The sequence below is a fragment of the Mus musculus genome, chromosome 6, assembly GCF_000001635.26.
Source record: "Mus musculus strain C57BL/6J chromosome 6, GRCm38.p6 C57BL/6J".
Taxonomy (NCBI): Eukaryota; Metazoa; Chordata; class Mammalia; order Rodentia; family Muridae; genus Mus; species Mus musculus.
Window position 1 is genome coordinate 121,728,286 of NC_000072.6, and position 72,089 is coordinate 121,800,374.

At 39.9% G+C, this 72,089-nt stretch overlaps 2 pseudogenes; one reads left to right on the forward strand and one right to left on the reverse strand.

Moving 5' to 3' along the window:
- Gm7298 (predicted gene 7298) lies at nucleotides 6,210–56,354 on the forward strand (annotated as a pseudogene).
- Nucleotides 30,733–30,866, reverse strand: Gm46973 (annotated as a pseudogene).
- Nucleotides 56,355–72,089: the final 15,735 nt, after the last annotated feature.

Genomic DNA, 72,089 nt, shown 5'->3' on the forward strand with positions numbered 1-72,089 from the left:
CATGAAAAATAGAGTTCCAAGGGAAACTGTGTAGGAATGGACACTAACATGCACTTGTGAATTTGATCTTTGCATTTTCAAGGCTCTTTTTCACCAACAGGTTACACCCATTTATAAAGGACATGAATCATAAGATGTGTGTGACCCTAGAAGATTTCCCACTGAATCCCACTTACAGTATTCTGGTGAAGTTGAGCCAGAAACACACAGCGGAGGATGTGACCAGGGACTGGGGATAGAGGGAAGAAGGCTTCGTGAAAGGATCACAGGTTCAGAATGGAGGCCTTGGTAGAGCAGGGCTATTAAACATAAGAGTATGCCAGTGATAAGTCCTACCTATGTCAAAGCCACTAAGAGGCCTTCGGTTGTGTCTCCATACAGGGGTTGAAGAAGAGGCACAGGTCCCTGGTTCTTAAACCATGGGTCTGTGTTGGACCAGGTATAGTCAAACAGCCACAGAAGTAAGCTAGGTCAGAAATTGAGGAGGCTGTGTACCCCAAAACCCATTTAACCTCTTAGACATCCCCCAGAAACCAGAGTATAAGCTCTCTACCTCTCCTATCCCTGAAGAAGTTGAGTTACTATCTAATACTGCATAAGTTCATAGTTCCGCTAGCACTAGTCGGGGATGAGGGGATGTGAGGGGAGGAAGAGAGAAGGAAAAGTGTAAGATTAAGAGGAAATCTTAGCTGTCATGAAGTTGTGGAGAGGGAGTACTTATGGAGTTAGCTTTGGCAGACTTCTTGCTTGTGATTGATTATGAATAAGTCTGCAAACATTTGTCTTTGTTTTTAATTAAGACGTGTACATTATACCCTGCCAAGTTCCTTCACTTACACATACATCCTTGAAAGACTGCCTTAGTGTGAAGGAAATGGCCTTAGTCAAACATAGATACTGTGACCCATAAACTCACCATGTAAGGAGTTGTGGCCATTGTTTATCTTCCTGTATGCATGGTCATGCTTTGTGTTGCTTTCCTTTTAAAGACACTGAGAAAATACACTTGCTCTCTAGCATGGTATTGACCAGTGGCATTCCCATACCTGTCTCTTGCATCGTTTTTCTGCCTTTCCTATAATCATCCTCACTCGCCCAGTCCCAATTCCCATGTTGGTTGGCTGGCTGGCTCTGACAGATGTGGATATCAGCAAGTAGTATGATGTGCAGCCTTGCTGATTAGGAGTCTACTATGTTCATCTTACTAACATCCAGGTAGGGAACAGCTCTCTGAGTCAGCAAAGTTTTTCCAGCTGACAGGAAGTACAGGTTGATAATTGATGGGGATCACATGATGCATTTCTGAAGCCTGGACTTAATGTAACCCTGACATATTTGAGTTCTCTCTGCACACAGCTGGCTGTGGTCAATGGGAACATGGTCATTTGTAATAGCTTGTCAGTTTTTATGGAATTCACATCCTTAGCCACATCTTACACCTATAGTCATGACCAAGTTTATAAAATAGTCTGGTCCACCCAGCTGTCAAGACAGTCATATTACAGCAGGTAATTATAATAAGGACTTGAATCTTTGGTCTGTGATGCCCTGGATCATTTCCCTTCCACTATACACTTACTGGTGAGGCCCATTCCTTCTGTTGTAATTTATAATCTATGGCCAGGTCAAAAGTACTATCATCATTGTAATTTATAAGGTAAAACATCAAATTTTGAGGCTCCCGGTCAAGAAAATTAGTCTGATACCATCATTGAGGAGAACATGCCAACAAGCAGAGAGGTCTGATTCTAAAGAGGTGCTGAGAACTCACCTCTGATCCTGAAGTATGAGATAGTAGATAGATAGATAGATAGATAGATAGATAGATAGATAGATAGATAGATAGATAGATAGATTTCATTGGAAATAGCTTTTTCTCTAATTGGCCCATCCCTCACTAACAAATCTCCTCCAATCAAGCAATACCTCCTAATCATTCCCACAGAGCTTTACCAACTGGGGATTAAAGTATTAAAATCTTATGTGTCCAGGGGGTCATTTCCATCCAGCTCCCCCATGTTGTCTGGAGACTTGGAAGAGGACCCCCTTAGGGAAGCATCCTACTAGCTTCTGATGTTGAATTCTTACACTTTTATGATCTGCTTGCATTTCAGAAAGCAGGACTAACTCCCATGTCTCTCTTCTCATGTAGACACTTCACAAAACCTCCCGAGGAATTGCAGATTTGTCCCTCTATGAGCATCTAAGGACTGAGTTCTCAGTCTTCCCAATGCTCTGGCCTTTTAGTACAGTTCCACATGTTGTGGTGACCCCCAACCGTAAAATTATTTTTGCTTCTACTTCATAACTCTAATGTTATTGTTATAAATCATAATGTATTTTCCAACGTACTTAAGTGACACCTGTGAAAGGCTCACTGAGCCCCCAAGGGGATCCCAACCCCCCAGTTTGAGGAACCCACACTGTCTTAAGAAGGTATGAAAAGAGATTCTTGTGCTCCAGGTACTTCCTCTAAGAAGAGATTTTTGTGTATCTGCTCCAGTAGGGAACCTATGGTTGGCTCCCCACACCCAGGATGGTTAATTCATATCCACCTCACAGGCTCAAAGGAGGATTAAACCATGAGTCTAACTATGTCTCAGAAAAAATAAAAGACAAATACCAAGCACACCTCACAATCATCGCTGAGAGATAGAATGCACAAACTCAGTGGTCTGCCATATGTGATAAAGTCTGACAATGGTAGCTTTCAGTCAAACATCCCATGCCATAGCTCTTTGGCAACTGGCTCAAAGAGGTGCGACTTTCAGTGTCAATGCCTTTCAGTCCCTAACTCTCCCAAAGTATGTCAGTGTGAACATGAAGTTATGGCCCAATTCAGTGCACCATGGTGTAGGGAGTGTTCTGTCAATGAGCAACTTGACTTGAGAAGGCCTGCTAAGCAAGCAATGGAAGTTTTTCAGAGCCAGGCTCACAAGAACTTAGAACATGGAAGTGGAAGAGATGATGAACTCAGGATGACTATAGGTATCAAATTTCTGTCACAATGAGTAGTATGTGGGACAAGGTTATTTCTTCTGCATAGCATGTAAGCAGAAAAACTGTCATATATCTGCCCATCCTTCCTCAAGACAAAAGTTACCTAATTTATGGAATATGAGAAAAATTACTCCCTGATAGATGAGGTCATAAGAGGAACTATGAATGTCATCCATTTATCCAGGCTACTTCCCTTCAACTTCCTAGGAACAAAGTCTCCTATGTTATGAGGCCATTGCTTGGCTCTGGACATGTTCATCCCTGCATCCAATTCAGCCAGAATAACCATTATTGATATTAAAGGTACAACTTTTAAAGCTAAGTTAAAATACAAAACTCCTTTGTGTATTTTTTTCCCACTGTTTTTGTTTCTTGTAAGTATTAGGATCCTCAAGCATGACTTGAAGCACTAAAATGTACGATAAATCTTAATGAATGTGCTGTTTCTCCTACACCTGGGTTTCCCTGACTCTCATGCTCAGTGTCAAAGACCAGATCAACTCCATCTTGGGTTCAGGCTCCATCTTAGAGAACCTACCTAAAATTGAACTCGAGTTAACCAGCAAGCTTAAATCTAGCAGTTTCCTATTACTTAATTGGGGTTCAGAAGTTCATCAATGAAATATGTAAATTTTGTGCTCCTTTTTTCCCAAAGCAGAGTTTTAATCTGTGCAAGGTCTGGCTGTCCTGGACTGGCTTTGTAGACCAGGCTGTTCTCGAACTCACAGAGATATGCCTGCCTCTGCCTCCTGAGTTTTGGGATGAAAGGGGTGCACCACCATGCCAGGCATATGTTTTCTTTCTTTTTCACCTCTTCCATGCTTACATCACACCCCTGCTAGCATGTCCTTTCTCTTTACTCAATGCCTCTACATTATAATTGATTCAGTTTATGCTATGCCTCCCTCTCTAACCAATATCACTGGATCTTTGCAAAATAAAAAAGCCCTATGATCTAGACTAGAAATTTTAATGTGGTTCCCAACTCAGACATTAATATCCTTCCAGAGGATACAAGCTGCATCCCAAATACAGATCCCTCGACATTTGCAGCAATCAGTTTTATTGGCACAGTTATACTTGGCCTCCTAGTAAACTGTAGAGATAGAGAAGCATGCTTCTAGATGAGACTTGTAAACTGTTGTTATAACAAAGAATTAGGCAAAGTGACTTGTAATATGTGAGGTTTTTTTGCTTACCCAGTATCCACAGTTCCCTTTTTATACACAAGACCCATAAAAGCAGATACTTGAATGAACAGAGACAGAACTTAAAATCTCCAACCTGGACTCCTCTGGTGACACTCAAATGAGGAAGGAGAGAAACGGAGATGTCACATTCCCAGAGAGTGTTACTAGATTCTAATTGAGTAAAAGCAGTTAAGTGGCAAATGTCACATGGTCAGAGCATAGCCACCTACTGCAAAGATTTATTGGTCGTTAAGACTGAGAAAGTCTGCTCTAGTTCAGATGAAGCAAATTCTGTGGCCTTTACCAAGGCCATTCACAGCTCCGCTGGCACCTTTCCTGAGACTGTTGTAATTTATTTGACTTGTGTTCAGGCCACCACTGAACACAGTGACATTAACAGAGAACAAATATCCTATTTTGCTATTGAAACACCTTGGACAATGCGTTTTGTTTTCAGAGAGGACTCATAAATAAACTGGCTGTAGAGGACTCTGAAAACAGTGTTAAGGAGGAGACACCATAAGCTCTGTCCTCCTGTCCTTTCTTACTACACCATGGGGAAGAGCAGATGGGCTCAGCTGTGCCTTTTTTCAGTTCTTCTTGCCTTCCTGACTTCTGCTTCTTCACTCAATGGATACTCGTGAGTACCTCTAAAGCCTTCTTCATATATTCTCTCCTCCAATCAAAAACAATCCATTTCCTTTTACAGTCCCTTCCCCTGAAACCCTCCCTAAATTCTTTTTGCTTTATAACTAGGAAATAATTGTATATATGTGCTTCAACTTTCGTATTACATTTTTCTGGGTAATCATTTTTCAACTCTAAAGCAACCAGCATTACTAAACTGAGGCTTGGTGTGATTTAGAATCATCAGTAGTATTTTATTCTCCTTATTACTGAACCAGTAGTATCTCAAATCCCAATGGTCAGAGACATTCTCTGGTGTTGAAACTATGTAATCACTTTGAAAAGTAAGCATTTAGATTGTTGACATTCTTGGTTGGAAATGTGTAGCCTATGGTGTTACCTTGAAACAGATAAGATTTCAGGCACATTAGAACCCTGTGCATGTTTGTGTCCTAAAACAATACATTTGTTAATATCAGAGACCTTAAATTAAACTACCAGGAGAACTTATTTGATGTCCAAAATAACCGTATAATTAGGATTATATTGTTGAGTAACTTTTTTTGTATCTGTGATTAAAATATATGTTTAAGGTGCTAAAAATAAAATGTAAGCTATTGATATTTTTGTATACTGTGATATAGCAGTGGCAGGCTAGATTTTGGAGACAAAAATCTCTAATCCTAGGAACAAAAAGAGAATGATTCCTACAGATAGCCTTTGACATTTACCCTAGTATAACATAGATGAATTATGCAAGTTTGAATTTCACAGTCACATTATAAATCTTAGGTTGAAGAGTACCAAAAAATAAAAACAGGGTATTGAGTTATTTTTTTTAAGAATTAAAAATGGTTGCTGGAGAGACGGCTCAGTGGTTAAGAGCATGGAGTACTCTTTCAGAGGTCCTGAATTCAATTCCCAGCAACCATATGGTGGCTCAAAACCATCTGTAATGGGATCTGATGCCCTCTTCTGGAGTGTCTGAAGACAGCTATAGTGTCCTCATATACATAAAATAAATAAATAAATTTTAAAAGGAATTTAAAATGCTAATAAAACACTCATGACAAATTTTTATGAAAAGAATAATTTTTCCTCTCATATTTTCATTAAAAAAATAAAAACTTTCTAGAACTTGAACTCTGGCACTTTAGTGAAGGGAGTACATGACATTTGAACGTGCAGCAGCAGGTATCACTGCTGAAAGTGATGATTGATGAGCTGATAACTGTCTTGTCACTCTGCTGTGTGGCAAGCTGTGACATCTGCCACACTGTCAACCTGGCATATCAGGCTGTCGAAATATGAATGGTAATGGTTACTGTGGTGAAACTCCAGTTATAGACAATGAGCTCTGTAATCGGCTGGCTGGATCTCCTTCCTTTCCAGGAAGTATATGGTGCTGGTTCCTTCTCAGCTCTACACTGAGACCCCTGAGAAAATCTGCCTCCATCTATACCATCTGAATGAGACAGTGACCATCACAGCTTCTTTGGTATCTCAATGGGGAAGGAGAAACCTGTTCAATGAACTTGTAGTTGACAAGGACTTGTTCCAATGTGTTTCCTTCATTGTAAGTACTAGATTCCTGTCCTGAATTGTTTTATATATTTATGAACATGTGTGTGAATTTGTATATAAAGTATCCATATATTTCTAAAAAAAGTTAATCTAGAAGCATATCAGTGAACTCAAAACAATAAAAATCTAGAACATTTACCCAATAAACAAATAGTATAGATCATCCCACCCCAAAGTGAGAAGAGACCATACTTCTGTATTCACTGTTTTTCCATTGAATTGCCTCAAAAAAAAAAAAAAAAAAAAAAAAAAAGAAAAGAAAAGAAAAGAAAAAAGAAAAGAAGAGAAAAAATCCTATGGCCCAGAGGAAGTGTTTGCCAATTCATAGTACTTCCTGCTAGTGAGTTAATAAACTTTCAAACAGCACTCCAGCTAATTAGGACATCTTGTATGCATAGTCCTGATATCCTGAATAAGTGCTGGTTTTCTTCTTTGGGACCTATCCTCAAGACATAATTCGTACACTCAGTAATATATTGTTTTTCTCTATACCTCAGGTTCAGAGTTAGAGTTAATTTTCTTTCATTTCTTAGAGTTAATTTTCAATCAAGATTCTATTTACTGCATAAAAATCACTGTGGTTTTTTTGCCCACATAAATTCACATTGACTTACACAAAATGTTGTGTTTTCTTTTCATTCTTTTTTCCCCGACACTGTTTTTTCCTCCATGTAATCCTTAAAGAGAAACTGATGGACCCTCCATCTCTTTCCTGTGAGGTGAAAGGAAAGACTAATGAGGTGGAAGGAGAGAGGTGATCTAAGAAGTGCTGAGAGTCAAATGGTGAATAGTCTCTTGTTCCTGTTGTTCTCAGATCCCTAGATTCTCCTCTTCTGATGAGGAGCAGTTTCTCTACGTGGACATCAAAGGGCCAACACACAATTTCAGCAAAAAGGAAGCAGTGCTTGTGAGGAACAAAGAAAGTGTTGTCTTTGTCCAGACAGACAAGCCTGTGTACAAGCCAGGACAGTCAGGTATGAAGCTCCACAGTGGGCAAAGGAATTAAGATACCATCCTGAACATGGCAAGAAGGCCTGGGACTTTGGAGTAAATTATCTCTCTCTCTTTTTCCAGTCAAATTTCGAGTTGTCTCTATGGATAAAAATCTACGCCCCCTGAATGAGTTGGTGAGTCTTTCACCTTTGGGTATTGGTGGGTTCTTCAAGACAAAAACTTCTTGTGATATTCTAATTTCTAGTCCCTTCTGAGGCATGAGTTGTTTTCTCTTCTACTCTTTTGCTAATTTATACCCCTCACTCAGTTACCATTGGCCATCCTATGGCTTCCTTATATGTGAGTGTCCTTATTTTGTAGCCCATTAGTTAAGTATCTCTGAATTTTCTTTATACTTTGTGGAGACTAGTACTGGATAGAACCTTTTAGATTGGTTATGTTTTTCAGTCATTTCTTTTGCACATTCTGCTACTTTGTGCCATCATCAAGAAATCCATTTCTAGTGGTGCACACCTTTAATCCCAGCACTCGGGAGGCAGAGGCAGGCGGATTTCTGAGTTCGAGGCCAGCCTGGTCTACAAAATGAGTTCCAGGACAGCCAGGGCTATACAGAGAAACCCTGTATCAAAACAAAATCTATTTCTAGTGTAACAGGGGTATTTCTCACTCAGTCTCTATTATTTTTATAACTTTGTATTTAAAACTTGGGTTCTTCCCTAAATAGACTCTTTTAAGAATATCATTGCAAGTCCAATGGGCCTCTTTCCAGTGATGGCCAACTAGGCCATCTTTTGATACATATGCAGCTAGAGTCAAGAGCTCCGGGGTACTGGTTAGTTCATATTGTTGTTCCACCTATAGGGTTGCAGATCCCTTTAGCTCCTTGGGTACTTTCTCTACAGGGGAACGCCAGGGCCAAAAAGTGGGAGTGGGTGGGTAGGGGAGTGTGGGGGGGAGGGTATGGGGGACTTTTGGGATAGCATTGGAAATGTAAATGAGGAAAATACCTAATAAAAATATATATATATAAAAGAAACTAAAAAAAAAAAAAGAATATCATTGCATTTCAGTCTCTTGTTCTCTGTACTTAGGCAAGTTGTGGGGACCTGTGTTAAGTTCCTTCTACTATGAAAAGAAGCTTCTCTGATGAGGGATGAGGTGTGCTTTAATCTCTCTCTCTCTCTCTCTCTCTCTCTCTCTCTCTCTCTGTCTCTCTCTCTCAAGATAAATCACCAACAACAGTTGGCTTAAAACTGTGTCCTTTAGCAGCATATTAATAGTGGGTTCTCTCTTGGGACCTATGATGCATGAAACCTGAGGTTCTTGGCTTTACAGTGATTCCAAGTGTGTGGATTTCATCTTATACAGAGGGACTTAAGGCCAGTCAGAAGTGGTTGGTTACTTCCTTGACATTTGTGCTACTATTGCACCAGTGGGCATGTCTTACCTGCCCAGTGGTTCTCAAAGTTTATTGGCTTCACAGCTGGGTGAGATTTATCACCATCTCCCCCCTTTGATATTATGGATAACACCTTACAGTTGTATACGAGCTAGCCAGTAGGGATGCTGGTTCTCATTTGTACTGGCTTGATTATAGAATATGAAATCTTAAATTGAATATCTGAATCACATCCTCACTTCCAAAGGCATTGAGATTATTGTGTCATAGAGGAAGGAAAAACTGTAAGAGCCAGAGGTGAATACTGTCAGAGGCAGAATAAATTCAAAGGAACAATCCTTTAAACACAGCATGGCAGCTGCACGTATGAACTTACAGTTGTGTTACCATGCACAAGCACAAGCACATGTAATAATAATAATAATAATAATAATAATAATAATAATAATAACAATAATACCACCCTGGCATGAAGAGGTGAGATGGACACGAAGTGCCGCCCCTATCTGAGGATCTATTGTTATGACAACTACTGGGAGAAAGTCAGTTTTCTTTAAGAGTATAGACCCTTTTACGCCTACCATACTCATGTAGAATTCCACATATCCAAGAATATATAGGTACACAGCACAAATTGGAATTAATGGATGGAAAAAGAGAACACTAAGTCAGGTGTGTAGGAAAAGGAGATAGATCTGGAAGGGGTGAATGTCATCAGAAAATACTGTACAAAATTCTGAAAGAAATATTTATATATTAAACAAAATATCAATACACTTTTACTTAATTTGTTCTTTACAAATAACAAATTACAATGGACACCACGTTTTGGGGAATCCATAAATTTTGTTTATCCCAATAATCTGTTGCATAATTTTATCAAGTATGTATTTACCTTTTCTTCTATGACATATTCTTCTCTCATACTAAAAAACCTGAACATAGCCTCCCTGCCCCCCTGTTCCTTCCAGTCTCCAACAACTTTCCCTTTCCTCCAGATCCACTTCCCTTCAGAAAAGAGTAGCACTCCCAGTGATATCAACTGAACATGACACAAGATTCAGTAAGACGAGCCACAAACCCTCATATAAAGACTGGGCAAGACAACCCAGTAAGAGGGAAAAGGGTTCCAAGAGCAGGTAAAATAGTCAAAGACATACCTGCTTCTACTGGTAGGACTCCTACACACACCCTGAGCTAAACAAGCACAGCATGCATGCAGAGGACCGAGCACAGCCCCAGCAGGCTCTGTGATTGTCTCTTTAGTCTCTGAGAACTCCTATGGGTCATGCTTTATTGATTCTGTGGGCTACATTCTCCTGATGTCCTTGACCTCGGTGAATCCTACAACCCTTGCTCCCACTCTTCTTTGAGGTTTCCCAAGCTCTGCCTATTGTTTGGTTGTGGGTTTCTACATCTGCTCCCATAAGCTGTTGGAGAAAGCCTCACTGATGAAGACTGGGATGAGCACTGATCTTATGAGTATAGCAAGATATCATTAGGAATCACTTCATTGACCTTATTCCCCTCAGTTAGTCATGTTTGGTTCTACAGTAGGTCTCTGAGCCATCTAGCTTCTTGTTCCTGGCCATCCAGGCAGTATGGAGGCATAGGCTCCCTCTCATGGCTTGGCTTCAAGTTAGACCAGTCATTGGTTGGCCATTCCCACAAGCTCTGAGTCACCATTGCCTCCATACATCTTGCTGGTAGGAAAGGTGTGGGTAAAAGTTTTTGTGGATGGGTTGGTGTTCCAATCCCACCACTGGGAGTGCTGTTTGGTTATAGAGGATGGTTCCATATCCTCCATTACTAGGAGTCCTCACAAAGATCATCCTCATAGATAACAGGAGTTTCCACATCACCCCCTACTTGTCTCCTTTTCTAGTCATCTCACGCCATACACTCTCCCTCCTTCCCTCCCTCCCTTCCTGATCTGATCCCTCCTGTTTCCATCTCATCCCTCCCCCAGTACACCTGCAAAATCTATTCTGTTTTCTCTTCCCAGGGAGATCCATGCATCCCTAGAGCCCTCTTTGTTACTTAGCCTGTCTATGTCTGTGGATTGAAGTATGATTATCTGTTATTTTACAGCTAGTGTCTGCTTATAAATGTGGCATATCATGTTTGTCTTTCTGGGTCTGGATTGCCTCACTTAGGATAATTGTTTCTAGTTCCACCCTTCATTACATGCATATGTATAGGATTGTACAGGACAATCCCTCAATCCCTTTATCCATCTCTGTAGGCTTATGATATGGCAAAATTGACAGTGTAGGTTAGGGGTTTATTGCTATGCTGAAACATAATGACTACAGCAAGTCATAAAAAAAAGAAAAAAAGAAATGCACACACACACACACACACACACACACACACACACCAAAAAAAACAAAACAAAACAAAACGTTTCATTGGGACTGTCTCAGTTTCAGAGGTTTAGTCCACTATCATCATGTCATGAAGCAGGTAATAGACGAGCTGAGATTTCTACATCCTAATCTGCAGACAGCAAGAGACTGTTTCACACCATGCATAGCTTGAGTATTTGAGACCTCAAAGCCCACCCATTCAGTGACACATTTCCACCAAGAAGACCACACGTACTCTATCAAGCCCACATCCCCTAATAGTGCCACTCCCTATGGGCCACTCATTTAAACACATGAGTCTTTGGAAGCCATTCCTATTCAAATCACCAAAGTTGTTGACTTGCTTCCTAGTACTTTGTGTGGCTATGTAGTATCTGTTCATTTGTGTGTGTGTGTGTGGGGGAGCACACACACAGATGTGCCAGGAGACATTCTGACAATCTCAGTTTTCAGTTTTAGGGTGCCATACAACTTGGATTCTGAGTCACCCTCTCTGACTTGCCTGGGACTTGATGATCAGGTTAGGTTAGGCTGCCTGGCCAGTGACCCCTGAATAACTGTCTGTTCTGCTTGCTTCTTCAGCTAGGATTACAAGGAATACTTGTACCTGCTTTTTATGTGGATTCTAGGATGAAACCCAAGTCCTTACACACTGGCAGCCAGCACATTGCCAATGGTGTCTCCCTTCCTTTGTTAACCTCCCAGTTTCATAATAGTTACAACTCTTCATTTTTAATTAATTAGTTAATTTACATCCCAAATACTGTTCTCCTTACAGTCCCTCCCTAACATATTCCCTCACTTCCCCTCCAATCTCCTCTCCCCTGCTCCTCTGAGAGGATGGGACTTCCCCTGAGTATCCCCCCATCATGGTGCATCAAGTCTCTGCCAGATTAGGCTCACCCTCTCCCACTGAGACCAGACAAGGTAGCCATGATGACTGACCTGCTTGTCTGCTACATACTGGGGGCCGGGAGTGGCTCATTCCAGCGTATGAATGTTCTATGTTGGGTGATTCAGACTCTGAGAGCTCCCAAGAGTTTGAGTTAGTTGTCTCTGTTGATTTTTCTGTGGGGTTTGTATCCCCTTTGGGGCCTTTAATCCTTCCCCCAGCTCTTCCATAAGTGGTCCTGACCTCCTTCCAAAGGTTGGCTGTGGGTATCTGCATCTGTTTCAGACTGATACTGGGCAGTGCCCCTCAGAGGACAGCACTTCCATTTTTACTCAGGGTAAATTCACTTCCATGAATTAATCTTTTCTTCAGAATTTCATCAACTGCTCCAGGGTGGTTTATATAAATTTTACTATCAGGTTGCACTTCTACAGTCAGCCTTGGAAATTTGATTGAAGTATTTATAACATGTATATTGATTTGGAAAGTGTATGAATCATTTAATAACAAACTTTTCTGTCTAGTGGGTATATCTCTACCCATTATTTTAGATTTCTTTTTATATTTTCCTAATGGTTTACAATGTTCTTCTTAGGCCTACTAGATTTCTTAATTGAAATTAACTTATTCCCCAAATCATAGTTTTCATGAATGAATGAAGTTTATAGAGTTTATAGTTTGTAACCTGCATTTTCAGTGCAATTAAATATTTTCTAAGTATCCCATTATTTTTTCTCATGTTGATCTTGCTGAATTAACTAGTAAAAATGGGTTACTTGTTAGTTCATATTGTTGTTTCACTTATAGGGTTGAGCAGAAGATGGCCTAGTTGTCCATCACTGGGAAGAGAGGCCCCATTGTATTGCAAACTTTATATGCCCCAGTACAGGGGCCAAGAAGCAAGAGTGGGTGGGTAGGGGAGCAGGGCAGGGGGAGGGTATAGGGAACTTCCGGGATAGCATTTGAAATGTACATAAAGAAAATATCTAATAAAAAAATAAATACATAAAAAAGAAAAAAAAGAAAAACAATGGGTTACTTGGATTCCACCAGGTTTTGTGTGCTGGTTATAAAGTGGTCTTGCTCCTACTGTTAATTTCTCTGCCACTTGCAGAATTAAAAGGCAGAAAAAGTCTTGAGCACAGCAGGCATAATCAGCCAGTGAGGAGAGATCTTTATTAGAGGTGAGGAAACACACACACAGCAGACACAGACACAATACTGTGAAGACTACAGAAGGGGCTTGGGAAGTCGTATCTCTCTAAGACTGGGTTTTTTAAGGATCTTTGAGAGGTCTTCTTTCTTTAATTTAGTGTTGATCAGTTTGATCAAAGACAGAAACTTTAGTGTAAACTTGTCCTTGTCTCATACTGGTCTACTGTAGTGGTGCCCTAGAATTAGAAGGCAGAGCCCTATGGTAGGCCTTTGGGTATTTATCTTAGATCAGGAGTGTGAGGAGGAAGCCAGAATTTCACCATGTTTATTATCTGTCTGTGGTTCCTCTGTCACCATACCAGAAACTGGTCTAAATTTTAGTACCTCGGTCTGATAGTATGAGCTTTACTTCTTGACTCAGTTTTTATAACTCAGTTTTCTTTCTTGGCCATATAGGCCAGAGCCTCCAGAACTTCTGTGAAAAGTTTTTTTTTTTTAATTCACAAATTTGACTACTTTGCAGTGTCAATGGTATTGTTTTGTTTTATTTATTTATTTTTTTTGAGACATGATTTCACCATGTAATTCTGGTTGGCCTAGAATTCATATTCACCTGCCTCTGCCTCTGCCTCTGCCTCTGCCTCTGCCTCTGCCTCTGCCTCTGCCTCTGCCTCTGCCTCTGCCTCTGCCTCTGCCTCTGCCTCTGCCTCTGCCTCTGCCTCTGCCTCTGCCTCTGCCTCTGCCTCTGCCTCTGCCTCTGCCTCTGCCTCTGCCTCTGCCCCCAAGGTTGCTGATATTAAAGCTTATGCCAATATGCCTTGCTCAAGTAATGTTCTTAAGGTCTGTTAAGTCAACAAGTACTTCTCTTTTATTCCCTTGGTTCATCCTAATTTTATGAAATTCAAACTGCAGTTTGCACTTTCCTCCTGTTCCTCCTTATCCTATCCCTCCTCCTGTTCCTCCTCCTCCTCTTCCTAACCCCCTATTCTTCATCTCATCCTTCTCATCCTTCTCCCTCCTCCCCCTTTTTCTCTTCTACTCCTCCTTCTTCTTCTCTTCCTTCCTCCTCTTCCTCCTCTCCTTCCTTCTTCTTCACAGTACTTAAAGATGAGAGTGAGAACAGGAAACAGAAAGTGTCCCATATATCAATTAGTTCTGAGGGTCAGGAAATAAGGTACAGAGAAAATAGAAGCTGCCTAGTGTCCTGAAGCCAGGCTACACTGAAGATTGAATGCTTTTCTCCTTCAATCTGAGTGTAGTATTTGTGTATGAATATAAGCATAAATTATTAAGAAGACAAATTGGCACCATGATAAATTAGCTATACAAAAGTATCATCCCCCAGACCCTGACCCCTTGGGCTTAAGAATTCCTCAGTCATGGGTTGTTGACATTCTTTTCAATACCTGATATGAATTCCATCTTGCAGAACAAGATTCAAACCTAATCAGTGATCAGTTGGTTGCCACCATAAAAGTTGTGCCACTATTGCATGGGTACATCTTACCTGGCAGGTTGGGACTATACTTCACAGGGTTCTCAGATGGATGAGACCATTGATGTCTCCTCTTCTGCAGCAATCTGTACAGTACCCTGTAGCATTGAGAAGGCTTGGCAGCAGGGAGGAAGCCACAGTACCAGCTTCATTTCTCTACAACCTTAACCTAAGGTGTGTAGTGTCTTCCACAATAGAATATTATCAACCTAGTCATTGAGGCAATCGAGAAGAGTGACAAGATGCTTTATTGTTTGGAAAGTCTCTAGGCCTCCCAGACAAACAACTCAGGAAGGAAGTATCTCATGCCTAGTACTGAGACCTCTGTTTAATGACCTTTGACCTTCAGGAACAGTATTATCTAGACATGCAGTGAATCTTCCTTCTAACTCTCCTTTTAACTTTTGTTTCTTAATTCATGTATAAATCAGTAAGTTCCATATGAGTTCTTAATAGATCCTTAGGTTTGGTTAACCCTCTCACCTCTCCCACCCTCCCCTCTCACCACACACACCCTCCCATCTCACTTCCCCCACCCTCCCCTCTTACCCTACCCACCCTTTTCTCACATCTCTCCTCCTCCTCTCTTTTACCCTCTCCCTATCCTCTTTGACCCCACACATCCATTCCAGGTTCAAATATCTGCCCCACACCCCGCAATACACTGTCCTTTCATGTCACCTATGTAATGCCATTTCTCTTACTTGAGAAATATCCCACCCAGGGCCCTCTTGTACTTTCCATGCTCCCACAGGTACTTCAGATTAAATGCATAACTCTAAATGTTTGAAGTTTGGAGCCACATTTGAGAAAGGGCACACAGCAGTCATCTTTCTGAGCCTGCCTTACCTGTGTAACTTGTTACCCTGCAAGTTTTGTGACTTTAGATTTTATAGCCAGATAAAATTCCATTTTGAACCTCTGTACCACATTTCCATGATCCCTTGTCATGACTTCTTTTCCTATACTTTCAGAAATGAGTTCACTATCACTACAATTCCCTTACAACTGCCATTGCTTGATTTGTTGTCCACTGCTAAAAGTGACTCTGTCTCCTTTAAGTTTGTGCTTGTCTAAAATAAGCTTGCCTCTTGAGACAGCCTGGTTACCACAGAACCTTAAATGACTCTGTCGCTGTCTGTCTTTCCTGTGTACACTTCATTGAGTTGATCAGAAATACTTCACTCATAAAAGCTCTGAAAATGCTGCCCTTGCCCTGGTCAGCATCAACCCTCCTTTGAAGCAAGAGCAGCTACTGAGCCCTTTCTTTATATTTCTTGGGCAGAGTTAGGCACTGATATAGTTTGTTGAGCTATGTTCAGGAGGTGAGTATTGACTACACAAGCTAATCCCTCTGTAGCTCATCAAACAAGGAATGGAAGGCACTGCCTGCGTGCAGTGTTTGTATATGGCTTTCCCAGAACTCTTGAAAGATATACGTTTTGGTTGGATATATTTAAAATTAGTAACCCCACTTCACACTAAAATTTCCTGATTGGGACATTAAAATATGTAATCTCCATACTGTAAAGGCTCAGGGCAGGTCTCCTAGAACATCAGAGAAATCATACTGATGATGTTCCTCAAAGTTCTTTTTGAGTAGAGTAAGTCCCAATCTATTGAATGATTTATATGACTCACATAGTTTTAGAAAATACACTCAAAAGTTCTCTATGGTGGTGAATTGGCTTAGAATTGACTTTGTTACTGGATATTAAGTTCATCACATTTTGGCTGAAACTCCTATCCTACAGCCTATTCAATAAACCTATTGAATTTGCTGTGTGTATGAAATTTCTAAATCAGTGGTTCTTATTCTTCCAAATACTGATATACCCTTTAATCTAGTTCCTCATGATTTGCTGATCCCCAACCACATTTTTTTGTTATTTTTGTCGCTACTTCATAACTGTAATTTTGATAGTTATGAGTCGCAATGTAAATATCTTTGGGAACATGTTTTCAAAAGGGGTTGTGGCCTTTTGTTGTAAACTAACATTGTTTTCCTTGTGTTTCAGTTTCCTCTGGCTTACATTGAGGTAAGAAACTTAAGTGTTTTGTAATCAGAGAGAACTCAATCTTATGAATGTAATCTGATACTGAAATGTTGTCTAGCTGCTATGGGTCAGCAGCCCTCCTCCATTTGAGATAATTGGTTTGTTATTTCCCACTTCACCTTTATTCCTTCCCTCCACAAAAGAATATTACCACGTTTCCAAATGCTTCCCTCAACAACATCCTTGATGCATTGTTGTTCTTAATACTTTATTGACTTAGAAAATTTTCAACCTCTTCACAGGACCCGAAAAAGAACCGAATTATGCAGTGGAAGGATATTAAGACGGAGAATGGGCTTAAGCAAATATCCTTCAGCCTGGCAGCAGAGCCCATTCAGGGTCCCTACAAGATAGTGCTGCAGAAACAGTCAGGGGTGAAGGAAAAACACTCCTTTAATGTGATGGAATTCGGTATGGATTGGGAAGATCAAAAAGAGAAAGCAGGTGTCATAGGTTTCTGGTTATCATAGAATGAATGACTTTGAACAAATTGAGTTCCATCTGACTCTAGCTAAGGCTTTCCATATAGCAACATTGGAGTTCCAGAAAGTTCTGGGATTTTTTTTTAGAAGCAAATTACTTGTTTTGTTTTGTTGTTTGTTCATTTTTCTTATTTAAGTAGATATCCCTGTGATTTTCAAGAAGTGATATAATGTATAACCACTCATCATTCTAACTTTATTGGGGTGGGCCATGCCTTAATAATGTGAAATCACCATTTCTGGGCAGAGAGTGATCACTTAGGCAACTAGACAAGTCATTCCACCCCTGTCTCCTCTCTCTCCCAATAGTGCTTCCCAGATTTGATGTCGCCCTGAAGGTCCCAAATGCCATCTCTGTGAATGATGAAGTGCTCAGTGTGACTGCATGTGCAAAGTGAGTTGCTAGCTTCTGTACTTCTATCCTTAAGAAACTACTCAGATAGAGAAAATCTCTGGGATGATGTCTCCTTGTAGAATATTTAGAAAATGCTACAGTTGTGTCCTTCCCCACTAGAATGTTCCCCCCTGTAGTGCTCATTTTTGTTCCTTCCTACCCAGCATCAATTACATTACAATCATTCATTGCATACGTTGCTGATATCAATAGATGAAATCAATCTTATGAGGCAATAAAGAGGTCCTGCCTTTGGAGACAGGAAGGGACTTAATAAGGCCCACTGACCATGTGAAGAGAACAGAGGCACTAAATCAAGGCATCTCACTCGCCCCTTATTGGCTGACAGAAAGAGCAGAGAAACCAGAGCTCCTAATCTAACTCCAGGTCAAACCCCTGCTCCTCAAGTTTAACCTTTAGACATCTTAGTTTTCTGCTTGTGTTTCTGTACCCAAATAATGAGGTCATTTACTACAACAACTAAAATTTCGATTTAAGTCTAGAACCATACGAGAAGTAAGTTGCAATATGTGCCTAAATCAAATGGAAGACACAGACCTTAGCTCACAGTTGCTTGTACTTACAATGGGCATGCTCAAAAACTAAAATGGTAGAACAAAGGCAAAGTATTGAGGAGGTTTGTTACAGCAGCTCTGAGTGATTTCCACATCCCCAATTGTCTCTGCCCCATCATTTAGTAGCTGAGGGTCCTGGCTTACTTAATCTTATTCAGATTCATGAAAGGGAGAAAACCATGTCTTTCATAGGTTCTTAATATGGCTATTTTTTTCTACCTGTTAATTAATTAATTAACATTCCAAATTCTTAACATATACAGTTAGAAGGTGTCAGGAGGTAATAAAAATGGGACATGTTTGTTATCATTATGAAACTACACAGGCTCAGTGAGAAGACAGTGCGTCTCTGCTATTGAAAGACCCTTTGTTTCTGTGAATTTATCTTGTGACAGATATACCTATGGGAAGCCTGTCCCAGGATATGTGGAGATAAGCGTCTGCCATGAGACTGAGGCTGGATGCAAAGAAGTCAATTCCCAGGTGAGTGAATCCATTTCTAAGGCCTATTTTAAATATCCAAGGCCAACTAACAGGAATGCAGACAGCAAAGAGAAGAGGAAACACATACCCACACATTGAAAGAGAATGTTCTGGGACCTCGGGCTGTAGCCCAGGGATGGAACACAAGCCAGGCATGTATGCAATCCCCAGAAACCCATCTAAGCCCCTCACTGACAAAAGTGATAATTCTGGGATCCACTGCTATTAAAGAGCTATTTTAACCACTTTACTTGGCCACCAAATTTATTTTGAGTATATATTCATTGTATGAAATGGTAGGTTTATTACATTTACATATGCAAGTATCACATTTTCTAACCATATCCCCCTGTCCCATTGCCACCTCTGCTCTCTTGAAGGTCCTCACTCTTATGTGTCCTTCTCCTCTTCCTATGTAACCCCTACTACTTCCATGCCTTATAGATTATTCTTTTTTTCTTAAAAAGTATATTTCAATTAGCATTTATAAAATGCAAGTAATTGTTAGGCTTCTTTACGATAAATTCATACAAGTGAATCATGTACTTGGTTACCTCCTTCATTACCTACCCCATTCTCTCCATCCCTCCTCACACCAGACCCTTCCTCTTCCCAAATGGAACAACTTCTCTTTTGTTGTCTTCTGGTTCTGTTTTGTTTTACCTCCCATATGGCAGAAAACATGCACTGTTGCATTTCAGAGTCTGGTATATTTTGTAAATTGTGAAAATTCTGCACATGTAACATTCTCTTATTTGGTTTTGAATATCAGTTTATTAGCTGATGGACTCACTTGTCTGTGATGCACATAAATGTCAAGCCATGCATGGAACCAGGTTTTGGTATGCCGATATAGATTCATTTTGTAGATTCCAGATGTTATGCCCTCACTCCACTGGAAACCCAGACAAGTGCAAGGATTTTCAAGTCTGCTGCAATTTGAAAAAGTTTTTTTTATTATTATTTTGAGTCTGGACTCTTACATGCTGTCTTTTTTCCACTAGATGGTTTTAGCTCCCTTGTCAAAGATCAAGTGACCATAGGAGTGTGAGTTCATTTCTGGGTCTTCAATTCTATTCCATTGGTCTACTTGTCTGTCGCTATACCAGTACCATGCAGTTTTTAACACAATTGTTCTGTAGTACAGCTTTAGGTCAGGCATGGTGATTCCACCAGAGGTTCTTTTATCCTTGAGAAGAGTTTTTGCTATCCTATTTTTTTGTTATTCCAGATGAATTTGAAGATTGCCCTTTCTAATTCAATGAAGAATTGAGCTGTAATTTTGATGGGCATTGCATTGAATCTGTAGATTGCTTTTGGTAAGATAGCCATTTTTACAATGTTGATCCTGCGAATCCATGAGCATGGGAGATCTTTCCATCTTCTGAGATCTTCTTTAATTTCTTTCTTCAGAGACTTGAAGTGCTTATCCTACAGATCTTTCACTTCCTTAGAGTCACACCAAGGTATTTTATATTATTTGAGACTATTGAGAAGGGTGTTGTTTCCCTAATTTCTTTCTCAGCTTGTTTATCCTTTGTGTACAGAAAGGCCATTGACTTGTTTGAGTTAATTTTATATCCAGCTACTTCACTGAAGCTGTTTATCAGGTTTAGGAGATCTCTGGTGGAATTTTTAGGGTCACTTATATATACTATCATATAATCTGCAAAAAGTGATATTTTAACTTCTTCCTTTCCAATTTATATCCCCTTGATCTCCTTTTGTTGTCGAATTGCTCTGGCTAGGACTTCAAGTACAATGATGAATAGGTATGGAGAAAGGCAGCCTTGTCAAGTCCCTGATTTTAGTGGGATTGCTTCAAGATTCTCACCATTTACTTTGAGGTTGGCTACTGGTTTGCTGTAGATTGCTTTTATCATGTTTAAGTATGTGCCTCAAATTCCTGATCTTTCCAAGACTTTTATCATGAATGGGTGTTGGATCTTGTCGAATGCTTTCTCTGCAACTAACGAGATGATCATGTGGTTTTTGTAGTTGAGTTTGTTTATGTAGTGGATTACATTGATGGATTTCCATATATTAAACCATCCCTGCATCCCTGGAATGAAACCTACTTGGTCAGGATGGATGATTGCTTTAATGTGTTCTTGGATTCGGTTAGCCAGAATTTTATTGAATATTTTTGTATCGATATTCATAAGGGAAATTGGTCTGAGATTCTCTATCTTTGTAGGGTCTTTCTGTGGTTTAGGTATCAGAATAATTGTGGCTTCATAGAATGAGTTGGGTAGAGTACCTTCTACTTCTATTTTGTGGAATAGTTTGTGAGGAACTGGAATAGGATCTTCTTTGAAGGTCTGATAGAACTCTCCACTAAACCCATCTGGTCCTGGGCTTATTTTTGGTAGGAAGATTATTAATGACAGCTTCTATTTCTTTAGGGGATATAGGACTGTTCAGATCATTAACCTGATCCTGATTTAACTTTTGTACCTGGTATCTGTCTAGAAATTTGTCCATTTCATCCAGGTTTTCCAGTTTTGTTGAGTATAACTTTTGTAGAAGGATCTGATGGTGTTTTGGATTTCTTCAGGATCTGTTGTTATGTCTCCCTTTTCATTTCTGATTTTGTTAATTAGGATGCTTTCCCTGAGCCCTCTAGTGAGTCTAGCTAAGGGTTTATCTATCTTGTTGATTTTTTCAAAGAACCAACTCCTCGTTTGGTTGATTCTTTGAATAGTTCTTCATGTTTCCACTTGGTTGATTTCGCCCCTGAGTTTGATTATTTCCTGCCGTACACTCCTCTTGGGTGAATTTTCTTCCTTTTGTTCTAGAGCTTTTAGGTGTGTTGTCAAGCTGCTAGTATGTGCTCTCTCTAGTTTCTTTTTGGAGGCACTCAGAGCTATGAGTTTTCCTCGTAGAAATGCTTTCACGGTGTCCCATAAGTTTGTGTACGTTGTGGCTTCATTTTCATTAAACTTTAAAAAGTCTTTAATTTTTTTCTTTATTTCTTCCTTGACCAAGGTATAGTGCATGGTGATAGGATGCATGGGACACTTTCAATATTTTTGTATCTCTTGAGGCCTGTGTTGTGACCAAGTATATGGTCAGTTTTGGAGAAGGTACCATGAGGTGCTGAGAAGAAGGTATATCCTTTTGTTTTAGGATAAAATGTTCTGTAGATATCTGTTAAATCCATTTGTTTCATAACTTCTTTTAGTTTCACAGTGTCCCTGTTTAGTTTCTGTTTCCATGATTTGTCCATTGATGAAAGTGATGTGTTGAAGTCTTCCACTATTATTTTGTGAGCTGCAATGTGTGCTTTGAGCTTTGCTAAAGTTTCTTTAATGAATATGGCTGCCCTTGCATTTGGAGCATAGACTTTCAGAATTGAGAGTACTTCTTGGAAGATTTTACATTTGATGAGTATTAAGAGTCCCTCCTTGTATTTTGTTTTGTTTTGTTTTGTTTTTTGATAACCTTGCGTTGGAAGTCGATTTTATTAGATATTAGAATGGCTACTCCAGCTTGTTTCTTCAGACCATTTGCTTCTAAAATTGTTTTCAAGCCTTTCATTCTGAGGTAGTGTCTGTCTTTTTCCCTGAGATGGATTTCCTGTAAGCAACAAAATGTTGGGTGTTGTTTATATTGCTAGTCTGTTAGTCTATGTCTTTTTATTGGGGAATTGAGTCTATTGATATTAAGAGATATTAAGGAAAAGTATTTGTTGCTTCCTATTATTTTTGTTGTTAGAGTTGGCACGCTGTTCTTGTGGCTGTCTTCTCTTAGGTTTGTTGAGGGATTACTTTCTTGCATTTTCTAGGGCATGGTTTCAGTCCTTGTATTGGTTTTTCCTGTTATTATCCTTTGAAGGGCTGGATTCATGGAAAGATAATGTGTGAATTTGGTTTTGTCGTGGAATACTTTGGTTTCTCCATCTATTGTAATTTGAAAGTTTGGCTGGGTAATGTAGCCTGGGCTGACATTTTTGTTCTCTTAGTGTCTGTATAACATCTGTCCAGGATCTTCTGGCTTTCATAGTCTCTGGTGAAAAGTCTGGTGTAATTCTGATAGGCCTGCCTTAATATGTTACTTGACCCTTTTCCCTTACTGGTTTTAATATTCTGTCTTTATTTGGTGCATTTGTTGTTTTGCTTATTATGTGTCAAGTGGAATTTCTTTTCTGGTCAGGTCCATTTGGAGTTCTCTAGGGTTCTTGTATGTTCATGGGCTTCTCTTTCTTTAGGTTTGGGAAGTTTTCTTCTATAATTTTGTTGAAGATATTTGCTGATCCTTACAGTTGAAAATCTTCATTCTCATCTACTCATATTATCTGTAGGTTTGGTCTTCTCATTGTGTCCTGGATATTCTGGATGTTTTGACTTAGAATCTTTTTGCATTTTGCATTTTCTTTGATTGTTGTGCCAATATTCTCTATGGAATCTTCTGCACCTGAGATTCTCTCTTCCATCTCTTGTATTTTGTTGCTGATTCTCGCATCTATGGTTCTAGATTTCTTTCCTAGGGTTTCTATTCCCAGTGTTGCCTCAGTTTGGGTTTTCTTTACTGTGTCTTCTTCCCTTTTTAGGTCTAGTATGTTTTTGTTCATTTCCACCACCTGTTTGTTTTTGTTTTACTGATTTTCTTTAAGGACTACTGCCTGTTTGGTTGTGTTTTTCTGTTTTTATTTAAGGACTTGTAACTCTTTTTTTTTTTTATTACGTATTTTCCTCAATTACATTTCCAATGCTATCTCAAAAGTCCCCCATGCCCTCCTCCCCACTCCCCTACCCACCCATTCCCATTTTTTGGCCCTGGCGTTCCCCTGTACTGGGGCATATAAAGTTTGCCTGTCCAGTGGGCCTCTCTTTCCAGTGATGGCCGACTAGGCCATCTTTTGATACATATGCAGCTAGAGTCAAGAGCTCAAGGGTACTGGTTAGTTCTTACTGTTGTTGCACCTGCAGGGTTGCAGATCTCTTTAGCTCCTTGGCTACTTTCTCTAGCTCCTCCATTGGGGGCCCTGTGATCCATCCAATAGCTGACTGTGAGCATCCACTTATGTGTTTTCTAGGCCCCAGCGTAGTCTCAAAAGAGACAGCTATATCAGGGTACTTTCAGCAAACGCTTGCTAGTGTATGCAATGGTATCATCATTTGGGGCTAATTATGGGATGGATCCCTGGATATGGCAGTCTCTACATGGTCCATCCTTTTGTCTCAGCTCCAAACTTTGTCTCTGTAACTCCGTCCATGGGTGATTGTTTCCAATTCTAAAAGGGGCAAAGTGTCCACACTTTGGTCTTCGTTCTTCTTCAGTTTCATGTGTTTGGCAAATTGTATCTTATATCTCGGGTATACTAAGTTTCTGGGCTAATATCCACTTATCAGTGAGTACATATCATTTGAGTTCTTTTGTGATTGTGTTACATCACTCAGGATGATGCCCTCCAGGTCCAACCATTTGCCCAGTAATTTCATAAATTCATTCTTTTTAATAGCTGAGTAGTACTCCATTGTGTAAATGTACCACATTTTTTGTATCCATTCCTCTGTTGAGGGGCATCTGGGTTCTTTCTATCTTCTGGCAATTATAAATAAGGCTGCTATGAACATAGTGGGGCATATGTCCTTCTTACCCGTTGGGACATCTTCTGGATATATGCCCATTAGAGGTATTGTGGGATCCTCTGGTAGTACTATGTCCAATTTTCTGAGGAATCGCCAGACTGATTTCCAGAGTGGTTGTACAAGCTTGCAATCCCACCTACAATTGAGGAGTGTTCCTCTTTCTCCACATCCTCGCCAGCATATGCTGTCACCTGAATTTTTAATCTTAGCCATTCTGACTGGGGTGAAGTTGAATCTCAGGGTTGTTTTGATTTGCATTTTCCTGATGATTAAGGATGCTGAACACTTTTTCAGATGTTTCTCAGCCATTTGGTATTCCTCAGGTGAGAATTCTTCGTTTAGTTCTTAGCCCCATTTCTTAATGGGGTTATTTGATTTTCAGGAGTCCACCTTCTTGAGTTCTTTATATATATTGGATATTAGTCCCCTATCTGATTTAGGATAGGTAAAGATCCTTTCCCAATCTGTTGGTGGCCTTTTTGTCTTATTGACGGTGTCTTTTGCCTTACAGAAGCTTTGCAGTTTCATGAGGTCCCATTTGTCAATTCTCGATCTTACAGCACAAGCCATTGCTGTTCTATTCAGGAATTTTTCCCCTGTGCTCATATCTTCGAGGCTTTTCCCAACTTTCTCCTCTATAAGTTTCAGTGTCTCTGGTTTTATGTGGAGTTCTTTGATCCACTTATATTTGACCTTAGTACAAGGAGATAGGAATGGATAGATTCGCATTCTTCTACATGATAACCACCAGTTCTGCCAGCACCATTTGTTGAAAATGCTGTCTTTCTTCTACTGAATGGTTTTAGTTCCCTTGTTGAAGATCAAGTGACCATTTGTATGTGGGTTCATTTCTCGGTCTTCAATTCTATTCCATTGGTCTACTTGTCTGTCGCTATACCAGGAAAATGCAGTTTTTATTACAATTGCTCTGTAGTAAAGCTTTAGGTCAGGCATGGTGATTCCACGAGAGGTGCTTTTATCATTGAGAAGAGTTTTTAGTATCCTAGGTTTTTTGTTATTCTAGATGAATTTGCAGATTGTTCTTTGTAATTCATTGAAGAAATGAGTTGGAATTTTGATTGGGATTGCATTGAGTCTGTAGATTGCTTTTGGCAAGATAGCCATTTTTACAATGTTGATCCTTCCAATCCATGAGCATGGGAGATCTTTCCATTTTCTGAGATCTTCTTTAATTTCTTTCTTCAGAGACTTGACGTTCTTATCATACAGATCTTTCACTTCCTTAGTTAGATTCATGCCAAGATATTTTATATTATTTGTGACTATTGAGAAGCGTGTTCTTTCCCTAATTTCTTTCTTATCCTGTTTATTCTTTGTTTAGAGAAAGGCCATTGACTTGTTTGAGTTAATTTTATATCTAGCTATTCCACTGAAGCTGTTTATCAGGTTTAGGAGTTCTCTGGTGGAATTTTTAGGGTCACTTATATATACCATCATATCATCTGCAAAATGTGATATTTTGACTTCATATTTTCCCATTTGTATCCCCTTGATCTCCTTTTGTTGTCGAATTGCTCTGGCTAGGACTTCAAGTACTATGTTGACTAGTTAGAGAGATAGTGGGCAGCCTTGTCTAGTCCCTGATTTTAGTGGGTTTGCTTCCAGTTTCTCACCATTTACTTTGATGTTGGCTACTGGTTTGCTGTAAATTGCTTTTGTGATGTTTAAGTATGGGCCTGGAATTCCTGATCTTTCCAAGACTTTAATCATGAATGAGTGTTGGATCATGTCGAATGCTTTTTCCACATCTAACGAGATGATCATGTGGTTTTTGTCTTTGAGTTTGTTTATATAAGGATTAAGTTGATGGATTTCCGTATATTGAACCATCCCTGCATCCGTGGAATAAAACCTACTTGGTCAGGATGGATGATTTCTTTAATGTGTTCTTGGATTCGGTTAACGAAAATTTTATTGAGTATTTTTGCATCTATATTCATAAGGGAAATTGGTCTGAAGTTCTCTATATTGGATCTTTCTGTGGTTTAGGTATCAGAGTAATTGTGGCTTCATAGAATGAGTTGGGTAGAGTACCTTCTACTTCTATTTTGTGGAATAGTTTGTGTAGAACTGGAATTAGATCTTCTTTGAAGGTCTGATAGAACTCTGCACTAAACCCATCTGGTTCTGGGCTAATTTTGGCTGGGAGACTATTAATGACTGCTTCTATTTCTTTAGGGGATATGGGACTGTTTAGATCGTTAACTTGATCCTGATTTAACTTTGGTACCTGGTATCTGTCTAGAAATTTGTCCATTTCATCCAGGTTCTCCAGTTTTCTTGAGTATAGCCCTTTGTAGTAGGATCTGATGGTGTTTTGGATTTCTCCAGGATCTGTTGTTATGTCTCCCTTTTCATTTCTGATTTTGTTAATTAGGATGCTGTCCTTGTGCCCTCTAGTGAGTCTAGCTAAGGGTTTATCTTTCTTGTTGATTTTTTTTCAAAGAACCAACTCCTGGTTTGGTTAATTCTTTGAATAGTTCTTCATGTTTCCACTTGGTTGATTTCGCCCCTGAGTTTGATTATTTCCTGCCTTTTACTCCTCTTGGGTGAATTTTCTTCCTTTTTTTTCTAGAGCTTTTGATGTGTTGTCAAGCTGCTAGTATGTGCTCTCTCTAGTTTCTTTTTGGAGGCATTCAGAAATATGAGTTTCCCTCTTAGAAATGCTCTCATTGTGTTTGATAGGTTTGGGTATGTTTTGGCTTCATTTTCATTAAACTCTAAAAAGTTTTTAATTTCCTTCTTTATTCCTTCCTTGACCAATATATCATTGAGAAGAGTGTTGTTCAGTTTCCACGTGAATGTTGGCTTTCCATTATTTATGTTGTTGTTGAAGATTAGTCTTCGTCCATTGTGGTCTGATAGGAAGCATGGGACAATTTCAATATTTTTGTATCTGTTGAGGCCTGTTTTGTGACCAATTATATGGTCCATTTTGTAGAAGGTCCCATGAGGTACTGAGAAGAAGGTATATTTTTTTGTTTTAGGACAAAATGTTCTGTAGATATCTGTTAAGTCCATTTGTTTCATAGCTTCTGTTAGTTTCACTGTGTCCCTGTTTAGTTTCTGTTTCCACAATCTGTCCATTGATGAAATTGGTGTGTTGAAATCTCCCACTATTATTGTGTGAGGTGCAATGTGTGCTTTGATCTTTACTAAAGTGTCTTTAATGAATGTGGCTGCCCTTGCATTGGGAGCATAGATATTCAGAATTGAGAGTTCCTCTTGGAGGATTTTATCTTTGATGAATATGAAGTTTCCCTCCTTGTCTTTTCTGATAACTTTTGGTTGGAAGTCAATTTTATTCGACATTAGAATGGCTACTCCAGCTTGTTTCTTCAGACTCTTTGCTTGGAAAATTGTTTTCCAGCCTTTCACTCTGAGGTAGTGTCTATCTTTTTCCCTGAGATGGGTTTCCTGTAAGCAGCAGAATGTTGGGTCCTGTTTGTGTAGCCAGTCTGTTAGTCTATGTCTTTTTATTGGGGAATTGAGTCCATTGATATTAAGAGATATTAAGGAAAAGTAATTGTTGCTTCGTATTATTTTTATTTTTAGAGTTGGCATTCTGTTTTTGTGGCTGTCTTGTTTTTGGTTTGTTGAGGAATTACTTTCTTCCTTTTTCTAGGGCGTGATTTCCGTCCTTGTATTGGTTTTTTTCTGTCATTATCCATTGAAGGGCTGGATTCGTGGAAAGATAATGTGTGAATTTGGTTTTGTCGTGGAATACTTTCGTTTCTCCATCTATGGTAATTGAGAGTTTGGCTGGGTATAATAGCCTGGGCTGGCATTTGTGTTCTCTTAGTGTCTGTATAACATCTGTCCAGGCTCTTCTGGCTTTCATAGTCTCTGGTGAAAAGTCTGTGTAATTCTTCTAGGCCTGCCTTTATATGTTACTTGACCTTTCTCCCTTATTTCTTTTAATATTCTCTCTTCATTTAGTGCATTTGTTGTTTTGATTATTATGTGTCAGGAAGAGTTTGTTTTCTGGTCCAGTCTATTTGGAGTTCTGTAGGTTTCTTGTATGTTCATCGGTATATCATTCTTTAGGTTTGGGAAGTTTTCTTCTATAATTGTGTTTAAGATATTTGCTGGCCTTTTAATTTGAAAATCTTCATTCTCATCAACTCCTATTTTCTGTAGGTTTGGTCTTCTCATTGTGTCCTGGATTTCCTGGATGTTTTGAATTAGGATCTTTTTGCGTTTTGTATTTTCTTTGATTGTTGTGCCGATGTTCTCTATGGAATCTTCTGCACCTGAGATTCTCTCTTCCATCTCTTGATATCTGTTGCTGATGCTCGCATCTATGGTTCCAGATTTCTTTCCTAGGGTTTCTATCTCCAGCTTTGCCTCACTTTGGGTTTTCTTTATTTTGTCTACTTCCCTTTTTAGGTCTTGGGTCGTTTTGTTCAATTCCATCACCTGTTTGGTCGTGTTTTCCTCCAATACTTTAAGGAATTTTTTTTGTTTCCTCTTTAAGGTCTTCTACCTGTTTAGCTGTGTTCTCCTGTATTTTTTAAGTGAGTTATTAAAGTCCTTTTTAATGTCTTCTACCATCATCATGAGATATGCTTTTAAATCCGGGTCTAGCTTTTTGGGTGTGTTGGGGTGCCCCGGACTAGGTTGCGTGGGAGTGCTGCGTTCTGATGATGGTGAGTGGTCTTGATTTCTGTTAGTATGTTTTTTACATTTGCCTTTCGCCATCTGGTAATCTCTGAAGCTAGTTGTTATAGTTGTCTCTGGTTAGAGCTTGTTCTTCAGGTGATTAAGTTAGCCTCTATCAGCAGACCTGGGAGACTAGATCTCTCCTTAGTTTCAGTGGTCAGAGTACTCTCTGCAGGCAAGCTCTCCTCTTGCAGCGAAGGTGCCCAGATATCTGGTGTTCTAACCTGCCTCCTGGTAGAAGTTGTGTTCCACTCAGCAGAGGTCTTAGGATCCCGTGGGGGATCCTGTTTGGGTTCTTGTGGGTGTCCGGAGACTCCGTGGGCAAGGAACCCCAGTGCTGGAGTGGATCAGAAGGGACTTGTGCCCCTGATCAGGCAGGGTTATCTACTTCCCTAGTTAATGCAGTCTCAGGTCCTGCACGATTGGATTGGAGCAGACGCTGTGTTCCACTCACCAGAGGTCTTAAGATCCCATGGGGGATCCTGTGTGGGTCCTTGTGGGTGTCCGAAGACTCTGTGGGCAAGGCACCCCGGTGCTGGAGTGGATCAGAAGGGACGTGTGGACTTGTAACTCTTTAGCAGTGTTCTCCAGTATTTCTTTAAGTGAGCTATTAAAGTCATTCTTGATGTCCTCTACTATCATCATGAGATATGCTTTTAAATCTGTGTCTAGCTTTTTGTGTGTGTTGGGGTGCTCAGGACTGGTTGAGGTGGGAGTTCTGGGTTCTGATGACGGTGACTGGTCTTGGTATCTGTTAGTAAGATTCTTACGTTTGCCTTTTGCCATCTAGTAATCTCTGGAATTAATTGTTATAGTTGTCTCTGGTTAGAGCTTGTTCCTTTTGTGATTCTGTTAGCCTCTATCAGCAGACATGGGAGACTAGCTCTCTCTTCTGAGTTTCAGTGGTCAGAGCACTCTCTGCAGGCAAGCTCTCCTCTTACAGGGAAGGTGGACAAATATCTGCCGTTTGGACCTGCCTCCAGGCAGAAGCTGAAGGCCTGAAACAGGGCCTGTCCCAGAAGCTGTTAGCTTCTGTAGTCCACACTCTCACCTGAGCAGACTAGTCTCAGTGTGATCCGGAAACCAAGATGACTCCCCGAGGTGCTCAGGCAAAGCACTCCCAACAGGGAAGATGCCCGGATGTCTGGAGCATGAAACGGGGTCTGCCTCAGAAGCTGTCCTCTAGGGACCTTTGGGGTGTCTGCCGACTCTGCACCCAGGTGACCAGGTGCTGGTGCCAACTGGAAGGGCCTTGTGACCCTGGTCAGGCCAGGTTTTCCGCTTCCCCAATGCTGTCTCAGGTCCCGCCCAATTGGATTGGAACAGAAGTTGTGTTCCACTGGACAGAGGTCCTAAGATCACGTAGAGAATCCTCTAGTGACCTTGGGGGGTGTCTGCCAACTCTGTGCCCAAGGTGACCCGGTGATGGTGCCGACCTGAAGGGCTGGTCGTATCTTCTTAAACAATTGACTCTTAGACTCATTGATTCTTTGTATTCGTTATCTCTGCTCTGCTCCACTAGTTTCTGCTCTGGTTTTTGTTATTTCTTTCTATCTGCTAATTCCGAGTTTAGATTGATTGATTGTTTGTTTGGTGTTTTTGAATCTTTGATTTATATCATCAAGTCATTTATTTGAGTTCTAAATTTTCTTTATTTTCAGCAGCACTCAGGACTAGTTATGTCTCTTTTACTTTGAATGTCTTCCAGATGCTTTCCTGCAGTGTTTTATTTCCCTTTTTCTACATCATGAGGGGGTCCCAGAGATAAAGGTGTTGGGTGGGGAAATCCTCCTAGGCTTCTAGGCAATTTAACTCCTCTTTTCCTGTTTAATGGTCTCTTTGTTTGGCAGGTTATTCTGTTCATGAGTCTTGGTTTCTTCAGCTTGGCCTGATTGAAGCCTGCAATTTTCCCCAAGGCTGGCTTACCTGCCATTTTCTTCCAACTCATGGAGTCCCCAGCTCACACTCCACGTTCTCCCACTTGCATTGCTGCAGCAAGAAGCCTGTCCTGTGACTCTTAATTAAAGAGTTAAAAATCATTTACACTTAGGGTTAATGTTGATAAATCTGTGTTTATTCCTATGACTATATTGGATGTTCAGGTTGTTTCACATACTATTTATCTTTTAATAACCATCATATCTGTTGCTGGTTTTTTTCAGTCTTGTTCTGAATTGATAGCATTCATGTCTTCATCTGCTTGTTTAAATTCTCTTTGAGGTGACTAGACATTTCCAAAATTAGACTATTGGTTTATTTGTCCAGCACTGTGACAATCTGCATATCCTAGGATGCAGTTAGTGAAAAACTGTCCCCTTTTGTACATGTAATGCTTCCCTGCTTGTTGTGCTTCTTGTATTTCTTTTTTAAAAATTATTTATTTACTTTATATCCTGTTCACATCTTCCCCCCTCCTCCCAATCCCTCCTTCCCACCTCCTCTCACCCCACCCAACCATTGCTCCTCCCATTGTCCTCAGAAAAGGGAAGGCCTCCAATGGGTATTAACCTGCCCTGGCATATCAAGTTGCAGTCAGACTACACACCTATTCTATGGAGTTTAGACAGATGAGGCAGCCCACAAAAGGGAAAGGGATCCAGACAAACTGCTGTAACAACAGAAAAGTGAAGTTGTTTGAGCAATGTAATTTAATTGAAATAAAGTATACTACTAAGCCAACAATAATTTTAACAATGAAAATGGCAAAGAAAAGTAAGCTGTGAAGCTAAAATTTAATTAAGAACAAAATGATTCTGGTGAGTATTTCACAGTTTGAAAAAATATCAATTCTCTCATATGAAGACTTTTCTAAACACCATTTCACTCTGGGAATGGATTTCACTTTACTTACCATGACTAGGTATCAAGGCAAAAGGTCATGCCTGCTAGTAAAATGTACCATTGGGATACATCCATGCCTGGGGTTGCTATTTTAATAATAAAAAGTAATTGTTAAATCTTAATGGCATGCAAGTTAATTGCTTCAGACATTATAATTGTGAGTTTACTTAATACTCCTTAATAGATATCATTTAGTACTTAATAGATAATCACTATTTTTATAGATGACTAAGCCAAGGCAATACTGTGACTGGACACGACCATGGCATACAGCAGCTCGGTGTTTGAGCTGAGTCCCATGCTTATAACCAAAACATCATGTGCTAAGCTGTCATTTTTCTAAAAGAAGTCCTCATGAGTATGTTTGAATAAACCATTGATCTGAGCAGTGTGCCATGTTACCTTGCTTTTATCTTACATATCAGCTAGACAACAATGGCTGCAGCACACAAGAAGTAAACATCACTGAGCTCCAACCAAAGAAAAGACATCACAGGGTTCAGCTTTTTCATGTGAATGCAACTGTTACAGAAGAAGGGACAGGTATGTGGGTAACCAAAGAATATAGAAGATGAAGCTGTGAAACTGATACCTTTCACATAGAGATGGTGGTTAAAAGGATGCAGAAATTAAGCAACTCTCTAACCAACTTAGATTTTCAAGGTTGTCACTAATTTCTTCTTCAGGATTGGAGTTCAGTCGATCTGGAACGACTAAAATTGAAAGAACCACAAACAAGCTCATATTTCTGAAGGCAGATTCACATTTCAGACACGGAATTCCATTCTTTGTGAAAGTAAGGTGCTTTTTCGTTTATAGATAGGTGAGCTGTAGGGTGGTACCTCAAAACTGAGGCCATTCTGCTAGATATTAAGCACTTCTAACATTATTGATTGCAACATAAGAAGTGCAGCTTAGTGGTGGAGTGTATATTTCCTATGCCCAAGTGCACGAGTTCAATTCCCAGAACTAAACTGAAGACTTAGAAAGGTTATCAGGAGGCTCCAAATCTAAACCATATGCTGCAAAGTTTTCATTTATAACTACTGTCCTTGAAAACCTTACACCACAAAGTGTCACTGTGTTTCACTGGTGAAACAGCATATGCTACATACTCATAACAGATCTACACTCTCCATTAGCCTCTGCACCCTCACAAGTTGTTCTTGTGATATTGACAGAGCATCTGCTTCCTGTACTTTACACAAAGGAGTCAATGGTGGTTTCTCATGAATAATAAGAAAGTAGAAAGCTTTTATAAAGCATCTGTTATGGTGTTAAGAGTATGATACCTTCAGTCTCTGTACTTTCACAGCATAACTAGTTCTGCTGGTATAGATTTTCTGGGACCAATTTTTGCATGTGCTGAATTAGTTGGTGCATCTTTGGAATCTTTGTATAATACTGAAACACGGTTTTCTCTTCTTTGCTGTATTTCCAGGCCTAAACTATACTTTTCTTCCTTGTTCAACTTAGGTCCTCCTAGTGGATATCAAGGGTGACCCTATCCCAAATGAGAAAGTCTTCATCAAAGCACAAGAACTTGGCTATACCAGTGCTACTACCACTGATCAGCAAGGCCTGGCAAAGTTCTGTATAGACACTGATGGCTTCTCGGGCTCTTCCCTTCATATCAAAGTAAGTCAGAAATGAGGAGGACAAAAGACACAAGGCAAGGCTTTGCAACAGCTTGAACTCAATAATGTGTAGCCTAATGAAAAAAATCCATGCCAAACTCTCTTAGGGAAAACCACAAAAAGGTTCTGATTATTAATAAAAGTATGAGCATACATTGCAAACACATTTTTAACACAATTTTTATTTCATCTTATCTTTTGCTTTATTTATGTTTTCAATACCTCAAGTTAGGACCTTCAAGTAAAACAATGATTAAAGTTCCATTTTTAACTATATAGACAGGGATAGGTGCTGTGCATCCTCAAATTCTTACTTCTGTGAGACAGCAACATTTTCACACATTGAATCTCATCAGGGTTCCAGAGGCCTTGAAAGTTGTGGCAATTAATTTTTCATTACCACTCATTACATGTAATAATAATTTTCCATTATATCTAAAACCTTGTATTTTTCTTCCATTTTATCTAATCCATTAGTGAAATCTTCCACTTACTGATCTGTGTATTTCTCAGATTTCAATTTTTAAAAATTATTTCAGAATTTTTGTTTGCTGATTTTTTGGGTAAAATATAATCTCTTATGTACTCCACTGGACTGTGTGTGTGTGTGTCTCCAATTTTTTCAATAATTTTTAAGATTAGACTTTTAATATTATTTACATAATATTTCATATGCTTCAATAGCTTGGAGTTCAGTTATAGAAAAGTTAAGAGATTTAAGGTAAGCTATGTTGTTTTTTTCATATTTCTCCCATTTTGATGTTTTAATTTGTACATCCATAGTGATGGCTATAGAACATATTCTATTATAAGAAAATTTTTATAATGAGTAGCTCTCTTCTAAAGGGAAATCTCAGGAACATAGAGGACATTTCAGTAAATTCATCAACACCAAAGCAATTCAGATGTATGGATATAATTTTAAAAATTAAAAATAGCCACTATACCCGCAGTTCCAATGAATACAAAGTGGAAAATACAACGTAACTTAAACAGTTAAGTTAAAACATAGAGAGAAGCTTTATTACTAAAGTAGCAGAAAAGGAAGTCCGAGAAAAAGAAAAAAGAATTTTGTGTAGTCTATAAGGAATGAAATTCTGCACTAAGTAATCACATAGATATCAAATTAATAATATAACTAATGCTGTACCTCAATTTGTTAGCACCACTAGGACAGGCCAAATTCAAAACTGATGAAAGGAAGGAAATAATAAATATGGCAGAATTAATGATAGAGACCAAAGGGAACAGTAAAAGGTCCAGAGAAACCAACAAAGATTCTGAAATCACAAGGACAAGTAAACTTGATTAGCCCTCATCTAAATCCAAAGAGAGTTAAAAACCAAAATTAGCAAATTAGAGGTTACTATTATAGCACAAACTGTGAAATCCATGGGGTTCTTACAGAATAATCTGAAAAAGTTCATTCTAATAAATTTTTTAAAAATCCAGAATAAATAAATGATTTTCTGGATATTTATATTCTACCAAAAGTGAGCCAAATGGATGTGAAAAACCTGAATGGTTGGCAATGGGAAATAGAATTGAAGAAATAATTGAAGAGACCTGGCACAATAAGATGTGAGACTGGGAAGAACTCATTGTTGAATAGAACCAAACTTCAAAAAGGAAATATTGCTGTATAAAGATTCAAAAAGAGGAATGCTTCCAAAGCTGTTCTATGAATCTAGAACAACCCTGAGACCAAAAGCAGATGAGGATACAGTGACAAGAACTCTTCAGACTAATTTATCCAATAAGTGTTATAGGAAAGACCACACTCAAATTCTTACATGCCAAATTTAACCACACATTAAGCAAATCATGTACCATGATAAAACTGATTTCGTACTAAGAATGCATGGATGATTTCATATTTGTAAGCTGACAACTGTAAGACAGCATATAAATAAAATCGAGTTAAAAACCACATGGTCATCTCAGTAGAACCAACAAATAGTTTTCAAGACACCAGTTACAAAAGGTCAAGAAACACACAAAGATGCTCAACACATATGGATCTCAATAAACTGCAGGCTATGAAAGCAAAAGAACCTATGTGCACAGCAGGTGTGACATTAAATTAGTATGATGAGTAAGCTCAGAGATTCTACAAAACACCAAAGTGAAATCATTATACAGTACAGGTATACAATGCCCATATACAAGTCCATATGAATAAATGCTAACTTATGATAGAGAAATCTCCATCCCTGTGGCAGTCTCAGCAGATCTTAACAGTGTTGGGAAATGGAGCCAACTTTAATGCCTGTTGGTGGATTACAGGAAATCTCTTGGGCAATTTATGGAAGCATCACCTGTCAATAAAATGCCATTGGCCTATTAGCTTCAGCAGGAAACCGGGAGGTGGAAGTTAAGGTATGGAGAGAATTTCTGGGGTAGAGTTAGGTGTGAGAAATTTGCCCCAAACTGAGAGGTAACCAACAGAAAAGAATAAACAGGGTAATTGAATAATTCATTCTTGCAGTCATACTTTTATGAACTTGGGCACATCAGGAAAAGCCCACTGTTACATGAGTGGATAGAGAAAATTGTAAATATGTTCACATTGGACTTTTACTCAGATATTTATAAGAGAGTCATCTTGTCTATAGAGAAATGAATGGATTTGTACATTGTCATTATAAGAAAAGCGTATGAGACTAGGAGAAATTATCTCTGTAAGTCCCCCATATGTGGAACCTAGGGAAACAGGAATGAAAGCAGAGAGGGTCCATTAAGGAAGAATAGAGCCAGCAGGAGACATAGAATGCCATTGTAAGGTGGATGAAGATGCTCAGAGTACACTACATTAATATATGAAAATATTTCTGTTAAACAATTATTTTCTACATTCATTATTCACTAAAATTTATATCTGTAAAATTTTCATTATATATTAGATGCACAATAAATGGTTCCTTTGTCTGATAAAAATAATGCACTTCCTTTTTCCCTCTTACCTGGTATAAATATTTGCTTCGATTCTGAAAATTCAGGGTGTTAGACATCAATCCATTTAATGAAATTCCCCTCCATTTTTAATAATATGTACAAATACTCAATCATTAAATAAAATGGGAAAACCCACTGATTCATCACAGAAGAGATATTCTGTCTGCTAGGCAATCTACGGCATAGTATTTTGTTGTTTTTCCAGGTCAAACACAAAGAGGAAGATTCATATTCCCATTTCTATTGCATGGAGGAAAGATATGCAAGTGCAGATCATGTGGCCTATGCTGTTTCTTCCCTCAGCAAGAGCTACATCTACCTTGACACAGAGACCAGCAGCATCTTGCCCTGCAACCAGATTCACACAGTTCAGGCACATTTTATTCTGAAGTGGGACTTTGGAGTGCTGAAAGAGCTCGTTTTCTACTACCTGGTGAGTACTGGCTCCAAATTGAAACAACAAACAAACAAACAGCAAACAAACAACAACAAAACAAAACAAAACCAAAGAATTCTTTTCTCTCTTGACCATGTCTCTCCTTACACATTGGGTTCTAGACTGGGTAATCTTCCTGAAATACAATAGATTCATCTATTTCTTCTAGCACAGTTAGAACAAAGTCTTGTAAAATATAGATATAAGGTTGGAAAATATTTTCCATTTTAGGTCATGGCCCAGGGCAGCATCATCCAGACTGGAAACCACACTCACCAGGTGGAGCCAGGAGAAGGTAAGTGTTTCCCCACACAGTAACATTTCCCCAACTCAGTGTCCACATACTCACCAATGGAATCTTACCACTGAGCAACTAACATTGCCATCATGCTTGTGTGTCTCCATAGACACTCTCCACAGTGGGAACTCATGGCTTTGCTGTCCAATGTAAGTTCTCAATCATACCATGACCTTCAGGAAAGTCTCAGGGTCCCAACCTGAGTATCATTCAACATGGTGAAATATCTATTCTGAATATGTAACACCAGAATACATAAAGTACTCCAAGATACAAACTACATGAGGAACTTATGCACTCACATACAGATAATCCCCAACAAGGCAAATGAGTTATCTTAGTGTTGGTCAAAAAAAAAATCTGGAGGGGATCACATTGGTCCTTAAAATTCTAGCTACACTGATTTTCATGTACTTGTTCCATTTTTATTATTTTTAAATTGTGTGTGAGTTGCTTGTGGGTAACTATGTGCAAGTCAATAGATATACTCTGAAAGCCAGAGCCATAAGATCCCCTGGATATTTTAGATCCGGAATTACAGTTCTGAGCACCCTGGTGTGGGTGCTGGGAATCAAACTTGGGTTTTCTAGTAGAGCATCAAGTGATCTTAACTACTGAACTATTTCTCCAGTCCTTCATTTTACTTTTAAAGACTTTTTTATTCTTTGAAAGTTACATATATTTATGTGTATTATAACCAAACCCTCTCCCCACTAATCCCCTGACTCCTCCCTGACTCACCAGGGTCCTTCCCAATTCTATATCTCTTTTTTAACCTATCGAGTTTAGTTAGTACTGTCCATACATGATAAGGTATTGGGCAAGCCCCTGAAACATGGACAGTCTACCAGGGGCCACATTGCTGAAGAGATCTGACTATTCCTCCCCTCAGTAGCCCTCAACAGTCAATAGCTCCTCAACTAATTGTGGTCTTCACAAACGCCTCCCCTTCCATGCTAGAATATTGTCTGGCTTGCTGTCTTGAAGGTACAGGGCAGGGAATCATAGCTGCTGTGACTTTATGAGTGAAGTCACCTTGTCATCTTCTGGTAATATTTGCTCGATTCTACCAAAATGTGACTCCCTTTCCACTCCCTTATTTGGGCCTCTTGCACCCACTCCAAGTACCCACTGAATCCTGGTAATCTCAATTCTATGCTCTTGCCATCCTTTCCTTCCAAAAGAGCACTTACCACATGCAAACCCATGTTCTACAATATACCTTTTCTTATTCATTTCTCTCCATGGTCATAATGACTGCATGGAGCACTATTGAAACCATATACTACTTATAGGAGTCTCATGCAAGCCAATGACAGTAAAACTATTCATACATTGAATTAAAAACAGGACTTACTGGGAATAATCATATAATCACTCTAATGTCTTAAAATTTATATAGACACTGGCTAATAGCAAGTTTTAGATGTAAACATGATTTCTCTATGCAGTCTTAGATATCTTTCAAGTCATTTCTAGAAGTGGTAGATACTTGGTGAATGCTCAACAAATTTACTGAAAAGAGGCTTCCTTGCCATTGATCATATATAAAAACTATTTAGCTATTTAATAAATTATACAATTGGTTCTTCAACAAACATTAAGTGGGAGTCATAGCACCCATCATGAGAAGGCTTATGAATCCCCTCAGGTTCACCAGAAACAATAAGAGAGACATCATTTTCTCCCAAGAGATGTAAACACTGTGAACATTGCAATGAGAAAAAGTTTATTACCAAAGATATGCTTATTATTGCCAAGTGTGGCTTGCTCCTCTGAGATGATTATTAATTTTCAGCTCCCTGACTACCAGGCTTTCTTCTCTGTTATTCTTCCTTTTATCTGAATAATAAATGGGACATCAGTCAAGGTTGTCTCAGTCCTTTTTATAAAATAATAGCATGCTGTTTGGGATGCTAAGGTATAAAAGAGATAAGAGGTTATTATATGATTAGCTATAAATAACCAATATAACTTTTGACAGTGAGCATCTTGCTGGAAGTTATCTTTGTGATATTCTCCTGAGATCATTAGCATGCAAGCAAGTAACCACAGGACAGGTAGACTGTCTTCTGCATATAGACTGACCTCCAAATCCTTGTGTTCAGTTACTTGGGGTTTCTTGTCAGTAGTCTGACCCATAACCATCTCTTTCCATTCCCCCCAGCTCCAGTAAAAGGCAATTTTGCCTTGGAGATTCCTGTGGAGTTCAGCATGGTCCCCTTGGCTAAAATGCTCATCTACACCATCTTGCCTGATGGAGAAGTGATTGCAGATTCTGTAAACTTTGAAATTGAAAAGTGTCTTCGCAACAAAGTGAGGGATTTATTACCTATAATTTCTATTTTTAAAAAGGGGGGGGTCTAAAGGACAGAGATTTCAGATAAATATGCTAAACCCAGTCATTGGTGTGTGCCTCCATGGCAAAGATGTGGACAGTACCAGAGTGCCAGATTTCAATTTATAAACCCCACATGTGGTTGGAGGGTTAAGAGAGAGGAAGCAAGGCTGTGTACAGGAAGAGAGGAGAAGCAGATCCTTCATAATTACATTAAAGTTGTGTAAGTTACATTTTATTGTATTTATCTGCGTGTGCACATGTGCATGTGAATGCACACATGTAGAGGAAAGAGAACAAGTTTTACAAGTCTGTGATCTTCTTCCTCATGGGTCTGAGAGGTCAAGGTCAGGTCAACAGGCTTGTCTGGAGGCGCCTTTACCCACTGATCCGTCTCATTAGATTCTTAATGTCTTATAATCTCATGCGAGACCAGTCATAGGATCCAGGCCTATCAATTGTTAGGACATTTATTTTCCCTCCAGTTTTTCGTTATGATTTTTTCTTAGGTATGATAAGAACATAAGACCCTTGCTAGTATTAAATTTTATGACACAGCATATTGAGTGTGTGCTGTATCACACATCTTCAGTTCCTAGTCACATTAGGCAGCTGAAACAATGTCTGTTGATGAGCATCTGTGCTTTTCTTACTCTAGAGTAGCTAAGGACACCTCTGATCTGCTTTCATCGGCCCCTTTCAATACACCCCAGTCTTGAGCAGTTTGATTCTGTCCCTAAAATGAAATAGGAAGGATTGAGAGATGAAGGTGAATGGCAGATAATCCGATAGCCAGACAGAGAGGCAGATGTACACATATTTCCAATTACAATACTGATCTGATTTTTCTACCCTAGGTATAAGATTCATCATAAAAAAGTCCTTTAAATTAAGTATCTATGTTGGGTGGTTGTGGCATGATCCTTTAATCCAAGCACAGGGGTGGCAGGCAGATCTGAGTTCAAGGCCAGCCAGGTTTATAGAGTGAGTTCCAGGACACCCAGGACTACACACACACACACACACACACACACACGCACACACACACACACACACACACACACAGAGAGAGAGAGAGAGAGAGAGAGAGAGAGAGAGAGAGAGAGAGAGACAGAGACAGAGACAGAGGCAGAGACAGAGACAGAGAAATTCAGACCTCAACAGAAAGAGTGAGACAAAGACAGAGAGACACAAAGATGGAGATAGAGAGACAGAGATGGAAAGAGAGAGGGAGGGGAAAATGGAGAGGAGGGGTAGGAAAAGAAGGAGAGATGATGGAGAGGGAGTGTACCTTCTGTCTTGCAGAGATGGCTCAGTAGGTAATAGCACTTGCCGCACTGAATTCTGATACCAGCATTCATGTAAATGACAGGCAAGACCAGAGGGCCTTACAACCCCAGTGTTGTGGAGGCTAGAGGCAGGAGAATTGCTAGGACTTCCTTCTGCCAATTTAGCTCCAAGATTATGAGGGAAATTTTCAAGATAATGAGGTAGAAAGTGGGAGCAGGGCACCCACACCCTCCTATGGCCTCTGATTGGTGCACGGGTGTATGCACCTGCACACATGTGTGCATTACACCACAGTCACATACATGTGCACATACACCCAAAATGTGTTAGTTGAAGAATTTCAGAAAGCCTAATTGTCCTTTTGTTGCTTTGGAGTTTGATTGACACATTTCCTGTCTTCCTAAACCATTCCCAGGGAGAAAGGGGAAACAAGGAACTTCAGTTGTGTTTCTGACAGTATTCATTATCTGGAAAAACAGATGTGTGTGCAGAGATCCAGGGTGAATTCACGTGGCAGGTTTCAGGGCTGCAAAAGCAGGAAACCTCACTGCTATGCTTGATTTTCCTTCTCACAGGTGGACCTGAGCTTCAGCTCATCTCAAAGTCTTCCCGCCTCACAAACCCGTCTGCAGGTCACAGCTTCTCCTCAGTCCCTCTGTGGCCTGAGAGCTGTGGACCAGAGTGTGCTGCTCCTGAAGCCCGAGGCTGAGCTCTCCCCTTCCTGGGTGAGTCCCTTTCTACCTCTCTCCAAAAACCATCCACAGAGTCCAGAAGTGACCCTGGCTCTGATGAAACAGTGATTGTTCAGACACTAGGGCTCTTGAATGTTAAAATACTGCATTTAATGCTGACAGCGTCTGTAAGGGAGCACTTCATTGTAAAATCCCGAATAAGGGATTTTACCCTTTAGCCAATAAACTGAAGACATGGGAGGAAATAAGGCGCTCTGTGAGCTGCAGAGCCTTCTGTGCTCTTACTGCACCTGTCGTGCCCCAGGAGTGGCTTGTCCCCTTCAGATGCTCTTGGTGGAGCTTTTCAGAGTCACGCTGCATGTGGGAGTCAAAAGAAACTGTTTACACAAGTAGAATCTTACAGTCTCAAGAGTTCCCCAAGTGAGAAAAACGGATAGAATGATTTAAATTTTTAGATTTTAAAATGCAAGGTTCTCAACTTGTTTTGAAAATTCTCAGAAGCACAAATGAAACCATACACTATTTACAGGTGTCTTGCCCAAGATAATGACAGTAAAACTCTTCCTTTTATTGAATTAAAAACAGGAATTATTAGGAATAATTATATGAGCACTTTAATAGTGGAAAAATATTATTGACACTGGCTAATAGCATGTTTCAGAATGTGTGGTAGATATGTAAATTTAAAAACAGAAAATTTTAGTCTAGATAATACTGGGAAATTACCAGTCTTAAACTAACATGTAAATTAAACCAATATTTAATTTAAGTTTAATGATGAGATTTTATAAAGCTCATACAGAAAATGGTTTGGAAAGTATAATGCTAAAATGTTTTTCTTTTTGATTTTTACTTTCCCCAAATCTATTCAACAGAGATTTCTTGAGCAGTTGCTTCTAGCTGACAAATACAGGCAATTCCTTTTTAAAATGCAAAGGTTATGTAAAGGGGGATGGAGTTCCCTTGCTCACACCCACCCTGCCATATCTGTGCACTGGGTGCCTTGTACTATTGATGAGAACAGCTATTTCTTGAACATTCAGGTATTTGTAGTCGTCACATTGATTTTTTTTTGGGGGGGGGGACGTGAGTATGTTCCAAGAAAGAGGGTCCTGCCAGAACCAACAAATAAGTCAACTCGGGAACCACAACATTAGACAAAGCTAACTCTGAAATTACCCCCCCCCTCATATCCCTGCTCATCTCCTGTCTCTTACAGATATACAATCTGCCAGGTATGCAGCACAACAAATTCATTTCAAGTTCCCACCTGCCTGAAGACCAAGAAGACTGTATACTATGTGGATCATGTGTGGCTGAGAAGCACACAAACTCAGTACCACATGGAAGAGAGAAGGATGTCTACAGATATGTGGAGGTAAGCCCTATTATCTACCGACATGCTGCTCTGTGAATTATTTAGGTTTAATGAAACTCTATATTAGTAAAGAAGTTTAGGCTCAGGCCTGGGATATGAGTCACTGGCAAACCACTCACCTTGCATGTGGTGGTTCATGGGTTCAAATCCTAAGCGTGCCAAAAATCTACATTGTAGAAAGTGCCCAGTCTAGACTATTTTTTTTCTCTCTATTGAGGAAACTTGCATAGAGTGGTGGACTGACTTAGTAGTAGTAGTAGTAGTAGTAGTAGTAGTAGTAGTAGTAGTAGTAGTAGCAGCAGCAGTAGTATTTTATTAATGATTTTGCAGACAGTCTCTCATTATGTAGCTCTGTAGACCAGGCTGGCCTCAAAGTCCCAGAGATCTGTCTGCTGTGCTTCTCAAGTGCTGGGATTAAAGTGTGCACCACCATGCATGGCTGTGAATGACTTCTAAAAATAACAGCATTGTGTCAGAAAGATGACCTGCATATGCCTCACTATAAATTATATGGCCTTCACTGTGCTCCCTAACAAGTAGGAGACAAACAATTTGAATAGGAATCCTACTTGAACATGCAAAATTATATGTGAAATATTTATTGCAATATTTATACACACTTATTTCAGGAGTTTGAGCTATTTTAATTGATTAATATTTTTCTTTCTAGGACATGGGTTTAATGGCATTCACCAACTTGAAGATTAAACATCCTACATTTTGTTTTGATTATGACATGGTTCCAATATTAGGTAAAAATAACAAATCAGTATTTTCAGAACAAAGTACATGTGAATTATTTATCAAAGCTTACAAAATAAAATTGCAGTGCATGTACAGTAATCCAGTAAGAGAAAAAGAACACAAGCTTACTAGCGCAAAATGTGTCCAGGTGTATGCTACTACAAGGACGTTAAAGGCTAGAGGTCCTTCCTTCAATGTTAAAATAAGACAAAATGCAATCAATTTTGTGATATGGGATCATTGCATGAAGTGTGAAAAGGTGCATGCACACATATATATTAACCAAGGAACCATTTAATCTTCCTTCTCCTCTCATCTGAGTCCCTTTCAGAGTGACTGCACCATTTGCATCCCACAACAGTGAATGAGGGCTCCCTTTCCCCTTGTCTTCTCCAGCACTTGCTGTCAGTCCTTTTGCTGACCTTGGCCATCCTGACTGGGGTGAGATGGAATCTGGGTTGTTTTAATCTACATTTCATGAATTGCTAGCATAACAAACACTGATAAAAGATGTGTCTTAACCTTTTAAAATTTCTTTTGAAACCACTGTTCAGATCCACAGCTCATTCTTTAAGTCAGGGTGTTTGTTTTCTTGACTCTTTGTTTTTAAAGTCGTTTACATAGTCGGAGTATCTATTTTCTATCTGATGTATAGCTAGAAAAGATTTTCTCCCACTCTCTGGGCTTCCACTTCACTCAATTGATTGCTCCCTAGTGGTGCACAAGGCATTTCCGTTTTTTGAGGTCCCTGTTTGTCCAGTATTTACCTTAACTTTTAAGTGAATGGGTCTCATTCAGAGTTCTTTCCTACTCGTGTATTTTGTAGGGTTGCTGTGTATGGTTCTTCCCCCAGCAGTTTCAGGTTTCATGATCAGGTCTTAGATGCATTTTGAGGTGATTATTGTGCAGGGTCATACATATAGGTCTACATTCATTCTTCTGTATGTGAACATCCAGTTTTCCCAGAACCCTTTGTTGAAGATGCTGTCTTTCCCCTAGGTTATGTTTTGACATATATGTCAGCTATCAGATGCCTGTGATTGCATGAGTGTGTTTCAGTCTTCTGTTATGTTCCATTGATCTTCATGTCCATTTTTTTTCCACTACCATGCAGGTTTTATTCCTATACCTCTGTAATTTAACTTAAAATCATGAAACCCTATCTTTATCATTATTTATATTCTAAACACTAAACTTTATTTTTATATCTGTGCTAACATAAAATAAAACATTATTCTGACTGGAGTATATTAATTTTCCTCATAATGATTTGAAAGGAAATTGAAATATCTTCACACATTTCTAAAAGCAAGAGGACCTAAGGCACTGTGACTACTCTAGACAATGGAATAATTGGGCACCTATCCCTGTAGCTATTAAAGTAATTGGGTGAAGAACATAAACACTAGAAAATAGTTCTTTAAGGCAAATATAAAGACCACAGTCAGGTTACACGTTGTGGCTATCGTAGGGAATGAACTATAGAAATGAAGCTCTGTATGTGTGTATGAATTAAAAAATTGGGAGAGATGTTCTAGGCTTAGAAATCAGCTGGGAAATACTTAGGTGAAGCCCTGACTAAATCAGTGTGTATACTTGTCCTTGAAAAAATGCAGATTGCAGACCCTCCATCTCCAACTTTAAATCCTACATTTCTTGCCAGTACAAACCCAAGGCAATGCTATAATTCCTGGGTAATAAACTTCCTTCTTCTAACCCCAGAGTTTGTACTTATACCTCTTTCAGTTTTTTTACAAATTGAAAACTTATTAAAATATTGAGTGAATCCTGCAGATCTTAATACAGAAAAAACATTGCAAGAATATCTCTACAAATAATGTTGACATTATTCAGCTCTTGTCTGGAGTGATTCATTGTCACAAGATCTGTTGCCTACGATTATATTATGCATCTTCATTCCTTCTAGAGGAAACATTGTATCTGTAGGCATTCACTAACTATCTAATATCCAACCCAAGGAAATATGCACTGTGGTTCCTTCCAACTTGATAGATAAGGCTTCACCTATGATAAAGATGTTACCCAGTCTCCTTCAAAATGAGTGATTCAATGCATCATTTCCAGCATCACTGTTATAGTGTTTAACAGTGAAGAAGAAACTGAAAGTTAGGCTAAATTTACACTACACCACTGTGTTCCATTGAATTCAAGTACTATGTTCATCTCTTCCATTGTAACTTCTTAGCGCCTCGTGTGGAATTTGATCTTGCATTTAGCCATGAAAATACTGGGAGTTTGCACACGGTATTGAGTAAGAGACCTGAAGAGACACCACGTAAAGATCCACCATCTAATGATCCATTTACTGAGACGATTCGAAAATATTTTCCTGAAACCTGGGTCTGGGATATAGTCACAGTAAAGTAAGTGATTTCCATTTGTATTATTTGATCTGGGTATAATTTTTCTGTGTTTTCTTATATTTCCCTAATTAAGTTTTATCATAAACCAAGGAAATTGGTCATTTAGAAAACCATAGCATATCAACCCATCAAGTATAAAACACATTTATTTCCATCCCTCTCAGAAAATGCACATAAAAAAATTCAAGTACCTACCTGATAGTGAAAACTATTCAGGATCACCATATTGAGTAGTAGGTGAGGAAGTCTTATATAGAGCAGACAATGGGACGGCTACATGGAGTAGAACCTAGAAGTCATACAACTCTTATATGATATTTTGAAGAAGGGAATTTAGAGAAAACTTCACATCAATGTTTAGATTTCCATGAACATATGAAGTTTGAGATGTTGTGGGTCTATTACTTGAGTTGGAAAAACAAGATTGGTGAAAGACCTTTCATTTTGCCATCTGGAGTCCCTGTTACTCAGTTCCCTCCCTATCACTCCCTTGAAGGACTAAAGGAAAGGGTTTGTCACACTCAGAGTCACCCTCTCAGAGATAATTAATTCATGGGCTCACTTTCTGTGCTTTACACTCTTCCTCTCCCAGCTCCACAGGAGTGGCTGAAGTGGAAATGACTGTGCCTGACACCATCACTGAATGGAAGGCTGGAGCCCTGTGCCTGTCCAATGACACTGGCCTTGGCCTCTCTTCTGTGGCACCTCTCCAAGTCTTCCAGGACTTCTTTGTGGAGGTCTCATTCCCCTACTCTGTGGTCCGTGGAGAAGCCTTCATGCTCAAAGCTACTGTGATGAACTACCTCCCTACAAGCATGCAGGTGAACACCTTTCTGAATTCAGCATGACCAGAGGGTAAGAGAGCAAATAGTGTGTGTAGATTATAACTAAGACATAAATGAAAAGAATAAACAAAGGGGGGAAGAGATTGTACTGGACCTGTCAGCACGTGGTGCTAAATGTTTAAACAATTCCCTTACTCTAGCTTCATATACACAGCAAAGAGTTGTTTAACAGTATGAACATGACATAAAATTAGGTGGTTTTGCCAGTATGTAAACAGCACATGCTGTACTAACAGAGAGAGGATATTGCATGTAGCCTTTGTATATAGTCAAAAGGAATGGTCCATATATATGTATGAGGTTGTTGCCAGGATAAAATGATATATTGTTTTACAATGAACTTTTCTTTCATTAAAGGGAGGTGTATACTTAAAAATGTTAGTTAAAAATCTAGTACATTCTGCCATTACAATAAAACAAATATAAGTACACAGATATATAATTATCCCCTTAATGGTTTGTGTAGATAATACATAGATGATAGCTAAATAACATTCTAGATATGCATGTGCGAATGACATCTTTGCAAGCCTTCTGTGTCAACTTACATGACATTTTATGCATGTTTTCCAAACACAACCCCTCTCTTCTCTTTCTAACACAAATCCCCGTAAGACTTTTGCCTGCCTACTACCATGTACAACATGCTGTCCTTTCATGGCAACAACTTTCTTTACATTTATTTATTTTTCTATTTCTTTTTCTCTGTTGGGCCACAGATGAGTGTGCAGCTACAAGACTCTCCTGATTTCACAGCTGTTCCAGTGGGAGACTACCAAGATTCTTATTGCCTCAGTGCCAAAGAGAGGTACACCTCATCCTGGCTGGTAACTCCCAAGTCTTTAGGTAAGTGAAAATTTTGTAAGGGGGGGGGGCTCTACCCAGAAAAGGTAAGTATAGGGAAGTTTCTTCAGTTACTTTCTACTCATTGGGTCCCCAAGAGGAAGCTCCCAGTCATTATTGTATCTGGTATATATTTATCACCTTCTTCAATTCAAGATAAGCTCTTGGACCACTCCTAGAACCAAGGATGCCCTGCAGATCTAGGGGCTTTGGTAGGTGCCAGGTTCCTGGCAGATCTGATCTCAGCTCTCTGGACTTTTTGTTTCAGGGAATGTGAATTTCTCTGTATCTGCTGAAGCACAACAGTCCCCAGAGCCCTGTGGTTCTGAGGTGGCTACAGTTCCTGAAACTGGGAGAAAGGACACAGTAGTCAAATTCCTGATAGTTGAGGTGAGTAAACCTTCCTGGTCAGCAGTGTGCTGAGTCCAGAAAATGGAGCAGTGTTGACTATATTTAGATGAAAATTAAAAGATAATATCATATGACCATGAGATAGTTCATAGCTGGCAAGCCCATGCTTCTAAACAGATATGTGTTGTGATTTCTTTTCCATTCCTAGTCTTTTAACTGAAGCTTAGGGGGCAAGGAGGATAATCTAAGACAGTTTATCTTCTTAAGGTTATACTGTTTTCTTCTGATTATGCCCCACCCATTTGTCTTTATTATCTTTCCCTATTGACTCTTTTTGACCTGGCATGCCCAAATTCTCACATGCTGAAACCATTCCAGCCCATGGCCTCACAAGTAAAGCTGTCTCTCAAAAGACAAAACAAAACCAAAAACTGCCTCCAGCAATTCTGTGCTTGCACATTTGGTGTTTGCATACTCAGTGTTTGATTTCTCATGTCTGAATTTTCTGTCTTTTTATCCAAGCCTGAAGGAATCAAGATTGAGCATACCTTCAGCTCACTGTTGTGCGCATCAGGTGAGAACCTTTCAAAATAGCAATGAGGCAGTAACTTAAGTCGCCTACTTCAATATCTTGCAATATTCCTATAAGAAAATGGGAATACTGTCTACCTTATAAACCCTAAAACACTAGCAAAACTAAGTCTTGTAAATGAAGATCATCACTTACCTCAAGCAGCTCTCAAGAGTATAGTTCCCCTGGGACTACACAGTTCACTGTAACCTTTTTTTCTTTAACTATACTGGAGCCTCTTCATCCATTTCAATACTTAGAAAGATATAAAGAGGGAATGACTGAGATGAACTCACGATTGAAATTTTCTTTTAAACAGGGGGAGGTTGGGAATATAAAGAATATCTTGGGAAGAACCATATGTGTTTTGTGTTAGAGCATAATAAAAACAAAGATTTATATGGTTGTAAAATTTCATACATGAGCCAAGCAAAATCATGGTGTGTACTTAGCATGACATTTTTCTCCAGTGGTTGTTTTATGACTTGCTCATTTATCCCTGCTGCTCACTGGAAGCTAACTATTACAGAGAAAATATTGCAACTTATCCCACAAGAGGAAGTTCGCTGTTGCCTATGAGGGACAAGCATAAGGTCAGGGACTGTCCACTCACAATAATGACTCCAAAGCTGGCACCTCTGTTAGCAAGTCCTTGTAGTGTCTACTCAAATCATATTTGTCAAAAGAATAAAGAATTTATATTTAATTTAATGTCAAATCCATTATTATATGAAAGTTAACAAAAGAAATGAAATAATGCAAACTTTTTCATAAAGAATGTAAACTACCTTAGCAACTCCTAATACAGCGGGTGGAAGAAAATCACCATATAACACCAAATTTCTTTTAATGTTTTCCATGAAAGAAAGAGCGAGAAGGGGATCATTGGAGATAATTTAAAAAAAAAAGCCAAAGATAGGATAACAAAAGCTGTATACTTCCCACCGGTCAGCTCTGCTTCCCATCATAGCTACTGATTACAAGGCAATCCACCCACCATCCCTGCCATAGGAAAGCCACCCGGGACAGCTACATGGGATCAGAGAGCTTCCCAAGCAACTCAGGGACCAGGAAGAGCAAAAGGTCACTCAGGATTTCTCCATTCACTTATCCGGGCACACTGGATGTTTACGCAAACATTGCTTGGTTCTAGATTTCCATCCTTGAGATAAAACACCGTGACTAAAGCAACTTAGAGAGCTGACCATCTTACATGCTCACAGTCTATCATGAGGCGAAGGCAGGGCAGGAATCTGGAAACAGGAACTGAAGCAGAAGCTATGGTGGGGTGCAGCTTCCTAGCTGCTCTGTCCTTGCTCCGATTGCTTTCTTATACTCCACAGAATTCGGACACTGGGTCATGACCTATCACATCTATTGTTAAAAAAGAAAAGCTTCAAGACTGGCTCATAGCCCAGTGTTAGGAAGGCATTTTCTCAATAAAGGTTCCCTACTCCCCAAAAAACTCTAACTTATGTAAAACTTCACACACACACAGATACACACACACACACACACACACACACACACACACACACACACAGAGGATTTTTGTACACCAAAATTAAACCAATAACACATTTTTGTGTGTTTATTAAAACTGAGTAGGGCATTGATAAAAATAGAAGAACACAGATCATAGAGGCACAGATGTTCCATTTTGGAAAGATGCTTTGTTCCAAAGCAATGGATGATAAGAGATCATGCCCTGAGCTTGACAAACCTGTGGTACCAGGAATCATGGATTTGGGATATTTACCTCTAAATCACTTTTCTAGGGAAGCAACAATGTAGCTCTGAAGACTCTGAACTTAGGACTCTTTAGATATGCAGAGTACAGAGATGATCATCTACCCCTTTATTTGCTTATTAAGATGCTGAGATATCTGAAAAACTGTCCCTGGTCCTCCCACCAACAGTCGTTAAAGATTCAGCAAGAGCCCATTTCTCTGTGATGGGTGAGTCAATCCATTCCTGGGGGACTTGGAACAATATTCACTAACACTGCCCTGCCCCCAACCATGATTCCAAATGTAGCTTACAAACTATTACACTTGATCGCTTTAACATCCTTCTTCTGTCTTAATCCTCTCAATTCCCACTGGCTTCCAGCACACATCACCCATAAAATTCCTTCACATCACTGAGAAGGGATTCTATTAAAGACATTATTTTGTTCTTGAAGATATTGGCTATTCTGATGTCATGCCTCTCACTATCAGGTGATGTCTTGAGTCCAGCCATAAAAAACACTCAAAACCTTCTCCATATGCCCTATGGCTGTGGGGAGCAGAACATGGTCCTTTTTGCTCCCAACATCTACGTACTGAAATATCTGAATGAAACCCATCAGCTGACCCAGACGATCAAGACTAAAGCCCTTGGCTTCCTCAGAGCTGGTCAGTAAGGCTCAGAAACTCTACCTTGTTCTTGTAAATGTTCTCTCCAGAAATGTCTAGAAATGGGTTTAGCATTGGAGGGGAGAGCAGAGCACTGTTCTTGTTCATTCCTATAAGCCATGGTATGTGAGTGCCTCTCTGACTTCAGATTTATAGCCTGCCATTCTCTGATGTATCCATTTCTTCAGAACACACCCAAAGCCTTGTATTCCAGGTTATCAGAGAGAGCTGAACTACAAACACAAGGATGGCTCCTACAGTGCCTTCGGGGATCAAAATGGCGAGAGAGAAGGAAACACTTGGTAAGAAGAGTCCACTGTGTGCCGGGCCTTGATCAACTCTTGTTCCTCACAGCAGCTATACATGCATTGTATATCATGGAAGTCTATGGGTGCCTGGGCCTGAGACGGACATGTCTGAGGTAGCGCAAACCATAAACTGCAGAACTAAGATTCCTTTGAGGCTCATCTGCTTTGACTCTGAACCATGTGCTTTCTTGATGTCAGTAAGCTGACTTTCTCATTTCTCTCCAGGATCATTCATCAGCAAATGCCTGGTTACATTTTGCTGAGCATCCAGAGATGCTCATAACGGAGACTCAAAAAGCTCTTGTCATTCTTCATGTGACCTTGCATTACCTAAGAATGAATTACTGAGGGCTGGAGAGAAGGTTCAGGCGCTAAGAGCACTGATTGTTGTTTCAGATGTCCCAAGTTCAAATTCCAGCAACAGCATAGTGGCTCATAACCATCTAGTGGGATCAGATGCCCTCTTCTGGTGTGTCTGAAGACAGCAACAGTGTCCTCATATACATAAAATAAATAAATACATCTTTTTTTAAAAATTGCTCACTTACTTAAAAACCCAAAACAAAACAAACTGACTGTGTTATTGAGATAAATCACACAGACAAATGACCAGCAAGTGACAAAGAAAAAAAGAGACTATCATTAATCAGAGATAAACCAAGAAGAGGGCCCTAAATTTTGAAGCAGTAAAAGTATGGTTGGGGTTTTTAGGAAAGGAGATTATTGTTATCTACAAAACCAAGTCACAGGAAGTGGGGGAAAGTCTAGGATAAGCATGCAGGTGTTTTAGATTAGTTAGAAACCATGAGAAAGAAAATCAGGAAACAGCTGAAGCCACAACTAGTGCTTGCCCATTCAAGTGGACCAAGGAATGGAGGAATACTTTGGAGTACCCAGAGACACTGCCCAGCTGTTCTGCTCAGAGACCCTTAGACTCATTGCTCATGAGACTGGACTGGACCCCTGGAAACCCGTGTGTGGAGGTGCTGCCTCAGAACAAAGAATTCATCTCCCCACTCTCTCTCCCCCATCAGGCTCACAGCCTTTGTGCTCAAATCTTTTGCCCAAGCTCGAGCCTTCATCTTTATCGATGAATCACACATCACCCACTCCCTCACCTGGCTCTCCCAGCAGCAGAAGGACAATGGTTGCTTCCAGAGCTCTGGATCATTGTTCAACAATGCCATGAAGGTGATATTTTTTGAACTGCTTATAAGAATGGTGACCTAATAACCCCTTAAAGTCAGGCTATGCACTTACCATGGGGAAGAATAAGCCTCTAGGTTGGGAATGTACTTTTTCATAATGGGGATATGAATGGGAACTTCCATTGAACACGTGGATTGGCCATGAGCAGGGAAGGTATCTTTGATGGTTTGCTTGATGTATGTTCTGCTGGTCTCACTCCTTCTTGTTTGCAGGGGGGAGTAGATGATGAAATGACACTCTCTGCCTACATAACCATGGCCCTTCTGGAAAGTTCACTCCCAGCCACAGTAGGTGCCAGCATCCCAAACTGGTATAAAGCCTGTGGCTTTATATCCTCTCTAAAGCCAAGTGGCAGCTTTCTTTTTTACAATGCTATGCATTTGTCAGAGTGCATCCATGAGCATCCACCTGCTCAATGAAATCCTGTATCTGTTCCAAAAATCAACCCCAAAACACAGCACTATTTGTCTGTATCTTAAATGGAAAGTAGTTTATAAAAAAGAAATGACTCTCAACAGATAGAGGAGAGGGAAGACAGGTAAACAGTGACAGGAAGAAAATAGGAAAGAAAGAAGGGAAGGAGGAAAGGAGGGTAAGGAGAGAGAAAGGAAGGGATGAGAGAGGGGAAGGGATAAAGGGACAAAGGTAAGAGAGTAAGAGGGAGAGAGAGGGAGAGGGAAAGAAGGAGAAGGAGTGAGGGGATGGAAGAAAGGGAGCAGGAGGAGAGAGAAAGAAAGAATGTGGGAGGAGGAAGGGAGTGAGAAGTGTGGAATGGGGAGAGAGGATGGGAGAGAAGAGGAAATAAGGGAAGGAAGGAGAAAGGAAGGAAGAGAGGGGGAGGGAAGAAGGGGGAGAGAGGTAGGAGAAGGGAGGGAGGGACTGAGAAAGAATGGGAATGAGGTAGGGAGGGAAGAGAAGGAAAGGGGGAGGAGAGGGAGGGAGGATTTATTTGAAAAGCATAACCTCCTATAGATTCCATATTTGTCCTGGGACCTGCTAGGACCCTTTTTTTACATAGCTCAGTTTACCTTCTTCTCCCAACAGCATCCTGTTGTCTCCAAAGCCCTGAGCTGCCTGGAGTTATCCTGGAAGACCATAGAACAAGAACGAAATGCCAGCTTTGTGTACACCAAGGCTTTGATGGCCTATGCTTTCGCTCTGGTGGGGAACCAGGATAAGAGAGATGAAATCCTGAAGTCACTTGATGAGGAAGCTATAAAGGAAAGTAAGACTGTGTTCTAAAGTTCCTCTTTATTTAGCTCCTGTGAAGAAAAGCAGGTGAGCACATGGAGCATGGATAGCGCTGTTAGTCCTGAATCTTTGGCATACTGAGGTTTCTCCTTGGACTGCCCCATGAAGAAATGAGTCTTCTTTCTACACAACAACCTTCTCTTTGGTATTTTCTGACAGTGTGACCAAAATCAGCAAATATACAATCATAGTAGAATGCACACAGGTCAAACTAGGTTACAAAGGTGAATGTATTTAAAGCTTAGCTTTTCTCTCTGCTAAGGATATACCTACCAGGAGCAGTAAAGACTATGAAGAACACAAAGAGGAAAGATGCATCAAGGTTTTCAATTGCAACTCTAAACCCACTGGGAAACTTTACTAAATCATTTGGTGTGAACACTGAACAAGCAACATTTTGTTCGGTGTGAGGGAGCTAAGGAGTAAAGGAATTATGTCTGCAATTGTCTCCTCAACTAGAGCACCATTGAGGAATGGTTTAGTTAATAACTTACACATTTCTTTCATGGGCTTTCTCAATCACAATCCATTACACCAACTGGAGATTTTTACTGAGGATTAGCAAATCTGGGCATACTGGGAGTGAAATTTTTGAAACCCTCTACAATCTTTTATAGTTCCTTCTTTCTACATATGAACTTGAAATCATTGACCACTCAGACTTTAAGTTATTTCTCTATTTTTAACCCTAAGACAACTCTATCCACTGGAAAAGACCCCAGAAACCCAGGAAATCTGAACACCATTTGTACAAACCCCAGGCTTCCTCTGCTGAAGTAGAGATGAATGCCTATGTGGTCCTGGCTCGCCTCACTGCCCAGCCAGCCCCATCCCCTGAGGATCTGACTTTGTCAATGAGCACCATCATGTGGCTTACAGAGCAGCAGAATTCCAATGGTGGCTTCTCCTCCACACAGGTTGGTGGTTTTCCTTCAGAGTCCCCATGGGGTTATGAGATTTGAACAAGAGACACAAAACAGTAAAAAGCTGAAGAGGAGAGAACAATGAAATGCTAATCTTGGATACTTTCTGTCAGTAGGAAGCAAGGGATGATATATCCTGTAACAAATTGCCATAGTTCCTGTGTCCAGCCACAAGAGTTCTCTTCTTACCATGGCTAGTGAAACAGGCCGATGTTACTAACCAAAATCAGTTCTTAATATAAAACAATGGTAAAAATCCTGTGCTATCCACAATCCTAGACATAGCTCCCTCACCCTAGAACATTATGTGGAGACATAAGGACAAACCAACTTGTTCATTGCCCTACTGAGCTGTTTACCTTTTCCTGGTAGACTCTCCTAATCTTATGTAAGGATAGATCTCTCTCAGGCTTTCTCCAAGCCAGCAGGAGGTCCTGCTGTCCAGCTTTACCTCTTCATACTTGGAAACAACCAGGACTGTAAACTATTCATTTTTATCATCTAGTCAGTAGAACTCTCAAGAGGTAATATATCCCATCCCCTAAAATACACATCTACCATAATAACTATAATTTATGCTCCAGGTATTCTGGGCATGTATGGCAGAATTAATCTCAAAAAAAAATATCAAGATGGTATTGTCCTCAAAAGGTTAAATACAATGTACTAAAAAACTTCCATGATACAAGTAACTCTTGTTTGCAGTTCAGTTCTTTCCCTCTTTCCTTTGAATAGACAGTCCTTGTTGTGACAGTAAAACCCTTTCTGCTCTCTTGTTGGGCTCTGTTCTCAGGGTAGCATCTGGACCTCTCTGGATAGGGAAGGCTCATGTGACAGAGATCTTTTCTGGAGCATGAAGTACACTTTCCCAGAGTATGCCACTGAAGAGCAAAGCAGTGAAACACAACACTAGATCATAGTTTTTTTCTGTTTAATAAGACTGAATCAGTGTAGGCACTTGAACATGCTGTTTGTATGTGCTGATGGCTCAGCAAGGACAGAAGCAAGTTTATCGAGGAGCACAGGGTTGTGATTTTGTAGGAAGATGGAGGGCTTAACCAAGGGAACCATGGACAAAGGAAGAAAAACAATAAACGCTGGGAGCAAAATCTAATTTGTATTTATATTTTCTGCTGGCTAGGGTACTCCAAGGAAAACAATGTGAATGTTTTTGATTTTCAAATGTATTCTATATTAAAGCCTGAAATAAAGTCTAGAGCTCAAATAACTTGAGAAAAAATCTCATGACATCTTGTGACAGCTAGAACAAACTTTGGGAAGAGCTCAAGACCTTCCAAATGGATGCTACCCTTAATGTATTTATTCATTCCCATCAGGACACTGTGGTGGCCCTTGATGCTCTGTCCAAATACAAAGCAGTGACTTTTTCCAGAAGCCAGAAAACTACTTTAGTGACCATCCAATCTTCAGGGTCATTTTCCCAAAAGTTCCAAGTGGAGAACAGTAATCGCCTGTTACTACAGCAGGTCGCATTACCAGACATTCCTGGGGACTATACCATGAGTGTGTCAGGGGAAGGATGTGTGTATGCTCAGGTAAGATGCTGGGAAGTTGTGGGTGTGCAGCTGTGGGCCTCCTTCCTCAAAATGGGAAGTCTGACTTTGCCTACCTGCACACATTATGCTCAAATTGGGAAAAATTGATCCAAGGACACAGTGAAATGGAGGTGAAATATTTCTCTTCACTACTTGTCAGACTACGCTGAGATACAACATACACTTGGAGAAGCAGCCGTCTGCATTTGCTCTACGGGTACAGACAGTACCTCTAACTTGTAATGACCCCAAAGGCCACAACAGCTTCCAGATCTCACTAGAAATCAGGTATGAGATAGGCATGTGTGTCTGTCTCTGTGTGAATCTCTGTCTCTGTCTCTGTGTGAGCATCTGTCTCTGTCTCTCAGCTACTATAAGGCTGTCTTCCTAGAACTCCTCATGTAACAGTTTCAAGGATATCTAAAATGAGTCTCTTTGTTATCACTTTGTTTTATCTATAAAAACATTAAATAAATAAGAATACTGGACTTCAACAAAGTTAACAATGAAGAATTGTAGATTTATGATTTCTAATTAGTCTACTTTTAGGGTTCCTTTCTTGCCCACTATCATAATAAAATAATACGTTATTCTTTTCCAAGAGACCTTAACATACATTATTCTTCTTCACCAACAAAGAATAGCCTTCCTGGTCTTTTAAGATTCCATTTTTCTAGAAGAAAAAAAATATTCAGTTCTTCTGGCACTTGTGAAAATCTTTGTGCAAAATATAACCAGCAACGGGGTCTGACTGCAGAAACCAAAGGGATCTTGGATGGAAAGAAGGCATCCACAGAGTGACTTAACATCATACATACGCAAGTGTGTGTGTGGTGTGTGTGTGTGTGTGTGTGTGTGTGTGTGTGTGCGCGCGTGCATGCGTGCGTATGTGTGTGTGCTTGTATGAGTATGTGTGACTTTGGTGACCATCCAATTTTCAGGGTCATTTTCCCAAAAGTTCCACATAGAGAACAGTAATCGCCTGTTACTACAGAAGGTCCCATTACCAGACATTCCTGGGGACTATACCATGAGTGTGTCAGGGGAAGGATGTGTGTATGCTCAGGTAAGATGCTGGGTGTGCAGCTGTGGGCCTCCTTCCTCAAAATGGAAAGTCTGACTTTCCATTAGTCTCTTATTGGTTAAGCAGACACTTGTTGCTCACCAGCATGCTTGGCGGACCCAGCCAATGCACTCCCAAGATGATATTGTTATTCAGTCTATTTATATTAATAGTAAAAGCCTTGTATAATAAAATATGGAAAAATCCCACAGGCTATATCAGGAATTACTGCTGGGCCTTAAAAAAGACAAGATTGAAACTATTAAGATGACTCCTTCTGTCCATTTCTTTGGTCTGTAGTTACACAGGCAGCCGGCCAGCCTCCAACATGGTGATTGCTGATGTGAAGATGCTATCTGGTTTCATCCCATTGAAACCAACAGTGAAAAAGGTAAACAGAGATGAGATGTTTGGATTCTCTATATCCGCAGATTAGGAGCCTGCCAACACCATCAGAATTATGTCAACCCATCCAAGTCAGAGCAATGTTAGCATTAATTTAACATACTTGGATGTTGTTAAGATGCTGATATAGGTATGGATTGTGATAGCAGCCAGCACAAGAAACATAAGAAAGGTCTCTGAGTTCACTAAGTCCACAATCTAGCTAACAGTAACTTTTAAAGTGTAATGAACCTGGTCAATAGTGTTTCAGAGGAAAATAATATTAAATGTCAGAATTGTAGGTGTAGTTTTAGATGTTTTAAGAACTATGAAAATTAAGAAAAGCTAAGGTCAATTGCAGAGCACAGAGAATATTGTATAAGTACTACAAAATGGGTGACTATTTTTGTGTTCAAATAAAGTCAAAAATATCTATTACTACATCAGATTATTTTCAGTTGGGCCTTTAGTAGAGTAGCATTCACAATTTTCAAAATATACTTTCTTTCTTATTGGAAATGTTATTTATTGTTCATTTAAATGAATTAAAAAACATCACCTTACTATCACCTTCAAACCCACAGTTCATTTTTCTCTCCTACCACCCCCACCCCCTAAGGCCTTTGCTTTTTCAGTAACATGGGGGTTTTTCCTCTCATTTTCAGCTTGAAAGCTTAGCTCCCGTGAGGAGAACAGAAGTGAGCAGCAACAATGTCTTATTATATTTGGATCAGGTATGATTCCTTCCTGCCTCCCTAGACATGTTGAGATTGACAGTCCTTGATCTATGTGGGTCAGGTGAGGGTCCTTCCCACCTTCCTATACATGCCAAGGTGAGGTGTCTCTCTTGGTGAGTCTATGTGGGAAGCACATAGCACAAGGGAAGCAAGTCTAAAGGAAGCCTTTAGAATTAGAGGCTCGATACCTCACACTACATGATATTTTGAGTTCCTTTTCTCTGGTCTGGAGACATGACTCAGCAGTTATGCAGAAGTTCACAATTCAGTTCCTAGAATCCATACCAACTCACAACTGCCTGTTACTCCAATTCCAGGTGGTCTGATTCCCACTTCTGGATTCCCTCAGTATACAAACAAACAAGCACACACACACACACACACACACACACACACACACAATAACAACAACAATAACAATACAAATCTTTAAATCTTCTTTCCTCATTGCTGGCTTTCCTGGGACCTCACATAAGGTCTCAAGTCAGCCAGTCAAAGGGTTTAACTCCTATGAAAATGGACAAAGTCAAATCTCATATATTAAGGAGGAATATGGACTTTTGGAATGGTTTATTAGACTGGAAAAGCTTCTTATACACTCAGGAGCCTCTACTTCAGTTTCCCCAGTCCCCAGCCTGAAATCCAAATCACCATATCACCATCAACATAGGAGAGCAGTTAAAAAAGACCTTGACTGTGAGGTTAAATGCTATCCGATACAAAACTGAAGAACCACACTGGTCCTTCTCATGAGTCTGGATAATTTTTCCCTCTGTCCTAGGTGAACAGTCATACACTGGCCTTCTCCTTCATCATTCAACAAGACTTCTTAGTAAGGAACCTGCAGCCTGCCATGGTGAAAGTCTATGACTACTATGAGACAGGTGAGCAAGAGATGGTGATGGACCCTTGTTGGTTTGTTTTTTTGTTTTTTTACAGTTCCTCACTATGTTACCCAGGCTGGCCCAAATTCTCAGTCTTCTTGACTCAGCAGCCCAAATGCTGACATTACTGGAATATGCCATCATACCCACTGTTAAAAACAATTATTTTTCAAACACTGACCCATTATGTAAGTCAGACAACCATTTATAAAATTTGAGTTTATTCATCTACTGATGCCTTGTTCCTGTTTGTCCAAGCAATCATATGGGATCAAACATGTCCACATAACCCAAGGGACCAAACATTTTACAAAATAGGGCCTCTAGGTTGAAAGACACACAAATCTTCTTATGAACACAGAAATGGGAAGATGAGGAATTGTACAAACAATTACGGAAGGAATAAAAACATGAGAGAAAACTGTAGTCTGTGTACACAGCGGTGAAAAAGAAATGGAGCAAAGCCAGAGGTAGGGAATTAAATGAGGGATTTCCTATCAAGTGAAGAGATGTACCCAATGTTTCAGACTAGAATAATTCAAGAAATATTGAAGGAAAAACAGAAACATAGCACAGAATCTGAAAAATATGTGTACAAATATCGCAGCTGCTACTCTACCCAAATACTGTAGGAGAAGCACACTTTGATTTTCTCCACAGGGTAAATGATTCCAGTATTGTTATGTTTGTTTCTTTATTTTGGAAGAGGCTGGCATAGTACTGTGCCTGTAGGGGTCTGAGGGCCATTGAGGTAAATGTGTTCTCTCCTGCCATTTGGATCCTGAAGACTGAACTCACTAAGGTCACAAGGCATGTCAGCAAGCACTCTTGCCCACTGATCCATCTTGCTGGCCCAGTGTAAAAGTATCAACCAGTGGCTTCAAGGGAAGAAATTCCCTTGTTTAGTTTGTCTGATGTCCCCAGAGAGATGACTTTTAAGCAATCATCCAGGTCTGGATTGAGGAAAGTGGTCAGTCCTAACACATCACCCTCCACAACCTCCTCTCTCAAAACCTCCCATTCTCAAGTTTGAATCCCATGTCTTTCAGATGAAGTGGCTTTTGCTGAATACAGCAACCCCTGCAGAACAGGTGAGCACCCAGCACTCCTACCCCAAGCCTTGCTCTGGACTCCTTCCCCTCAACACTATCCCAAACTTTTCTTAGATGACCTCAAACAATTCTCACTGACCGGAAACGCAGAAAGGTGCACATTTGGATTGGCATTCCAGCCCCAGAAGACTCCTCTAACTTCCTTTCCAAAGTGTATGGTAGCTTATAGTAGAAAACTGAAGGAAACCATTCTCCACCACTGCCAGTTTGCTTTCCTGCAGAGACCCCTGCTCTGTGCCCAGGTAGATTATACTCATCATATGTGTTTTTTTTCTTCTATCCTCATACACAGACAAACAAAATATTTGAAGCACTTATCTGTGGAGAAGGCTTTGCTGGAATCCCCAGACCCAGGAACCTTCAAGATGGTTATTTGTGTTTGTCTCTGAAATACAAATACTGAGCAAGCTTTGTAAATAAATGCCTAGTTCTCGAGAGTCTCTATCTGTCATTATTTCTTCACTTAATCCAAATTTATTACATGTTCAGTTAGTGTTTTGCCCGATAGACCCACATTTGTCATGACAAAAATGACATTTAAACAGAAGAGCATGCATTGTGAACATGGGGACAACTGCTTCAAGAGCTCCAAACACCATGGCAATCTTACTTCCATAAGAAAATCATGATGGGTATAATAATTTAGAAAGACTATACTGCAAGATAGAAATGGCGATTCAGGCATGCATTCAAAGTATTTTAGGAGGATGAGGCAGGAAAGTCACAAATTCAAAAGTGACCCAGGCTTTTTTGCAAGTGCCAAGTGAACCTGGGCTTCATAACAAGACCGTCTCACAAAAAATCAAAAGTCAGGGGTTATGGCTTGACGGTAAAATATTTGACCATTTTCAGGTCTGGGGTTTCAATTTCCAACTCAAGGGGACAGTGGTGTATATAATACATCCAAATAAAAACACTTTCTTTTTTGGAGTTTTATTTTATTTTTTTATACATTTTTATTAGGTATTTTAATCATTTACATTACCAATGCTATCCCAAAAGTCCCCCATACCCTCCCCAACAATCCCCTAACCACCCACTCCCACTTTTTGGCCCTAGCGTTCACCTGTACCGGGGCATATAGTTTGCATGTCCAATGGGCCTCTCTTTCCAGTGATGGCCAACTAGGCCATCTTTTGATACATATGCAGCTAGAGTTAAGAGCTGCGGGGTACTGGTTAGTTTATAATGTTGTTCCACCTATAGGGTTGCAGATCCCTTTAGCTCCTTGGGTACTTTCTCTAGCTCCTCCATTGGGGGACCTGTGATCTATCCAATAGCTGACTATGACATCCACTTATGTGTTTGCTAGGCCCCGGCATAGTCTCACAAGAGACAGCTATATCAGGGTCCTTTCAGCAAAATCTTGCTAGTGTATGCAATGGTGTACGTGTTTGGAGGCTGATTATGTGATGGATACTTGGATATGGCAGTCTCTAGATGGTCCATCTTTTTGTCTCAGCTCCAAACTTTGTCTCTGTAACTCCTTCAATGGGTGTTTTGTTCCCAATTCTAAGAAGGGGCAAAGTGTCCACACTTTGGTCTTCATTCTTCATTCTTCTTGAGTTTCATGTGTTTTGCAAATTGTAACTTATATCTTGGGTATTCTAAGTTTCTGGGCTAATATCCACTTATCAGTGAGTACATAGCATTTGAGTTCTTTTGTGATTGTGTTACCTCACTCAGGAGGATGCCCTCCATGTCCAACCATTTGCCTAGAAATTTCATAAATTCATTCTTTTTAATAGCTGAGTAGTACTCCATTGTGTAAATGTACCACATTTTTTGTATCCATTCCTCTGTTGAGGAGTATCTGGGTTCTTTCCAGCTTCTGACTATTATAAATAAGGCTGCTATGAACATAGTGGAGCATGTGTCCTCCTTACCGGTTGGAACATCTTCTAGATATATGCCCAGGAGAACTATTGCTGGATCCTCCAGTAGTACTATGTCCAATTTTCTGAGGAACCACCAGACTGATTTCCAGAATGGTTGTACAAGCTTGCAATCCCACCAACAATGGAGAAGTTTTCCTCCTTCTCCACATCCTCGCCATCATCTGCTGTCACCTGAATTTTTGATCTTAGCCATTCTGACTTGTGTGACATGGAATCTCAGGGTTGTTTTGATTTGCATTTCCCAGATGATTAAGGATGCTGAACATGTTTTCAGGTTTTTCTCAGCCATTCGGTATTCCTCAGGTGAGAATTCTTTGTTTAGCTCTGAGCCACATTTTTTAATGAGGTTATTTGATTTTCTGGAGTCCACCTTCTTGAGTTCCTTATATATGTTGGATATTAGTCCCCTATCTGATTTAGGATAGGTAAAGATCCTTTCCCAATCTGTTGGTGGCCTTTTTGTCTTATTGATAGTGTCTTTTGCCTTACAGAAGCTTTGCAGTTTCATGAGGTCCCATTTGTCAATTCTCGATCTTACAGCACAAGCCATTGGTGTTCTATTCAGGAATTTTTCCCCTGTGCCCATATCTTTGAGGCTTTTCCCCACTTTCTCCTCTATAAGTTTCAGTGTCTCTGGTTTTATGTGGAGCTGCTTGATCCACTTAGATTTGACCTTAGTACAAGGAGATAGGAATGGATCAATTCGAATTCTTATACATGATAACCACCGGTTGTGCCAGCACCATTTGTTGAAAATGCTGTCTTTTTTCCACTGGATGGTTTTAGCTCCCTTGTTGAAGATCAAGTGACCATAGGTGTATGGGTTCATTTCTGGGTCTTCAATTCTATTCCATTGGTCTACTTGTCTGTCGCTATACCAGGAAAATGCAGTTTTTATCACAATTGCTCTGTAGTAAAGCTTTAGGTAAGGGATAGTTATTCCACCAGAGGATCTTTTATCCTTGAGAAGAGTTTTTGGTATCCTAGGTTTTTTGTTATTCCAGATGAATTTGCAGATTGCTCTTTGTAATTCGTTGAAGAATTGAGTTGGAATTTTGATGAGGATTGCATTGACTCTGTAGATTGCTTTTGGTAAGATAGCCATTTTTACAATGTTGATCATGCCAATCAATGAGCATGGGAGATCTTTCCATCTTCTGAGATCTTCTTTAATTTCTTTCTTCAGAGACTTGAAGTTCTTATCATACAGTTCTTTCACTTCCTTAGTTAGAGTCACGCCAATATATTTTATATTATTTGTGACTATTGTGAAGGGTGTTATTTCCATAATTTCTTTCTCAGCCTGTTTAATCTTTGTGTAGCGAAAGGCCATTGATTTGTGTGAGTTAATTTTATATCCAGCTACTTCACTGAAGCTGTTTATCAGGTTTAGGAAGTCTCTGCTGGAATTTTTAGTGTCACTTATATATACTGTCATATCATCTGCAAAAAGTGATATTTTGACTTCTTCTTTTCCAATGTCTATCCCTTTGATCTCCTTTTGTTGTCGAATTGCTCTGGCTAGGACTTCAAGTACAATGTTGAATAGGTAGGGAGAAAGAGAGCAGCCTTGTCTAGTTCCTGATTTTAGTGGGATTGCCTCCAGCTTCTCACACCATTTACTTTGATGTTGGCTACTGGTTTGCTGTAGATTGCTTTTATCATGTTTAGGTATGGGCTTTGAATTCCTGATCATTCCAAGACTGTAATAATGAATGGGTGTTGGATTTTGTCAAATGCTTTCTCTGCGTCTAAGGAGATGATCATGTGATTTTTGTTTTTGAGTTTGTTTATATAATGGGCTACGTTGATGGATTTTCATATATTAAACCATCCCTGCATACCTGGAATAAAACCTACTTGATCAGGATGGATGATTGTTTTAATGTGTTCTTGGATTCAGGTTAGGGAGCATTTTATTGAGTATTTTTGCATCGATATTCATAGGGGAAATTGGTCTGAAGTTCTCTATCTTTGTTGGATCTTTCTGTGGTTCAGGTATCAGAGTAATTGTGGCTTCATAGAATGAGTTGGGTAGAGTACCCTCTACTTTTATTTTGTGGAATAGTTTGTGCAGAACTGGAATTAGATCTTCTTTGAAGGTCTAATAGAACTCTGCACTAAGCACATGTAGTCCTGGCTTGTTTGTTTGTTTTGGTTTGGTTGGGAGACTATTAATGACTGCTTCTATTTCTTTAGAGGATATGGGACTGCTTAGATCGTTAACTTGATCCTGATTTAACTTTGGTACCTGGTATCTGTCTAGAAATTTGTTCATTTCATCCAGGTTTTCAAGTTTTGTTGAGTATAGCCTTTTGTAGAAGGATCTGATGGTGATTCAGTTTTCTTCAGGATCTGTTGTTATGTCTCCCTTTTCATTTCTGTTGTTGTTAATTAGGATGCTGTCCCTGTGCACTCTAGTGAGTCTGGCTAAGGGTTTATCTATCTTGTTGATTTTTACAAAGAACCAGCTCCTCGTTTGGTTGACTCTTTGAATAGTTCTTTTTGTTTCCACTTGGTTGATTTCGCCCCTGAGTTTGATTATTTCCTACTGTCTACCCCTCTTTGGTGAATTTGCTTCCTTTTTTCTAGAACTTTTAGGTGTGTTGTCAAGCTGCAGGTGTGTGCTCTCTCTAGTTTCTGTTTGGAGACACTCAGAGCTATGAGTTTCCCTCTCAGAAATGCTTTCATTGTGTCCCATAAGTTTTGGTATGTTGTGGCTTCATATTCATTAACTCTAAAAAGTCTTTAATTTCTTTCTTTATTCCTTCCTTGACCAAGGTATCATTGAGAAGAGTGTTGTTCATTTTCCACGTGAATCTTGGCTTTCCATTATTTATTTTGTTATTTGCAGATCAGCCTTATTCCAAGATTGTCTGATAGGATGCATGGGGCAATTTCAATATTTTTGTATCTGTTGAGGCCTGTTTTGTGAGCAATTATATGGTCAATTTTGGAGAAGGTACCATGAGGTGCTGAGAAGAAGGTATATCCTTTTGTTTTAGGATAAAAAGTTCTGTAGAAATCTGTTAAGTCCATTTGTTTCATTGCTTCTGTTAGTTTCACTGTGTTTTTGTTTAGTTTCTGTTTCCACGATTTGTCCATTGATGAAAGTGGTGTGTTGAAGTCTTCCACTATTATTGTGTGAGGTGCAATGTGTGCTTTGAGCTTTACTAGAGTGTCTTTAATGAATGTGGCTGCCCTTGCATTTGGATCGTAGATCAGAATTGAGAGTTCCTCTTGGAGGATTTTATCTTTGATGAGTATGAAGTGTCCCTCCTTGTCTTTTTTGATAACTTTGGATTGAAAGTCGATTTTATTCGATATTAGAATGGCTACACCAGCTTCTTTCTTCAGAGCATTTGCTTGGAAAATTGTTTTCCAGCCTTTCACTCTGAGGTAGTGTCTCTCTTTTTCCCTGAGATGGGCTTCCTGTAAGCAGCAGAATGTTGGGTCCTGTTTGTGTAGCCAGTCTGTTAGTCTATGTCTTTTTATGGGGGAAATGAGTCCATTGATATTACAAGATATTAAGGAAAAGCAATTGTTGCTTCCTAATATTTTTGTTGTTAGAGTTGTCATTCTGTTCTTGTGACTGTCTTCTTTTTGGTTTGTTGAGGGATTACTTTCTTGCTTTTTCTAGCGCGTGATTTCCATCCTTGTATTTTTGTCTGTTATTTTCCTTTGAAGGGATGGATTCGTGGAAAGATAATGTGTGAACTTGGTTTTGTCGTGGAATACTTTGCTTTCCATCTATGGTAATTGAGAGTTTGGCTGGGTATAGTAGCCTGGGCTGGCATTTGTGTTCTCTTAATGTCTGTATAACATCTGTCCAGGATCTTCTGGATTTCATAGTTTCTGGTGAAAAGTCTGGTGTAATTCTGATAGGCCTGCCTTTATATGTTACTTGACCTTTTTCCCTTACTGCTTTTAATGTTCTATCTTTATTTAGTGCATGTATTGTTCTGCTTATTATGTGTCAGGAGGAATTTCTTTTCTGGTCCAGTCTATTTGGAGTTCTGTAGGCTTATTTTATGTTCATGGGCATGTCTTTCTTTAGGTTAGGAAAGTTTTCTTCTATAATTTTGTTGAAGATATTTGCTGGCCCTTTAAGTTGAAAATCTTCATTCTCATCTACTCCTATTATCCAGAAGTTTGGTCTTCTCATTGTGTCCTGGATTTCCTGGATGTTTGGACTTAGGATCTTTTTGCATTTTGTATTTTCTGTGATTGTTGTGCCGATGTTCTCTATGGAATCTTCTGCACCTGAGTTTCTCTCTTCCATCTGTTGTATTCTGTTGCTGATGCTCACATCTATGGTTCCAGATTTTTTTCTAGGGTTTCTATCTCCAGAGTTTCCTCACTTTGGGTTTTCTTTATTGGGTCTACTTCCCTTTTGGATGGTTTTATTCAATTCCATCACCTGTCTGGTCGTGTTTTCCTGTAATTCTTTAAGTGATTTTTGTGTTTCCTCTTTAAGGTCTTCTACCTGTTTAGCAGTGTTCTCCTGTATTTCTTTAAGTGATTTATTTAAGTCTTCTTGATGTCCTCTACCATCATCATGAGATATGCTTTTAAATCCGGGTGTAGCTTTTCGGGTGTGTTGGGGTGCCTTGGACTGGGCAAAGTGAGAGTTCTGGGTTCTGATGATGGTGAGTGTCTTGGTTTTTGTTAGTAAGATTCTTATGTTTGCCTTTCACCATCTGGCAATCTCTGGAGTAAGTTGTTGTAGGTGTCTCTGGTTAGAGCTTGTTCCTCAGGTGATTATGTTAGCCTCTATCAGCAGACCTGGGGGCCTAGCTCTTTCCTGAGTTTCAGTGTTCAGAGTACTTTCTTCAGGCAAGCTTTCCTTTTGCAGGGGAGGTGCCCAGATATGTGGTGTTCAAACCTGCTTCCTGGCAGAAGTTTTGTTCCACTCATCAGAGGTCTTAAGATCCCTTGGAGGGTCCTGTGGGTACCTTGAAGGTGTCTGCAGACTCCACGCCCAAGGTACCCCGGTGCTGGCCATAAAAACACTTTTTACAAAGAAAAAAAGAGAGTCCTTTAGTGACAGGAAAATGGGTAATCTTACTTACTGGTGCGGTGCCATGTCAAAGATCTCAATGATAAATCTATTAAGTTATCTAATGGAGGGTATAGTGATTGAAGGAAAAATGTCTTGAGTGGACTCAGGTGTTTGAACAGTTGGTTGGTCCCAAGCTGGTGCTGTTCTGCAAGGATGTAACATTTTTGGAATTTGGGCCCTAGATGGCAGTAGGTGTCAAGTTTAAGAATTCTAGCCCAGCCAAGTTCTGTTTGCTCTTGACCTATGAAGTGTGAGGAATCCATTTTCCAAGCTTTTGCACCCTTGAACATAGACATTCCTAGCCACTATGCTTCCCCCACCATGACAGGCTGTGTTGACTGGACTTGGGAACCATCAGCTGATGACCAGGTGCTTACACACATGAGCCTATGAAGATATTTGAGATTCAAACCCTATCAGTTAGTTAGCCTGTACTGGAGCCTGTGGCACAACAGCATGTCACAGGGGAATGCACTCACTTAAGGACAAGAATTCAAGAGAGAGAAAGGAGAGGATAGAGTCCCATAATCCACTCTGTGACCTATCTGTTGCCCTTTGGCCAACCCCTTTTAAAAGTTCCACCACCTACAAATAGCACCACAGGCTGAGGAACAAACCTTGAACACAAGTACCCAGTTGTAAAGGCTGTAGTTGTTAATGTGTACTTTTCAGAGGTGATGGGGATTTTAAGAGCTCAATGCTCCCTTGTCAAAGATCAAGTGACCATAGGTGTGTGGGTTCATCTCTGGGTCTTCAATTCTGTTCCATTGGTCTACTTGTCTGTCACTATACCAGTACCATGCAGGTTTGATCACAATTGCTCTGTAGTACAGTTTTAGGTCCGGCATGGTGATTCCACCAGAGGTTCTTTTATCCTTGAGAAGAGTTTTTGCTATCCTCGGTTTTTTGTTATTCCAGATGAATCTGCCGATTGCCCTTTCTAATTCGTTGAAGAATTGAGTTGGAATTTTGATGGGGATTGCATTGAATCTGTAGATCAACTTGATCTTTGACAAGGGAGCTAAAACCATCCAGTGGAAAAAAGTCAGCATTTTCAACAAATGGTGCTGGCACAACTGGCGGTTATCATGTAGAAGAATGCGAATTGATCCATTTCTATCTCCTTGTACTAAGGTCAAATCTAAGTGGATTAAGGAACTCCACATAAAACCAGTGACACTGAAACTTATAGAGGAGAAAGTAGGGAAAAGCCTCGAAGATATGGGTACAGGGGAAAAATTCCTGAATAGAACAGCAATGGCTTGTGCTGTAAGATCAAGAATCGTCAAATGGGACCTCATAAATTTGCAAAGCTTCTGCAAAGCCAAAGACACCATCAATAAGACAAAAAGGCCACCAACAGATTGGGAAAGGATCTTTACCTATCCCAAATCAGATAGGGGAATAATATCCAATATATATAAAGAACTAAAGAAGGTGGACCCCAAAAAATCAAATAACCCCATTAAAAAATGGGGTTCAGAGCTGAACAAAGAATTCTCACCTGAGGAATACCGAATGGCAGAGAAACACCTGAAAAAATGTTCAACATTCTTAATCATCAGAAAATGCAAATCAAAACAACCCTGAGATTCCATGTCACACAAGTCAGAATGGCTAAGATCAAAAACTCAGGTGACAACACATGCTGGCGAGGATGTGGAGAAAGGGGAACACTCCTCCATTGTTGGTGGGATTGCAAACTTGTACAACCACTTTGGAAATCAGTTTGGCAGTTCCTCAGAAAATTGGACATAGTACTACCGGAGGATCCTGCAATACCTCTCCTGGGCATATATCCAGAAGATGTCCCAACCGGTAAGAAGGACACATGCTCCACTATGTTCATAGCAGCCTTGTTTATAATAGCCAGAAGCTGGAAAGAACCCAGATGCCCCTCAACAGAGGAATGGATACAGAAAATGTGGTACATTTACACAATGGAATACTACTCAGCTATTAAAAAGAATGAATTTATGAAATTCCTAGGCAAATGGATGGACCTGGAGGGCATCATCCTGAGTGAGGTAACCCAATCACAAAGGAACTCGCACAATATGTACTCACTGATAAGTGGATATAAGCCCAGAAACTTAGTATACTCACGATATAAGATACAAATTGAAAAACACATGAAACTGAAGAATGAAGTCCAGATTGTGGACACTTTGCCCCTTCTTAGAATTGGGAACAATCACCCATGGAAGGAGTTACAGAACAAAGTTTGGAGCTGTGACAAAAGGATGGACCATCTAGAGATTGCCATATCCAGGTACCCATCCAATAATCAGCCTCCAAACAATGACACCATTGCATACACTAGCAAGAGTTTGCTGAAAGTCCCCTGATATAGCTGTCTCTTGTGAGACTAGGCTGAGGCCTAGCAAAAACCATAAGTGGATGCTCACAGTCAGCTATTGGATGGATCACAGGGCCCCCAATGGAGGAGCTAGAAAAAGTATCCATGGAGCTAAAAAGATCTGCAACACTGTAGGTGCAACAACATTATGAACTAACCAGTACCCCGGAGCTCTTGACTCTAGCTGAATATGTATCAAAAGATGGCCTAGTTGGCCATCACTGGAAAGAGAGGCCCATTGGACATGTAAACATTATATGCCCCAGTACAGGGGAATGCCAGGGCCAAAAGTGAGAATGGGTGGGTAGGGGAGTGGGGAGGGAGTGTATGGGGGACTTTTGGGATAGCATTGGAAATGTAATTGAGGAAAATATGTAATAAAAAATATTTAAAAAAAACCACACTTACATTGGTGTTTAATGGGGTCAGAGAAATGTAGGTCTTTTTGCAGAGTTTAGTGGTATTTTCCAGGCACCACAGGAGAATTATTTTTGACTTATACTTCCTCCTAGTTATTTTGGTTTTATGTTTTAGCCAGCACAAACATTAATAATTTAGGTTAATAGGTCTGGACCATAGTCATAGGCAGTCTCAAAAGTATTGACAAGCAGGCAGTGGCTACTTGGCGTTTGGTGGAGGAGAAGTCTGAGAAGTGTGTAGGCATGAACAAAACAGAGCCAGGGAAAGATAGTATCACCCTAGTGATTTTGGTATAATGAGCAATGGAACCAAACCAAAGCAGTAGCAATCTCCCCAGAAGAAGAACTAAAGACCTAATAGATCCACTTCTGAATTCTATATAACCTTTAGAAAAGGACTAACCTAAATATCCCTTACATTGTTCCATAAACTAAAGAGGAAAGGATTAAATGCTTCCTAAACTCCCAAGAATGGGAGGAAATGCTCAAATAAAACACTTCTAAAGTTGGTATTACCCTGATACCAAAACTAGATAAGTACACACACACAAAGGAACACTGAAAAGCACTTTCTTGAGGAACTTGGACAAGCCTATGAGTGCAGGTTGTACCACTGCTGCTGCTCAGAAGAACTCACTGTGAAACCTCAGGACACAGGAACCAAGGGGCCACCTGGGATGGGAGTCTTCAGTCTCCCTCTGCATCCAACAGAGCTGATTCTGTGCCACAGAGCTACATACAAAAATACCAGCAGGATAGAGCTGTGCTCCAAGGAGTGCCTACACACCTGCAAGCACAAGTAAGGCCACCAATTCTCTTCAATTTCCTGGCCCTGAACGGGTCTCACAGAGCGATCAGAACACAAAAACCAAGGATCAACTAGGGACTGAATCCTTCTGGCCTCTCTCTGTACCCCAGAGCTGAACATGTACCACAACTCTCCATACCCAAATTACTCTATACCAGAGATAACTGGTCTTCCTAGCACAGGGTTGCATAAAGAAGAAGCCAAAGTCAGAGCAGCAAGACCATTAACACCAGAGATACCCAGATGGCAAAAGGCAAGCTGAAGAACATAAGCAACAGAAACCAAGACTACTTGGCATCTTCAGAACCCAGTTCTGCCAACACAGCAAACACCAACATACCAGAAAAGCAAGACTCTGATTTAAAATCACATCTCATGATGATGATTGAGGAATTTAAGAAGAAAATAAATAATCCCTTAAAGAAAAACAAGAGAACACAAGCAAACAGGTAGAAGACCTTAAAGAGGAAACACAAAAATCCCTTGAAGAATTGCAGGAAAACAAAACAAACAGATGAAGGAACTGAACAAAACCATCCAGAATCTAAAAACAGAACTAGAAAAAAAAAGTAATTAAAAGTAATTCACTGGGGGTAGAAAACCAGGAGTCATAGATGCAAGCATCACCAACAGAATACAAGAGATAGAAGACAGAATCTTGGGTGCAGAAGATACCAGAGAAAACATTCAAACAACAGTCAAAGAAAATGCAAAATGCAAAAAGCTCCTAACCCGAAACATCCAGGAAATCCCGGACACAATGAGAAGGCCAAACCTAAGGATAATAGGTATAGAAGAGAATGAAGATTCCCAACTTAAAGGGCCAGTAAATATCTTCAACAAAATTATGGAAGAAACCTTCCCTAACCTAAAGAAAAAGATACTGCCTGGGAGGGCTCTGACTGCCAATGCAGGTGAGAGAGCTATCTTGTGTCCCAGGTCCCTCAGAGATCAGTCTGTGCAGGTGAGCGTGCAGACTGCAGAGGCAACACATCTTCTGGGGCAGGCCCTGTTTCGGGCCTTCATCTTCACCCAGGAGGAAGGTCTGAATGCAGACCTCTGTGCACCTTCCCTGCAAGAGGAGAGCTTGCCTGAAGAGAGTACTCTGACCACTGAGACTCAGGAGAGAGCTGGGCTCCCAGGACTGCTGACAGAGGCTAACAGAATCACTGGAGGAGCAA